At 34.0% G+C, this 60,733-nt stretch overlaps 1 protein-coding gene and 2 long non-coding RNA genes across 4 annotated transcripts; 1 reads left to right on the forward strand and 2 right to left on the reverse strand.

The window, feature by feature from the left end:
- Positions 1–17,023: 17,023 nt before the first annotated feature.
- Positions 17,024–21,256, forward strand: LOC105345088 (ribonuclease Oy-like). The gene is made up of 10 exons (XM_034469937.2): positions 17,024–17,086; positions 17,383–17,434; positions 18,850–18,931; positions 19,030–19,085; positions 19,689–19,758; positions 19,853–19,920; positions 20,045–20,158; positions 20,279–20,327; positions 20,424–20,495; positions 21,000–21,256. Exons 2-10 carry the CDS (start codon positions 17,397–17,399, stop codon positions 21,204–21,206), a joined length of 756 nt encoding a protein of 251 aa, XP_034325828.2. The 5' UTR covers positions 17,024–17,086; positions 17,383–17,396; the 3' UTR covers positions 21,207–21,256.
- An 18,855-nt stretch (positions 21,257–40,111) lies between these two features.
- On the reverse strand, positions 40,112–41,092 carry LOC105342174 (uncharacterized). Its single transcript, XR_002201131.3, has 3 exons — positions 41,041–41,092; positions 40,811–40,855; positions 40,112–40,493 (listed from the first exon to the last, which is right to left on the reverse strand). It is a non-coding gene; the product is annotated as an uncharacterized lncRNA (long non-coding RNA).
- A 225-nt stretch (positions 41,093–41,317) lies between these two features.
- On the reverse strand, positions 41,318–43,664 carry LOC136276624 (uncharacterized). Of its 2 annotated transcripts, none has more exons than XR_010715168.1 (4): positions 42,857–43,664; positions 42,440–42,507; positions 42,102–42,236; positions 41,318–41,895 (listed from the first exon to the last, which is right to left on the reverse strand). It is a non-coding gene; the product is annotated as an uncharacterized lncRNA (long non-coding RNA). The 2 variants fall into 2 exon arrangements; XR_010715167.1 differs by having other exon boundaries at positions 42,102–42,242.
- Between the last annotated feature and the right edge of the window lie 17,069 nt (positions 43,665–60,733).

The following is a 60,733-nucleotide window of genomic DNA, read 5'->3' on the forward strand; positions in this document are numbered from 1 at the left end:
TCCACACTTTTTTCTCTATGCGTATGAGGAATAATATGAATTTTGCTGAACAGCTTCAAAATGTCAAACTACAGATCAAGTTTACACTTTTGTAGCGTCTGGTTGACATATTTTTGAGAAAATTAATTTTTTATATTCCAATTTTTTAATGTTCGGGTTCGATTTCCTGCATAATAGTGCATTGTTTTCACAATTTCCACAAACCGGTAGGGGACGTGTATTGCTTATGCAATACTCTCAGAATGCTTGTTTAAAAGTAATGTTACACAAATATATATCTCACATTTTCAACTTTTATTTTCAACACCATTTCTTGATCAAATATCAATTAAGTTATTGTCTGTTTATTACCTGTGCGTTTAGCGTTCTGGTACCGATTGTTGAAGATTTGTCAGAATTTCATTTTGTTGCAGAACTATCCTATTGTTTGATAATTTATAACAGTATATATGGCAAAGAATTTTTAAATTAAAGTTAATGTTAGTAACAATATTCAAAACCAATTGTAGGTAAGTTGAAGGGATGGGCTCAGCTGAAGCTATCGCTCTTGCTTTTAAGCCCAGCCCTGTATTCCTTATTTACTATGAAACTCGTGGGCTTACTATAACGTAAACCAGAGACTTTATGCTCTGTATATAAGTACTTTTGTAATATATTAATATTATGTAAACCTATGTACCAACCATTAAACTTGTGCGGATTTTTTTTTCAATGCAGCAAAAATTATAACCAAAATGCGTTATATTATGTAGTTAATTTTACATGATGTAGAATTATTGATCAAATGTTCTATTTATATTTTATATGATGAAGTTCTGCTTTTAGCACTGTTTCTAATTAGACAATTATTTTTTCCGTATTTCCTGATCCCAATTGATTATCGATAGTCAATATTAAGTAATGCTCCAATATTACATACAATATATGATAAAGGAAATTCATTTTCATAAAACGTTTGAATGTTTTATTCTAGCAAACAAGGAAGATTTTTTTATCGAATATAAATGTGAACAAACTTTTTAAAGTGTACACTTAATCAGGAATGTTTTAGAAGTACTCTTATCATTTATCAGCGTAAGTATAAAAACGAAAATTTAAGGACTCTTTTTCAAGATAAATTTATGTAGTAAACAACTTTATTTTAAATAAATTGGATGGTTTGATTATCAAATATGTATACAGACCTTTATATGTTTTTGAAATTTTGAAAAAAAAATAAATATTGCATTAAAAGCTTTTCCTTATACTATATATTCAAAATATCTTACAAAACATTTCTTTCATTTTTTTCACTTTGTTTTTTTTAATAAAATGTCTGTCTAGTATTTCATTGTTCTGTTTAATAGTTACTACATGTACAAGTTTGTTATTTTTTTTGAATAGTTGTGTTAGATGTTTTTGATGCTTAGAAAAAATTCATTTTTATACTTGTTTATAAATTATGGCAGAAATGATACATTATTAGATATTGTCCAAAAAAAAATGCTCATAATGAAAAACACGTTTATTAAGGTCTTCCGTTTCCAACGGAAGACCTTATTGTTATTGCTTTGTTTCTTTTTCCCTTTTATTATTTTTTTTTCTAACGCTTTTTTATACAAGCGATTTCTTGAAAACGACTCGACCGATTTTCGTGAAAATTGCAGATCTTGTAGATATTGATAAAAACCTTATTAATATTTTTTTATTTTAATGACATCATTTCCGTTCGGAAGATATTGACGTTTTAGCGATTTTTAGAGGGTCGGTTTGTCCTGCTATCTCCTCCAAAACGAAAAAAGATATTGAATTTAAATTTTCAGGGATTGTAGCCGAAAGATTGTAGATGTGTTTAAAGGCATTTATGGTTGTCTGGCTTCAAAGGCGTCGAAGCTCGTCTGGACCCGAAAATCGACTTTGAAAAAAAGACGTGATTTTAAATGGTTTTCGTTCTTTATCTCCTTTCCTGAAAATATTTTAACATTACATATAGAACAAATAAAATTTATATTTACAAGAGCTTTCATATGATGCCAATAAAAAGGGGCTGGTCGCTCAAATTAGGGGCCAAAAGGGCTCTTAAGTCTTTCTTCCATAGCACTTTACTGAGAAATATTTTGTAATATGTTTAAGAAGCAAAAATGTTCATCTTTCACTTATAAAACTAAACAATAAAATTTTTTTATCATGCGTTACGTAATAAAGGGTTATAAGGGGCCAGAAGTCAAAAACTTCGATCAATCTTATCTCAAAAAGGACAAATATTTTGAAAAGCAATATAGAATAAAAGATGCTTAGAATGATGTTTTAAACAATATTCAATCTTAAAAGTTTTGTTATCTGGCCCCAATAAGGAGATAAGGGGTCGGCCCCTAAAACGTCCTATCCCAGATAGCTCAAAAACGGCAAAGAATTTCTGAACACTTGTTGAACAAAACATGTTTAATATCAAAAGATCTATCTTTTTATTTTTAGGGGCTATAAAGTCTCTGAAGTCTTTCTTACTAAAAAATATTTTGTTATATATTTAGAGAGCAATACTGTTCATCTCACATTTATTTAACAATAAATTATAATTATTTTATCATGTGTTCCGTAATTAGGGTTTTTTAAGGGGTTTTAAGGGGTCCAGAAGTCCAAAACTTTGATAAGATATCTCAAACAGAACAAATATTTTAAAAAGAATCATTTTGAAAATCAATATAAAAGAAAAATGCTGATAATGATGTTCCTAACAATATTCAACCATCAAAATTGTTTTTGTTGCCCCGATAAGGAGATAAAGGGTCAAATATCAAAGTCAATGTCATATACCCTTCAAAAAATCGCACGGAAGACCTCCTCGTTGCTCGCAACGAGATCGTGTCTAGTTATATTTTTATGATTCGTTCGTGAAATATCAGAACACGGATTTTGATGAACTCCCTAAAAGTACTCAAACTAGCAACCTTAACAAAGTTATAAAAATTTAAAGTACAATGTAACATCCGGCATCCCTAATAAAGTATTTAAAATCGGTCAATTTCCATTTTATTTAGTATATAACCGTATTATAGCTTTAATATTCCGCGGCCACTTTCGCTGTTCAATTTTTCATCAAAAAGAGTACCATCATAAATTGATTTTATTTTTAGATTGCCTCAAGATGATGAGATTTTCTTACCTACTAGCTGTATATGTTATCGCCATTTCAGGTGGGTTTCTTTAAAAACAATCTATTTTTTAAAAAAAAAGAAAGACTTTTTTAACAATATGAAAAAATCTTTTATCGAACAAAATTCTTGATCAGCGTTTACCACATACCTGTGTGCGTTGGAACAAGGGATGTGTGGGAAGCTCGGACCGAAACTTGTGACATTTATGAAACATGTCTTTGAGTGGTCTTAAATAGGATACATTCTATGGGCACTAGTTGACAATTCTGACTGGGTGAAAAAAAAGACGCTAAAATATCATTTTTGAAAATAACTTTAAAAATGTCAATTGCAATATGCTGTTTTTAAGAAATTTCTTTTACAAATGAGCAATACGCATGGAAAAACAATTACTCTAAGTTAAAAATGTTTTTAAACGAGGCAAGTTGAACCTCGATTCAAATCATCTTTACGCAAGTTCTATGGTCGATCGATGACCTTGTCTTCAAGTTCAATGTTTCATTAAGACACATGCTGACTGACGTTTTTCATACTCGTTAGACCATTATTTATACATCAGATTGACTACGGGTTCTTCCGTATTTCATGATCTTAACAATAAGCACAAGACCGGCAGGGAATTCTTACTCTTCCTAGCTATAGGCACCTGATCCCACCTCTATTGTAATGGAGGTCCTTGTTTGTTCAAGGTCTGTATTTTGACCGTCACAAACAAAGCAAATCATTAACTTTTCTTGTTTTCCCTATTACGACATTTCCACTGATTTTGACATTGACCACGACAGCTCAATTGTGTCAAGAAGCACACGGCGAGTGCGACGGGTGTCGTATAATTTAAGGTCCACCCCGTAAAATGGTCCGGGGTGGACCATCTATACAACTATATTTAAATAATAGACTCGAATTTTTGGTTTTTAATACCGATAAATCAGAAGAGTACTGTTTTTTGTTATATATATTTTTAACAAACATCATTGGTACTTGAAAATTACCATTTTTTTTTTCAATCAAGCTTCGCTAATTAATAAATAACGAAAATTCCTCTAAAAAGTCCGGATATCATCTGGGTTTTTCGGATTAAACAATCTTGCGCATGCGCATTACATTTACGCTAAATCACAAGACGATCGTATTTTATGGTTCCACAATATCACATTTGCATGGATAAACTCAGAATCGATGAAACAAGTGCGTGTAAACTTTCATTGGAATTTGCTATATATTCTGTTCATCAAAGAAAATACGGGGAATAACTCTAACACGGTGTATTTACTTTGAAAAATCCCCCCCCCCCCCCCAAAAAAAAAAAAATCGTTTCGGAGCTTCTGCAATTTTCTGCTACATTTCGGATATATGGGAGACATTTTCACTGTGGTGAATGCCTGTCTCGAGACAAAGTTAGATTATTCTAACTAAGCAAAGTGTAGTAAAATTAATAGCAATATTATAGGTTTAAAGCTTGGATATGTAAATGTCAACACTACGGTGTGTTAAAATATCTATTTTGTAAATGTCCGACATCATATGCAATGTAAACCCGTGCACGCACGGGTAAAAGTCTAGTTAATGTAATCATTTTGGGTCTGCCTTTGCTCTAAAAGGGCCCGGCCCGTATAAGAAAAGGTCCAACTAACATAAAAGGTCCGGAGTATATTTTTCATTTTTATATTTTTAATTTCGAGTATTTTGTAACAAAATTAGTGAGATTATTTTGTAAATCTTTTAAAGGAGTACGTACCCGATGTGAGTTAGTAAATATTCAACATAGAGAATAAATGAAAATACATATACATGTAGCTTGATGAACACAAATAAATCACAATTATAATTATTATTAAACTGGTTTTTCATTTAAACTTAAATTTTGCTGGTCGGTCTTATATTAACAGGAAAGAAACTGATTGGTGTCATTAATTAGACAATCATTTATGACTTGAACCAGGTGTTATATATACACACCACCCTGCAGGTATGAAGGGTTCACACCTTCAGGTGTTTGACTGTTTGAAGTTATAATGTATACAATGGACATTTGACACGCCCCCTTTTTGCACATCTTTCTAATATTATACACAGACTCTTAAAGCGTTACCCATTTTAAAATCAAATATTCTTTACAATTCAATTAGAACGATACCTGCAAGCGGTATATCATTGGGGGTTTTTTTTTGCACTAAGGCATAGGTGTGAGTTATGCTAATAATTATAAACTGTCAAGTTCTTCGATTCTTCATTTCTATAATTATATTTTTTGTGGGGGAGTATCCAAAGGAATTAATTTGTTTATTTAAACAATAAAATGCTTTCTTATGGGATTCATTCGGGATATGAAGGTAGCGACATTGCAGAAAAAATACATAACCCGCTGACGCGGGTTTTGTAATTTTTTCCTGCAATGATCGCTACCTTTATAACCCGCATGAATCATCAAAGAAACCATTTTATTGTTTATATTAACATCTCTCTTTTAACTAATTAATACATTGATTATGAATGATAAGTAAAAATCACTAAATTACTGTTAATGCACATAAGTACGTTAGCTAGAAGAAACAGCCAAATCGTCTCCTGTGAGACTTGAGTCTGACATCATCATGATTACTTCGTGCAGACCGTGATATTTTGTAGGTCGTTGAAAGTTTAGACCAATCGATAAACAGGGCGTGTCAATTTCAGACCTGTCAATATCTTCTCAGTTTCAGCCGCTGTAGATTTCGACCAATCGATAACCGGAGCGTGTATATTTCAGTCTGGCTGTTTCTATAGAGCTATGAATTAACTATAAGTATTCGTAAGAAATAGAGGGAATAATACTTGGTAGATGTAAATATAATAAATTCAAAACATGTAAGATTAGTAAAGACCCCCATTCCTTCGGCTGTATAATTATGCATTTTGCATCGAGCAAACAATTTGAGGAGATTTTTTTCTCAGAAAAAAATATCACAGGTGTTTGAGGGCAGACCCCCCACCCCCCTTTCGGTCTAGACCCCCGGGGTAGTTGACGCTTTTTTGATAGAAATTCTTTTAAGGTCATGTACACAACATGTTCTTTATGAAATATCTGAATATTAATTGAAAATAAACGATTTTTTAAAACAACCCCTACCTGCATATAAAAGATCCTCTTCTCAAATGCAAATGGGGTGTTTTATATTAATCGTTTACTTTTCGTGAATTTTTTAGATATTTAAAATGGGGCATATTATGTACATAACTTCTATCAAATAGTCAACAATTCCGAAGGTTTAGAGGAGGGGCTGGGTGTTGTCCTCATGCACCTGTGGAAAATATTTGTGTGAAAAAGACAAATGTTCACGCCCCGGTAAAAAAAAATTCTTCTAAATTCCTGCCTGCTACCCCCACATATAGCATTAATTATTTTTTTCACAAATATCGTTTAAACTTTACAACATGCATTTATTATTGCCATTAGATGAAATTAAATGGATACCGTCGGACAAATAGGAAAACTCTACCTTAATATTTTAAGATTATTTCAACGAAACGGACAATCGTTTGCACATTTGTCACATTTTTAAAAAGTCTTCGAATAAAAATCAATTTAAATATGTTTTACTACCTCTCTTACTTAACATTACACTAATTTTACTCATACATGTACATGTATTATGATCAGGTCTCACTCCTGTAATTGAAATATTTTACGAATATCATTTATATAAATATCATTATAGATAATGTGTAACTACTCTGAATACATTTTTAAAAATCAATTTTTTTAACGAGACGGGTCTTTTCTTGAGCCATAATATTAGGTCCTACCCCTTAATTGAAAGGTCATCTGGGTATTTCACAAGTTTTAAAATGAATATTAATTATCTGTATTCTGTATTTCAACGGTGCGGACCTTTCCTTGAACTGTAATATTGGGTCATTCCACCAATGATACCATTATCTTGGTATATGAAATTCGTCCTTTCTCCAACTTGGAAGTCAGAGAGAGAGAGAGAGAGAGAGAGAGAGAGAGAGAGAGAGAGAGAGAGAAGGGGGAGAGAGAGAGAATTATTTTAATCTATACATGTACCAATCTTAGATACTATCCCTCTTAATAAGGACGTCAATATTTTACTCCATGGAGATAGGCATTTTTCTTAAATTAACAAGGATATTATTTTTAGGCAGTTTACAACTTAAACGCTTTGTAACATAGCAATTTTACAAGGTTAGCTTTTTAAAAAGCAAAGAAAGTCAGCCAGCAGGATATGAACTTTAAGGTCAAAGTTAATACATATTAAACTATTACAATACAATATGTAGTATAGTCTACAGAAAAATCACAACATGCGGGTGATTATTAAGATATAGTCTGCACGGTTATTTTATGACTGTAGGCGAGAAGACAAGCGTGTAACGGTGTAGTTTTTTTTTTTTTTAAATCTACGGCAACTGTGTATGCTGTCTTATTTAATTGTAACTTTGCAAAGTATATCCTCTCCAATCTCGCTAAGAGTATGCGTGATATATACATGTATATGGGGACTGCGGACCTTGGTTGTAAACGATCTCCGTGGACAGAATTCCAATACAAAAATACCCAGTTTGACCTACAAACTGATCAGTTTCATAACTAGTTTAAATTTCTCAAGTACGGACTGTCTAATTCCTTCCCAGAATTCCAATTTACGCAAGCGCATTTGAAGTTTCATCCTAACTTAATTAGTCACAAATCATATAGTATTACCTTTCATCTATTTATTTTCTTCCCCAACGCAATTTTGATAATTTTTCATAAATATCCTTACAGAGAAATCTTAAATTTAAAATATCAAAAATTTGTATACTTCATCGATGGAAACGGATTTACGTATTAAGTATTTACTTGTTTCCAAATCCGTGCTTAATTACATACATGCATCATAATATACATGTAAAAATATTGTACGTTGTATTAAGGAAGAGGGAATATATTCGTCCTTGAGAATAATGAGGCTACCAAATACGGTCAGGAAAAAAAACATACTTTTTTTTCAATATTAACAATATTGTACATTTTGAGTAGAGAGAGAGATATTATTACAACATTATAACTTTTATTACTTTAATTTTCTAAACAATTTACCTTTAGTCAATTAAAACATGCTTTTTAATTATGGGTACATGTATCATCTAATTAATTTCTTTTGTATTTTCACACCCTTATATTTACCACAGTACGTATACACTTTATTGTCAACGTGTATCCTTTGTTACGGTAATCCACGTATGCGACCATTTATTATTTATCTTATAATTGATAAGTGATAAATTTAGCTAGAAACGTATAAATTATTAGTATATTATCATAAGTTTCTAATCTACTGAAAATTCAACAACGCACAAGCTAAAAAAAAAACAATATCAGTTGTGTAAAGCACTACAGCGGAGCGATTTTCTTTCTCAGTTCAGGGGCACAGGTGTGAATGCCTATAGGGCTTTTTTTTTTTACCTGCGTTTACCTGTTGTGAAAACCTCTGCTAATATTATACACTGGAAGAGATTTAAAAACAAAGGGACTAAATAATGCGTGAAGGTAGCAGCCACTATCAGTAGCCATTAAGCCCGTAGAAGTTAGCGGCCAATAAGGAAATTCATCAAAGTACTGCGAGTACTCGAACAGAAAATTATATTTTACTTAATTACTGGCATAGTTTAATTAATATCAAGAAAAGTTATGCTTGAATAATTTCTCTGCGCATTGACAACTTCGGCAGTAAAGCTCGCCTGGATACAATTATAAATGTGTTTGTATCTACTGAATTCAATTGAATATCGATATTTGTATCTACGTATGCTTAAAAATTCATCTCCGAGACTGTTTACTCCTCTCCGAAAATAACATGCGTCGAAATCACAATACTCGTATTATAACTAAAGTGGGACGATCAGACAATTTACATTGTGATTTTTTTCATTAAAAAACTAGCCTCAATCGCAAACCAAAACGAAAGATATTACACATGAATTACGGATTATTTTGTGTCAGTCATGTTTTGACGTGAACCTTCGAGAAAAATTACAAGAGACTATTTAGCTCATCCGAACTTTGTCATATTTTAGCATTTCACAATGATATAGGGGTGAAAGGCGGGTCATTATCTCTTTTATCTTTCAAGTGTGCATCAAACAAATAACAGTGTAATGTAGAGAGCATATAGGGCTATTATTTCCCGGTCTCAGATTTGGGCTGTAGGGGTACCACCAAGTGGCTTCCATGGGTTCTGGCTCATTTCTGGGGTTTATATATCACTTGCGATTGACCACAAGAACTTGGAATCACTAGGATTAGGTAGAAGACCTCAAGAGGTATTCATAATAAGCGTGAGAGGGCACCTATCACACCTACAAGGGCTCAGTTAGCTCACCCAATCTTTGTCATATTCTAGCATTTCAATGATAGAGAGGTGAAAAGTGGTCCATTATCTTCCTTATTTTTTAAGTGTACATCAAACGAATACCAGGGCAGTGTAGGGTGCATATGGGGCTACTATTTCCCGGTCTCAAATTTGGGCTGTAGGGGTACCACCAAGTGGCTCCCAGGGGTTCTGGCTCATTTGAGAGCTTCATATCTCAAGTGAGTTTGTTCACAAGAACTTAAAATCACTTGGATTAAGTAGAAGACCTCAAGAGATGTTCATAATAAGCCTTAAAGGGCACCTATGACCCCTACAAGGTTCCTGTTAGCTTACCTAAACTTTGTCACATTTCACATTGTGAAATGATAAAATACGACAAAGTTCGGGTGAGCTAAACCGACCCTTTTTATTGTCAATGTTTTATTCTTCGAAGGTTCACGTTAAAACATGGTTGAGACAAAATAATCTTTCACTTCATGATTTTCGCTGTTTTGGACTGCGACATATGATAATTTTTTTATGAGAATAAAACCACAATGCTGGGTGTTCTATTGTCTAATATTCGTAATAATACGATGTCTTTTTCATTTTCGATTGATGTTGTTTCCCGGGGAGTGAAAAGGCCCGAGGTTAAATTGTTAAACACGCACATGTTCAACTTCGGTGTAAACAAATTATCTTGCCACAATGGATTGTCTTGGGGTTTTTATTGTATTTGTATCGTTTTATGCTTTTTAATTTTTCATTTCTTTTATATCATAATATGTTTGCATATCACTTTATACGTTGCATATAGTTTTCTATTTGTATCAATAAGACTACACTTGGATAACATTATTTTCATAACTTATGACCCGTATAGACGTATTTCATTTCTATCCAACAAAGACGCATTTATAACTCTTATCCAGGCCAGCTTTACTGCTTCGGAAGTCGTCAATGCCCTTACAAATTATTAAGCATTAATCATTGTAATATTAATTGAAATATGTTGATAATTAAGTAAAATATAATTTTCTGTTCGAGTACTCTCAGTACTTTGATGAATTTCCTTATTATCTGCTAGCTTCTACGGGCTTAATGGCTGCTGTTTGTGGCTGCTAGCTTCAGCCTGGTGTGCAAATTATTGTCAAACTACTCCTGATTTTCTTTTTTTTAGAGTCTTAAACAATTGGTCAAAACCTAACTCGCTATCAATATTTATTATTCCACAAAGGAATTTATTTAGTAATACGGTCCTACATGTTCCATACGCAAATGGTTGATTGGATTATGTAAACAAAGGCATTTTTAAGATATATGTACATGAGAAAAAAAGAATAATTACTTTAAGACTTATACAAGTGACTCCGGGTAAGACCTTTTTTTATAGGGGAAAGCCGGACTTTAAATGTTAACATTAAAGATTCGGCCCGGACCATTTTACAGGGCCGACCTAAATTTATAACACACGTCACCATGGGAATGGTTACTTCTCGAAGGCACCTGATCCCACCTCTATCTTCTTAGAGGTCCGTGTTGCTCTGCTATGAATCTGTATTTAGCTTTTTAGATTTTTGAGATGGTTGACTGTTTGCTATTGTCATTTTCCATTACAGTTGTATTAAATTTCAGTCAAATATTTTATTATTATTTCAGGAGTTCATCCCAGCTTACATCCAAATTTCATAGCTAAACACGTCACATCCGTAAAAGATAGTGATTTTATCAAATATGATTTTCTTAAAAAACAATTGCCGTCTGCAACAAACTCGGGTAGAAAGCACACATATATCGTTGTCTTAAAGAAAAACGATATTGACGTCGGATCATTATATAAGGACTTAGACACCTTAGTATCAAGTAAGATTAAAAATAAGGCACAAGCTTGTCAAAAAAAGGGTAACAATATGCGAAAAGTTTGCCAACAACCTAGCTATTGGATTTGTTCTATCCAAATGAATGAGTTGAAAACAAAATCTTATTTAGCCGAGTTCGACGTTCAACACGGAAGATTTTGTAAATATTCAGACCAAGGCACGCTTGAGTTGGGAGCCAAAGAGTTGACATCAACGAATTTTGAAGTGGACCACCTCGAAAAGTCTTACATATGGAATAAGGGGAGAAATTGCTTGTAGAAAGTCAAAGTGGGGAAAAAGTACTAGACATTGTCTAAACGATAATAATCATCTTTTTGGAAGCGATATGTAATTGGATCAGATGGACAGTTGTATTAAATGAAATTCATCTATCATATTCAATTCTTTCCCATTAGATACTCCATTCTCGAACACGATATTTTTGTATCAAATTTCTTGTTATAAATTCAACACATTCCATTTCATTCAATGTTTCCAATGTATTCTGTGCAAATGGATTGACTTATCAACATATCGGTAACAAAGGACTGAAACTATTTTAAACTACATAAGTACATATAGTTTAAAGGGGCATGGTCACGATTTTGGTCAAATTCTATTTTTCTGTTTTTATTTTTTACAATGCTTTAAAAATGCATTTCTAATGATCAAATAAAATTTGAGTGTTGTTCGTAGAGTTACAAGCAAGATACAGAGCTCACAATTCTTTGTCATGTAAACAAGGCTCGTGCCCTGTTTTTGTTTACATAGGTTCAATTTACCAGTAAAAAATCTTTTTCCAGCTTATTTGACTATCTTTTTATCTATTTAAGGCAAAGATAAACAATTCCTAATGTCTAGAACATTAGTTTTAGGTCTAAACCTGAAGTTTTCACTTCAGCGTTCAAAATGTAAACAAACGCTTTGTTTACATAGCCAAGAATTTCAAGCTCTGTAACTTGTTTATAACCCAATAAATGACACTCAAGTTCCGGTTGCCTATTAAATATGCCTTCCTGAAGCATTGTAAATATTACAATCGAAAAATTAATGTTTGACCAAAATCGTGAACACGCCCCTTTAAGGCTAATCTTAAAGTTAATCAACTAAAATGAAGTTTGACTAAGAAGGAGACACCCTATTATCACCTGCATTTAGTTGATTCTTTAATAGTCAATAGAAACAATGTTGATAAGAAAAATACCGGTACAATGTTTTTGTATTACAATGAAATATTAAACAATGCATCTGCATTTTAAATTTTAAAGAATTATATATATTAGGATATATCTCAATATTTCTCAAATATACAGGTATCTAGTTTGTTGTAATATTATATTTTATTTTAAAATCCTGATCATCCGTTTGGTTTTACCATTTTCACAGTTGCTACACATTAGCAAATTAAAGAACATTATTTAGATGTAAAAAAAAAATGGCTGCAAAGATCGATCAATTAATCTTGGATTATCATTTATCTATTCTTTTCATTCATGTAATAACAGCTCCTCTTACACATGTCTGAGTTGCAAACTAAATCATGAAATGTCATTCTCGTAACTCCATTCAGGGAAATGTCTATTGAAGTGTAGAAATCGATTCCTACTTTATATATATATATATATAATTTTTTACCATGCAAGTTCGATCCACAATTTATTTATTCTGGACCAATGTTAAATCTCCTTAAATAAAGCAAAGTATTAAACAATTTCTTATGACAATAAATATACAAAAATAAACAGACTGTAATGTAATCCTTGATTCATGTGAAAAAAAGTTGACACACTACAGACGATTTAAAGCTTTGCCATGATATAATTAGCATAAAACATCCGTTTTTCATCTATAACTTTGGAAACGATTTTTATCGCAAATTGTATTGACTGGTTTGGTTTGAACGTATTTCATTGTACAAAATTACAACTGGGATAAGACACAAGTTCAAAATCTTATACCGCCCTCTCCCAATAGACTGGTAATCTATGTGTTAACATATATAGATGTCATATATTTTTAAATAATATGAACACTATAATAAACCAAAGATATGTCCTGATATTTGATCATAAACATACGCCATGATCAAATTAGCTCTGATCGTCGGAATTGTGTTGAGGTGTTTGAGAATTATAGAACACGTATGATAAAATCACATGCGTCTATAAAATCCTTCATAAATGCACATTCAACTAGTGAATAAATTAAGAAATGCGACAAAAATCGTCGTTTGACCCCCTTCAGCCGCTTCGGAAGCATACACCCGGTGTGCAACATATTATACATCGCATGTTGTTGTATACGTGGTGATTATAGTCTAACGCAGCCATGATGTTCTAGCTCTTTAAACAGGTGGAGTGTAAGCATATATTCTGGAAGAGAACATAAAAAATGTGCCCTCCAGATCATATTTTTAATAAAATGTAGACAATGGACATTTTTTTTTTAAACTTTCATACAATATGATATGTGTAAATTGAGAAGGATGAAAAAATTGCAAGAGAAAAGCTATCTGAAACTTAATTTATTGTGGATGTTGTTCAACAATCTTTCAATATCCAGAATCACTCTTCTCAGCGTCTCATGTACTGGAGTCCCGTTTACTTTGCAATCTTCTCTTCTGTCTCTCCTGTCCAAAGATCAGAGACTCAAACATCAACTTCTTAATTACTATAAGTCTACTACATGATGTAGCACACCTACCCATATCCCCTGTGTATAAGAAAGTTGGCCTTAATATAGTCTAACAGTTTCAAAGTGTCCAAATTATCTTCATTTTTGCAAGCAGTAATTCAGAAGTATGCATAAACCATGAATTCATTCAATGAATGAGCAGTCTTGTCGATGTACCAAAAGTGATTTACATAACTTTTAGTTCTCATTTGAAAATCTACACAACCTTTTTCTTGTCCAGGCTGGAAAAAAAATCAATAGAATACATGTAATTCATAGTAATATTTTTACCTAAATATTATAAATATTTCTATTCTATTTTATCAGCAATTGCATCTAACATACAAAATTAACTCACTTAAATCACTGTCTTGTCCTGATTTTTGCCGCGTGTCAGATGCCATGCCTGTGCTTTATTTCGGTACAATTCTCTTTTTCAACATCAACATATGTAAATATGATCAAATGAAGTGTTACACATGTACTAAGAATATCTTAGATAAATAATTTTTTGAATTTATAAAATATGGGATGGTTACTCCTCGTTTCAGCAATGGTGAGATCAACATCTGTTACAACCTCAGCAATGTGCAGGCCACAATTTATTTTTTGTAATTTCCTTAAAAACTCCTACCTCCTGTAGATTTGTACTCCTTTTTGGGAGTTGATTTTAAATGAACTCTCCTATGCAGTTACTGTGGCAAACCGGAACTGAAACAGTGTTTCGACCTCAGCACAAATCATTACCGCTGACAAGAATTAGATCTTGAAAATAATGGATAAATTTGGTGTAATGTATGCTGAACCATTGTTTTTCACGGAAACGTATTTATAAATACCTTGAAAATAGTCAGATTTAAAATAGTGCAAATAAGTTTGATATTTTTTGTAGTCGTATGTATTCCTACGCCAGAGTTCAATATAGTTTTGTTCAACCAGACGCTCGGCTGTCTAATTAAATCTCCGACTCACAGAGAGTCTCTCTTGATAGACGGAGATTAACGGAGACAGCCAAGCGTTTAGTTGAAGGAGACCAGAGTTCAGTAATGCTTGTATCCAGACATGTGTGCAATTTTTAGAAATATTTTGTTAACTGATACATAGATTTCTGGAATTAATTTTATCTTTAAATATTACACAACATGATTTATATGGGGTTATCTCGAAATTCTTGTCGGAAAAGTTCGAGAATTCAAATACAGATTAGAATCTACTTGTCATGCAAAATAACATATCGTTGGTTTTATAATTGATAAATATCGATAAAATGAACTCCCGTCAGTACTTCAATACTTTGATTTCTCTCTGGCGTTTATCAAGTGCTGTGAAAGGGAGAATCTGTTTGGCCTTGTTCTCCATGCATGTGTATGTGCAATATTGAGCACAGTGCCCTGTACTTTCCACACACACACACACACAGTGTATATATATTTGTTTTCCCTTGGACTGAAATGTCACATTTTCATTGCTTTAAACATAGCACGTGATTGCCTCAAATATCTCTATATTTGTTCTGTGAGAAATAATATTAGGCAATATGGCCGTCATTGGTCGACGCTTCGCTCACTATTTTATACATAAACTGCATGCCGTAAGTTCTTAAAGTATTTGGAGTAGTTGCCCTTTGAAATTCTTTAAAATTAGAGTAGTTGCCCTTAGAATATTGACGTCACATTGTTTTGTCTGGAGCAGAACAAAATGGCAGCGTCGAAATTTGCTCAAATCTCTGCAGAGGAAAGGGATAAAACATTTAAAATTGAATAGCAACAAAACATTGTAAGTAAACATGGGTGAAGCAAAGATTTTGAAAGAGTATTTGTAAGATGAGATTGAAAATTTTGAAGAGTTTGTGCGAGTTAAATTGTACGAGATGTAAGGCATCTTGTACATGGCTTTGCGTAGATCATCGCTATTTGTGAATAAATATGTCGCTTGAAAGTCCTCGAGAAAACAAAACACTTATTAGGTTAGTTACTGACTCACTTCGGAAATATATTGGGTTGATCAATCTCATAGAAGGCTCGGCTTCGCCTAGCCATCAATAAGATTGATCAACCCAATATATTTCCGTTGTGAGTCAGTAACTACCCTAATAAGTATATATATATATATATATATATATATATATATATATATATATATATATATATATATATATATATATATATATATATATATATATATATACATTAATATACATTACATTAATGTTTACATTGTTTAGAAAATTTCACATGCATGCGTAATTGCTACTTCATGTACCAAGAGGAATTACATCTTTGTTTCTAAACTCTTGCATTATATCTCTCTGCGCATGCTACTCTGACCCAACAACATCGATGGAGGAAACTCAAAGACTGCATTTTAAAGAACTTTGAGTGAGAAAATCTCAGTCTTGCTGAAGTTGATTCCAGAGTGGAATATTAATTGCTGATGTCTTTAGCATATAACCATTGGTTTAGTACACTTTCGGAGCACCAGTTTTCTGCATTTTAAGATGTTTGGTCGTCATGCATACAGAATAAAAATGAAATAAATACACATAAAAAATTTCTGAAACCATTTTAAAAACAATTTAATTTTTCTAGCAATTTTGATCTAAAGTTTCCGAGTAAAGTTTAACGTTGCATTTACAAAAGTTTTAATCTTTTTGATATTTTTCTGCAACAGATTTAGGAATAGGATTTTTCAAATGTGTTGTTAGACTTTATACATGTACATGTATTATTTAGGTTAGTTATATTGATGTACTTTGATACAAAAGTGTTGCAACGGTTGAAAAAGAATGTAATATATATAATTTGGCTAAAAAATATAAGATGTCAAAATATTCATAATGAGTGGTTCTTGAAGAAGAATGAAAAAATACTTCTTTGTGTTGTAAATTTACATGCGCACATGTGTTTTTTGTTTTGTTTCGGTATATTTTGTATATGTCACCAGTATTTCCTACATGTACTGTATTGTAGCTTTTTTCTAGTTTTGACAGGTTGCTGTTCGGTTTGGTCTAGGTATTAGATATTACGCTGCTGATAACCTTCAGAACATGTATAATCTTATCATTGTTTGACCAGATAGTGTCCAGGTAGGAAGGTCTCTGTATGTATGGCGAATCATTTCAGTCCTTTAAGGAACTTAAATTATCTCAATCAATCTATCAATAAGATGTATTCAATTGCCAAACTGTTTCGACGAAATATAATTTTAAAAACCTATACATTTGAAGTGTTCACACACTCCAACTCCTGTGTTCTCGGACGTTTACTGAGTAATTAATTGTTGTCTGTAAAATTGCGCTGTTAGTTACTTATAAGGTACAGAAAATATGTTGAGCAAAAAAGAGGATGATGAAAAAAATCACATTATGTTTATGTTTTTCAGGGTTACTTCAAACTATGTTAGCTCTGTTATTGATTGGACTGTGTGCCACAGTGTACGTACATTACATAGTAAATATTAACTTATATGTCCTCTGCATGTGAAACCGGAGAGCACTTCCATTATATGGATTTTATCGCATTATGTCGGTCATATTGTCCTAACTTCGTTTCCAGAGGGTTTTTTTGTTATCGTTTGCTAAAAAAAAATTGACACTTGTTATGTAACTTTATAACTGAAAACTAGAGATCAAGTTTGAATTTTATTCAAATTAATGAACAGATGACAAATAAATTATTTTCAAACGACTCGATTTTTAATTGCTAATCGGGTTAGTTATCCAACAAAAAAATATTAACCGGACTATTCTCAAGATCTATTAAGCAAATAAACCGACAAGTGTTTTAAAATATGAAGTGCCGGTTGGGGACATGCCTTGCTTGTGCAACACAATGTACTCGCAGAATAATTGCTTTGTTTAAAGTGTTTGTGGTATTGGGTTATAATTATAAATGTTATTTTCCTTATCATACACTCGTCCTCATGTGATGTCAGTTAGTCCCATTGACCTTCATAAAAGACAAATGCTGAAACTACGTAAAGAATTTCTCTTTAAACACAATTTCGCATTTTGTGATTCATAGATGAAGATTTAATTGAAATAGCAATGCTTTCTAGTTTTCACATTTAAAATAAGCACTTGACAATCAAGACTCCTGGGAAAAGTCCATTTATTAGAAAGGAAATAATTTCTTATCACTGTACGGAAGTGTACAGAGTAGATTGAAGTCATTGAGTACATTTATTCCGTATTTATATGTAAGGTTAATGATAAGGCCAACAATTGATGACTATCTAGAATTTGAATAAAAACATTGTTTCGAAAGTTAGATGTTTTATACGCAAAGTTTTTTTTTCAACAGCGTAACAACGTTCATTTGCTGACTTACAAACAAAAATATGTTTTGATTCATAATGTTACATATGCTTTGTTGATTCTAATTTTGCTAGAATTATAGTCTGGGATATGAAAATTTGAGACATACAATCCTTTACTTATTACTTAAAGTCGTATTTAAAAATTCTGATCCGATTTATTTAAAAAACGTAGATAGTGCATTTATTCACAAATTAAACAACAGTTTCCAAATTATACCTATATGAATTTAATTGCTCTTATAGTGTATTTAGATAAAGAAAGATGTTGAATCTTTTTTTAATATTGAGATTGGATAACATGTTTATTTGCGAACAGGTTTATTATCAATAGTTTTTTATTTTCGTTTTTTTATCTTGGGGGGGGGGGGGGGGGGGGTCGCGAAACAAATTTTATAATCAACATTAACGTATACGGGATAAGATTCTCTTTCTTTTCTTTCAATGAAATTGAGTCAAAGTTTCTAATCTACATATATATTGTTACGCTTTTTATACAGATTTTTTGTTTGAATTATTAAACTTCTGTTGCAGATCAGCCTATTCTGATGACTGGGACATTTTTACGTACACTCAAGAATGGCCTGTTGCCGTCTGCATAAAGGGTAAAGAGGAGGTAAAGCATTTAACCCAGGGATTTACAGACTCGAGAAATTATTTATTAAATAATGCAGCAGAATTTCGTTCATTTCTATACATTTTTCTGTTATATAGCACCACACTTGTACTATTCCACCTGGCGTGCAGGGATGGGGAATTCACGGCATGTGGTAAGCATGCTATTTTAATATTTACATTATATAATTTATATATTACTATCATTCATTATATTTTAAAATGGAGCGAATTCCCTCCAAAAGTTCACCTGTCCTTGTCTGATACTCAAAAGATAAAGCGCAGCTTGGGGAAATATGATAGCAATTTAAAACAGGAAACAGATGTTTTGGTCAATTTGTACATGTCTATATAACACTTAGATTTTGAGGATAACAAGCAAGAGAAAAATAATAGTATGGGAAATAAACATTGAATAAAATTGACAATTATTGAATAAAAACAAAATTGGTGTTTTATGAGTTTGCAAGTTTTTCCTGTTTTTAAAAAATACAGAAATTGATTTTTATTGATCAACTCTGACCAAGTACGTCATACTGATCATTTTCTCTGGGTTTTGTGTATACGTAGCTTAAACCCCGGCTATTCGTGGACATGACTGTGTCTGTCTCATTACATTGGAGTTCAGTTTATAATATTCTATTTCACCTATACACCTTACAAACACCTTCAGAAAAAAATTTTGAACTTGAAAGCATTTGGTATTTGCTAAAAAGGCAACTATTGCTGAGCCCTTCACCACAATTTGATATTTACAGGCCAACAAAGACAGGCACAGAAGGACCCACAAGTTGTGGAACACAGCCGTTCCACGCAGACGCTATCACGGTAAAATACAATCTAAACCAAAAAAAAACCTGACAGTTAAAATATATGAATATTGATGTATGTGTATAAGTCCACTCGGAATTCATCTTTTCAGCCTATTTTGCCGCATTTGAAGATTATGTGGCCAAATATGTACGCCGATACTTCCGTATATAGCTTTTGGTATGTTTTTAAGATACTGTGCCTTTAATCAAATAAACTAGTGCGACAACATTTAGTTTGTTGAGAGCTCGAAATTACTCGACATGAAGGATATGATGTCACTAGCATTGTAATATTTTTACAGGGAACACGAATGGAGTAAACATGGAACATGCGCCAGTTCCTTGAATGCCACCTCCACTGAGTACAGATACTTTTCTAAAGCTCTCGATCTCTACGCCCGTTTCAATGGACAGACGTGTGTATTTTAAGAGACGGGGTTTAATTTTTTAGCTTAACTTTTATATGTTTATTGCAATTATGTAATACAAGATGTCCGCACCAAACTATCGTCTAATTATTATATATTTCTCTGCAGAATTTTGGCCAACCAAGGAATTGTTCCAAGTCAGACCGCAACATATGATGTACGTTTACTTTTTTAAACAAGTGAGACTAAATTCAACAAACAATAAGAGAACATGATTTTTCGTTAGTACCATATCTTATTACTGTAATTGCAGATCAAGACTTCCGAGGCTGCGCTTAAAAAAGAGTTAGGAGTGAACGCTTTAATTCAGTGTACCTATGATCATGTGAGTATTAATAACTCGTAAAATACATATTATGATCAACACGATTTCGTCGTTAAACTGCTATACGTTATCAGAATTATGCGACTGGAACACAATCATGTAGAAAAAGGATACTAGTATATGACCGTGCAAATCTGGTGTTTTGTTTCAGTAGTTATACATGTACCCAAAGAGTCACAGTAATAGTAAAAAAAATAATTTTTGATACTTAAATATTTTTCTTAAAAACCCAACAATAATGTTCACAAGTAATAGTAACCTTAGTTACATAGTTACGTGAATTTACTGTGCATCATTGAATAAGATAGTAGAGCAATTGCAATTCATAACATAACATATTTTTGTGGTTCATTGTTTGGGATCGTTGTTTAAACGTCGACAAATTTTAATTTAAAATCAAAGCTGAAATGATAAGTTTTTATTATTTGTGTTATGATATATTCAATCTAGAAAAAAAGAATACTGTCTACAAGACAATTTTTTTCAATGTGCTATTTACTGTAGAACACAAGTCGACAGGTCATCTACGAGATCGAGATTTGCTTAAGTAAGAACTTCGAACCCGTAGACTGTTACCCTTATGAAGGAAATAGTTCTGGGAAGAGGAGCCACCACCACCATAAATACAGCAGCCACCCCCATAGTTCCTGTCCGGAGAGTTACGGCTTCTACTATCCACCCATCGCCGGGGTTTACAGCAATCATAATTAATACGCATTAAGAAAACTTTTTCTTTTATCAATAAAAAATAATGAAGGGTTTTTCATATTTGTGAAGGGGACGATAAATATGTGCAACTGCAGAAACAAAAAAAGTTGCGATACCACACCCCAAAAATCATCAACACTCATCTCAAACATGGAATGAGAGAAATATGAACAAAAATTTGAATAATATTCAATCACGATTAATTATATTAGACGTATTTACTTAGATTCAGAATAATGATAACATAAAATAACAGTTAACAGAAAAATATATATAACACTGTGTCGAATAATTATGTCAGTGCCAAGGTTGCATTTTTGCACCCGTCTAAGGTGCATATACCGGTATACAAAAAATTCAATTATGCCATATGATAGACCATTGTTTAAAGAGTATACAATCACCTTTATTATCATTGTATCTCACCTGTCGGGTGGGATATTTACCTTTCAAAACTTAATTCCTACAGAAAAAAGTTTTTCTTATCGGAAATCAATATTTCTATAGGTAAGTTCCTATCGGAATACAAGAACTTCTTATAGGTATTTCAATTCCGCTAGGATTTGATAAAGTCCGTACGGAGAAATCCTATAGGAAAACTACCTATCTTAATCTTTTTCGTACAGAAATAAGCTTTCTCCTATAGGAAATATAATTTCTATAGTATTTTTAGAAAATCCTTTTGAATTGTCAATATTTCCTGTAACAGAATCGTTTCTACTTTGGGAATTATAATTTTCTTTTAGGTGGAACTCTCACGTGTCAGGTAAAACACACTAAATACAGAAGTATGGCTATATTCTCTCTAGACAATAGTCTTCCATTTGGTGTATATATATATATATATATATATATATATATATATATATATATATATATATATATATATATATATATATATATATATCAATGTTTTTGTCTCTCAGTTAATTCGATACACAAGAGCATGTTCTTCCTATGATCAGTTTCTAAGGCGACACAAGCTACTGACAAACATGTTAATAATTAAGGACTATCAACAGTCTCGTTTAAAGTCATCTTTTTGTACGTTCTATGGTCGGTACAACGACCTTGTCAGCAAATACAATCTTCCACTGGGTCGCATGCTGACTGACGTTTTCTATACTAGTTGTTAGACCATAATTAATCGCCTAATTGTGTACGGATTTTTCCGGGTTTTTTTTTCGATTACGACAAAGAGCACAAGGCGGGTGTGACCGGTCAGCAGAGGATGCTTTCTCCTCCTAGGCACCTAATCCTACCTCTATCTTTTTAGAGGTCCGTGTTGCTCTGCTTTGAATTTGTATTTCGTTTTATGGATTTTTTAGATGGTTGACAGTTTGTTATTGTCATTTTCATCAAAGACTACTGGCCCGGAATCCCGTTTACATTGGTACTTCTTTTTTGCTCTTGTAGCAGCAAAAAATAACTACAATATTATAATAATAATAACTACAGTGTTACAAAAATGTTCCAAACTGCTGATAATAAACTTTAAGTTACATTAGAAATGTGGATAAGAAACAACATGATTGCATGTGCAAGGTGCATACGTGTGAGTAGTGCTTTCATCCATTAACACAATCGAAAAAGGATAACTTTCAATATGATAATACGAAGAGTATAGTCGGCGTGACCCATAAACAGTCATCTGAAATAAAAAAAGAAAGAAATACTCCAGCTCACATACTAGTATCTAAAACTTTCTACCTATTACTTGTCAATGTTACAAGTAATGAATGGCGAATTAAATACAAAACATTTATATTTCATATAGGGTTATACTAGTATCTCGATAAAAACCATTTCATCAAATCTTCAAAATTCCACGTCTATAATTTTGCCTATACAAGCACAAAAGAGCTAGAATTTACGGGAAAAGAACAGAACCGGAATATCCTGGTACATATAATATGCAAATCTCCACATTATGTCCTTATCCCTACAATGTTTTGAAAATTTTGTGCAGAAGTCTAAAAGAAGCTACGCTTACAAACTGTTCGTTAAGTACTTAGTCTACAATATTTTAATGAATGCCCAGAGCCAAAATTCCCGGTAAAAATAATAAAACGGGAATTCTTTGGTAATACGCACATCTATATATTGTGCCCGGTCATAATTGAGTAAAATCCTACAAAGCTTCCGGATTTTCTGTGAATCAGTTTAAAAGGAGTTGCGCTTTCAAAACAAAAAAAGCTTGGTGTAATCATATACAAAATATTTTGAAAATGTAGTAAAATAGATTATGTATGAAAAGATTTTGAATTTTTTTTACAATTATGTTTATGTAAAATATTGAGCCCCATTTTGTATTAAGAAGGTTTCATAGTCATATCACATAATATTATTGAACATTGCAGTTCTCGAGACGATCTGAAACATATAAACCTTCATCAAACCTTAAACTCCTTGTGGTACACATTAGTTCTTCAGGGGCTACAGTCAAAACAAAATATTTACATTCCAAATATTTTTTGCATGTAAAGTGTGTGAAAAGGTACTGCAGTTGTAAGACCGTAACACACAAGGTACTCAAAGGTTAAAATGACGAGTTTTTTTATGACGTTACAAACGTTGAACGCTGTAAAATGCAACGTCACAAGCGAGAATCAAACTTCACGCTTGCTGCTGTTACAATGGCTGTTATATATAAAACAGAAATTTTGACCTATAAACCACATTTGCAGACAAGACAAGAAGTTAAAAAAATGTAAATATAAGCACAAAATCATTATTTTTTGAAAGATATAGTCTCATAACTGCAGCGGTGTGTGCATACAAATTTTCATAACGCGCTAGCGCGCGTTCATTTGTATGCACACACCGCTGCAGTTATGAGACTATATCTTTCAAAAAATAATGATTCAATGCTTAATTTAAGATTAAACAACACGGGTCATGGTAAGGTAACTCTCAACGATCGATTGAGTAAATATTCCTCTGATAGATATGACGTCACAATAAGCTGCATGATGTCATATTTTAATCAGAAACATTTCAATTTTAACTTTATCTCTGGTTAAAATTATTAAAACTACAGGCCCTAAAATGTCACTAGAAACTCTTCTAACTGAATATATCTTCGATTTCTCTATAATATGTTTTACGGTGCTACCGTTCTGGCGAACGCAGCAAAAATTGCACATACCTTGCATCATTGTCAACTAATAGTTTTATTTAGGTATCAACAAACGTCAAAGAATTTTTTAGAGAGTATTGCTCTACAATAAGTATGCTAAGGTACTAATTTTAATGGTTATGATACATACAGCGCAACCACCTACCCAGAGAGAGAGAGAGAGAGAGAGAGAGAGGAGAAAGAGACCGGTTCCTGTTTGTAGGTGTGTAATTTCCCACTGTTAAATTTGATGGTCTGACTATATGCAATATCTACATAATTTTTTTACCTATTTATTTTTTTCATTTCGTTCCTTTTTATTTAGTTCAAAATGTCCTATTGTTTATTTCCTCCCTACTCATATACTTACCTGCCTACTTTACATGCATGCACAATTAGCTTAAAAATGGATCGATATGACAGTAAAGTATGGCTCTTGCTAGTATATATATATATATATATATATATATATATATATATATATATATATATATATATTATATATATATATATATATATATATATATATATATATATATATATATATATATATATATATAAAATCTCTATATTAAAAAAAGATTTAAAACAAATCACATGTCAATGAGGCAGGTATCGCAGTCTATACTGAAATAGCCAGTACACTCATTACAGATCTTTGTTTTCGTTTCTTGACTCAATACGAAGGTATGAAAGCATGTAACAAATCTTTTGAGTCTCGCCAAAGCATATGCGGTACTCAAAACGTGTCTTCAAACTTTAAGTCACCGTAAATTACGAGTTAAAAGTCGGCCATTTTTGGCATAGCACCACGGGTGAAAACATTAGAGAGCATTATGGGACGTAGACAAAAAATTTTGTTTGATGAACTGTAGGTTTAGCTCGTTCTTTTTCCCGCGCACACTATGACAGCAAAGTATGGCTCTTGCTAGTATATATACATAAAATCTCTATATTAAAAAAAATTAAAAACAAATCATATGTCAATGAGGCAGGTATCGCAGTCTATACTGAAATAGCCAGTACACTCATACAAGATGCTTGATCCACCTCTAAATTTATCGAATTTACAGGCATGTTTCATAGAAAAAATCAACGTTGGGAGACAAATCATCGGAATGCAGTGCAAACAATGCCGAAATTAGACTTATTTAATACAGATATCCAAGATTTCGATGGATATTACAGTTAGGATATAATCAGAATAGTACAGGCATGGATATTTAGTTTTATCAGCGAATGTTACAAGGTAAGCAGATAGACATTTATATGGCTTGACCGACCTTTCCTCTGTCAATGTGTACAAAAGGGCAATAGTGCTACTCTTCTCCTAATGTAGCCCGAACCTACCCCTGAAGATCACTATTTCGACAAATCGGAGGTTGCTTTTGCTTAAGTTACAGGTTTCGGGCAGATTGGTCTTTGAGAAGATTTTTAAAGATAGGAATATTATACTAACACTGTGCCGTCACTGCCGGATAATTATGCCAGTGCCAAGGTGGCATTTTTGCACCCGCTTAAGGATGACGTTTACTCAGAATGAAAAAAAAATCCACTGATGATATTGAAATACCATCTATTGTATATTATAGACCTTTGATTGTAGTGTTATTTTTCACTTTCAAAAAAGTAGGTCAATGACCTACTTTTTGAATTAATGGCCATTGAATATTTCTTGAAAAATCCCATAAAATTTTACAATAAGATTGAAATTTTCTTGATTGTAAATATATTATCTCAAAAATGTAATACAATTTATGAATGATAGTGGCACTTCATAGGTACAAAGCATGAAGATTTCAGTAACAATTTAAAGAAATATTCTAGTCCGAATTTCCTCTATCAGTTTTCAAATCCCTAACCATTTTTGATCTAATTTTACAAAAAATTCTATAAAATCAAGTATAATTTTTTTAATAGTGTCTTTACCTTCATTGATATGTTACACCGTAGCGCAGTGGGTTCACTACAAACCAGTACGTCATGAGTTCGATTACCGTTGAGAACAATAATTTTTTTTAACTTTCCAAAAATTTCTAAAACTTTTTTTTTAGACAAATCTTGTTGCAAAGTAATCGAAAAATGGAATTCAAAAGGTTTTGCAAATACTTACTCAGTCATTATATTTATTACAACTATCATTACATGTGTATAGTACAAGACAATAGAAAAATGTTTTCAAAAAAGTTTTTGAAGAAAAATTCACTTTTAAAGGAAACAGAAGGTGTACTATTGTTTATTTGTAAAAAATATTTTATTATAAAGTATTGACATGTAGACTGTGATTGTGATGTTTAATGTGATGATTGTGATAATTGAAAGTTGATCAATTAAAGATTAAAAAAAACCAAGATATCTGTGAGCCAATGCTCACTAGTGATACCACCGCTCTGATGTGAATATGCAAAATAAGCAAAGTCAACATTTAACAGAAAGCTGGCATCTGATTGGTACAGAAATATATCCCACAATATGGCATGCCTAAACAAATAGTGTGTCAAAATTTCAAGCATCTGCGATAAATAGCTGCTGAGAAATCTTTGACGAAATTTTTTTTGAAAATTTTGGCTAAAAATAAACAAAGTACTCATTAAACAGGAAGTTATCTGCGATAAATAGTTGCTGAGATAAATGTGACAGAAATTTTTCTTACGGACGGACAGACAGACAGACAGACAGACGGACGGACAGACAGACAGACAGACGGACAGACAGACACACAAGGGTAAAACAGTATACCCCCTCTCCTTCGGAGCGGGGATATAAAAAGTGGGTTCACTACAAACCAGTAGGTCATGAGTTCGATTCCCGTCGAGAACAATAAATTTTTTAACTTTCCAAAAATTTCTAAAACGTATTTTTTGGTTAAATACCGTGAAAGAAAATTCTAAACCGGTGAAAATATTTCAATTATAATATACTTTAATGCACATTAATATCGACACCTAACGGGGATGAGAGGGTTACTTTGAATTTCTCTCAGGTTGGGATACATAAATCCTATTAGCTTATATTTAGGAAATTTTCTTCAACTCAGAAATGAAAAGTCCCCAAGGTTTTTGGGCCTACGGACTTAGTAACGATAACCCTTACCCGAGGAACTTTCATACCAAATAAAATTTGAAATATTTTTTGTGTTTATTTGCAATGGTTTTCATTCAATTTTTTATGTCACATTTATTAAAATACATTTTCTTATAACATCAAGCAACTTTTTTAGATGATTTGTCAACAGAGTAAGAAAATATGAATAATTATGTTTTGGGGAAATACTAAAAAAATTGCAATAATAACATTTTTTAATGTTAAGAAGTGTTATATTTTTTTTACGTGTCCGAAGGAAATATCCATCATATGACAAACAAATTTCTCTCAATTTGTTAGTAGCTGTCTTTTTAAAAAATATTTTACAAAAACACGAAAAAACATTAAAGATTCTTTAAAAATACATATAGTATCCCTATTATCATTTTAATATTTGATAAGTATATGTTTTGTGGTCTTCTATTGAAAATTGGAATAAACTGTGGGTGTATAGAGCCACCTTAAATACAACTTTAATAACTTTTTTAAGCCATCATGATCATTTTCAATTGTTTGACGGTTCAAATTGTCCTCAAAGATATTGTACTCAAAAGGCATTGCCTAAAGCTTATGTCTACTGCATAAATGGATTTCCTCTCTCTTCTTAAAAGATCTCAAATAAAATACCTTGCCTGGTATTCCTTCATATGGCATAAAGTGTATAGTCAAAATAAAAACAACAATATTTAACCAATTGATAACAAGTTTATAGTTTAATAGATATATAAAATAAACAGATACCCTAATAATGACACACAGCCATGCATTCATACAGTATGTTAACCTAGTAACTTAGATGCGTTACATTACAAAAATCAATAAATATGAGCACCAAATTGAATACGTGATATCTTTTTTTCACTTTGATACAGCCGAGAATCAAATTTGTAACTAACAACTATTTACATAAATAGGCATGTTATTTATGATAGAAGATTTGTGCTTAAAAAAATAAACAGAGTAATAAAAAGGAAGAAAAAAAAAGGGGTTATACTAACACATGTATTTTGAAAAATTCTGATATCAATTTTCATTCTCGTACTTTACTGCAAAAAAGACATACATATATTCACATTGCAAAGACGTTGAAGAATGCCTTAATCTTGCTGGTACATTATAAGGGGAACAAAATGCAACCGCAGTATCTAACCTAAATGAAAAATATTGATTTACTAACTTTATGAAAATTTCTGATCCAAATGTTTACATTCACATGATATATTTCAAAAGAGAAAAGTTGTCTGTAATAGATTCTAAATATCAAATTCATAAGTACATATTTACACTTTGCACACCCAACTGCCCCATACTATGAAATTTATTCAACTTGATACTGCTAAGACACACAGAAAAAGAATTAATAAAATAATAGGTAAAATATACATAAAAATAAACTCTGCAATATAATGGAAACATAAACATGAATTCCGCAATACAATGGCAACTGAAATCTTTCAACTAATTACGACGTTGGTTTCTCCTTCCAGTAATGTTTAATGAGATTGTTTTCTGCAAACGCAGCATATGTCTCTCAATGGCATTGCCGATGTTTCTGTCCAACTGGGGCCCGGTATTTGGAGGACTTCTGTATTTTGGCAGTGTTGATGGTGCAAGGGGAAGCGGACAGTCATCTTTTTCCCTCATCATATTGGTTAGGTACATCTCCCACCACTGCCGTTCCTCTGTTTTAAATCGACCACTTTCTTCCCATCTTTGCAAGTCTTTCTACATTTCTTCCACACTAGAGCGGACTTTTTCTAAATTCGACTTGAGGGTGACAGGTGTTGAAAGATCTGGAACTAGACTGTCCAAGTCAACTTCCCTGTAATTTTCTCCAGTGAGTGGCCAGTCCTTGTATGAAAGGATCACTCTGCCGGACTTTTTTGTTAGTTTAAACACATGGGGATCTTTTATGCCGCGTAGACATTCCCCTATGGCATCCATTCCCCGAAAAAACCCCACAGACTCTCCAGATGTTCTGCATCCGGCTTTGGTGTGAAGCTTGCCCGAACTGCTCTAACTGAGGATGCGTCCACAAAGTTATTGTAACAGCTTTACTGGCCAAATTGTTTTTGGAGACAGGATTTTAAAATGGAATGTTACACTTAAAAAAGTATCATTTCTTAAGCATGATTTCGTTGTTAAACTAAGGATATATACCCTTATTTATACTACAAGTTGCTGTCCTTTAAAAAAGGACTACAATACGTGGACCATTTGCATGTGTTTCCAACGGAAACGTGAAAGCCTTAAGGTGTCATAACAGTATTTCAAAACATGGCTAAGCCAAAATAATTCCCGAATTTTCCTTTGAATTTGGGGCGTTTCCGCACGCAACAGGAGCTGAATTTTTTTATGAGATGAAAAACAATGTGTAAGAGGTCTAACTATCCCATTTTTGTAATAATGCGAGGTCATTTGAATTTTTGATGCGTGTTGTTTCTGGAGGGGGATGAAAATACCCGGGCTTGATTTTCAAGCACATGTGTAACTTCGAGGTAAACAAAGTCTCGCGCCTTGCTGGATGCACGTGTGTATTTTGCTAGAAAATTGTAAATGAATCGTTGTTTAAAAAGATGTCAAGAGGATTTTTTCCAGAAGTTCGTTTTGAATTTTTATTCTGTATGTAAAGTTGTGCAATATTGGTAAGAATATATAGTAAAATTTAATACTGTAGTGACACCTTAAATTTGTACGTTGTATAACGTAAACATGTATGTATATATTGCCCTGACTTTTTATCTCAGAATTTAAAGGATTCAAACTTCTAAAATAATTATGATCTATCTATGAATGAAGTTTGCATGTATAGTATCAGGCATTCGGTGAATTCTACCATTTGCGCACACATTACGATTCGCACTACTTTGTTAACTATGCAGTGACAGCTTTGTGTAAATTAAAAATTTCATATTTTGATGCATTTTTCTTGAGGTTTTAACTTTTATACAGTGACATAATTATTCAATCATACTTAAAGCTGCTTGGTCCGATTTTTTGGTTTTTACAGTATTGAATAGTTTTCCATACAAACCAATTATCTAAGAAAGTTATGGACTTTCTCCTATTTACACCAACAGAATTGGTCTCCTTTCAAAGTTAGAAATATTTAAAGTGAACAAAATAATTTCTTTTTGGGCAAACGAAAAAACAAACCAAAATGCATCACGGGAATATTTAGAAAAGGGAACCGTTTGGTTTCGTCCCCCGGATGATTGGATTTATTCAACCCGCATGTAATGCATCGATTGTAAACAAAGCAAACTTCAGAAATATTAGCGAACAAAATGTACACATTTTTTTTAATTTACCCGAATATTATGACCTTTATTTATAGCGATGTCGAAGTCGTAATACAACCATACCGGTCTCTACGTCAGGGGTGAATTTTAACATGAGGCGAAATAACGCGCTTCCCTTTTTTGTCGCTTGTTTTGATAACAAATTTTGTACATAGTTTTTTCATTGAAATTTGACGTTATTGACCAGGAAAATTACTTCAATGTCTATTATCATACACATACTTAGCATAACCATCGTCTAAAAGCGTACTCAAAATTTTATATAAATCGGACCAAGCAGCTTTAAATGCTTAAAAAAATTTAATCGGGAAGTTCTCTAGCCTCGCCTACTATAAAAGTAAAGTTAAAGTAGATCCAGTGTTCTGTGATGTCATACTTTTTTGTAAAACTGAATTCTCTAAAATTTGTGCAAGATAGTTTTATTTATTTTAAGTGAATATAATCATGTGGATGTAATTAGAATTATTGGTAGGTTCAAGATATTTTCGCAGCTTAATTTTATCCTAAATTTCCACTTTTTTATAGATCTTATCTATGCAAAGGAGAAATAACTCTTTTTCTGACTTTTCTCTCAGTTGTATGTCTACATGCTATAGTTTTTCTTATCCCAGCGATTAATTCAAAAATATTTTTATAGTTTTAGTTTTCTGATAAAGTTGACATTAAAATTAAACAAGAAAAACAAATTTCTGCCTACAAGATTTTACTTTTAACAAAAAAAAATACAGTTTTCTGAATCTTAAATTTGCTTTAGTTTATGTTTATCTGTCATCTTAAAAAGTGCGATGACATGTATATTTTTTCTAACAATTGATGACATTTAAGTCTATTAAATTGAAATCAGTTCGGTTTTTCAACTTTCCTCAGAAAATTTTACAAGTATGGAGTTACCTTAAGTTATACATGTGTATTCGGAAAACAACAAAACATTGCAAATTATGCTAGTTGATGCATGTTGTAGTTTCGGCTTAACATTAACTTATTTCATAATACTGATAGTTCATATCACATGCCAATCATTTCTTTAAACGTATACTTATTTTCTGTACTGTTTACCGACAACTTTACAATTACAGCGCCTTTGAACTTATGTGTGCATATGGCACGGAATCCCAATCCCGATTCAGATAAACGTGTGCTAGCCTGGTTCCCTGAGCTACCCATTACGCACAGGAACCAGGCTAGCTCATGCGCAGACTGAATTTTCCCCATAAAAAGTGCGATGACATGTATATTTTTTCTAACAATTGATGACATTTAAGTCTATTAAATTGAAATCAGTTCGGTTTTTCAACTTTCCTCAGAAAATTTTACAAGTATGGAGTTACCTTAAGTTATACATGTGTATTCGGAAAACAACAAAACATTGCAAATTATGCTAGTTGATGCATGTTGTAGTTTCGGCTTAACATTAACTTATTTCATAATACTGATAGTTCATATCACATGCCAATCATTTCTTTAAACGTATACTTATTTTCTGTACTGTTTACCGACAACTTTACAATTACAGCGCCTTTGAACTTATGTGTGCATATGGCACGGAATCCCAATCCCGATTCAGATAAACGTGTGCTAGCCTGGTTCCCTGAGCTACCCATTACGCACAGGAACCAGGCTAGCTCATGCGCAGACTGAATTTTCCCCATAGCATCCGGTTTAACCTCGCTTATATATTTTATGCGTGGACCTCAGGGTCCACGCAATAAGGGGAATACTTTTTACTCCTGTGTGTCTCTGTCAGTCTCTCTGTCTGTCCGTCACAAAAATTTCTCCCGCATTTTTCCGAGCAACTATAAATTGCAGATGCTTGAATTTGTTAAGGCATGTCATATCGTTGGATATATATTTTGTCTTGGTAAATAACGACTTTGTTTAATTTCTCAGCAACTATTTGACGTAGATGCTTGAAATTTAATCTCACTGTATGTTAAGGCATACCATACGTTGAGATCTATTTTTGTAAAAATCGGACCTCAACTTCCTGTTAAACGACGACTTTGTTTATTATTAGCCTTAATGTTAAAACAGACTTTTGTCATAGATTTCTCAGCAGCTGTATTTGTCGCAGATGCTTGAATTTTGACACACTTCTAGTATTTGTTTAGGCATGCCATATGATGGGATATATTTTTGTACCAATCAGACGTCAACTTTCTGCTAAATGGCGACTTTGTTTATTTTTAGCCTAAATTTTTAAACGAAACTACTTCACAACTATCTGTTGCAGAGGCTTGAAATTTTGACACACTTTTTCTGAAGGCATGTTATACGTTGAGATCCAATTTTAAATTAATCGGACTTCAACTTCCTGTTTATTTCGAAATGACAGAGCGGGGGTTTTACTAGTGAACATTGGCTCACAAATATCTTGTCTTTTTCTTTGTCATTGTTATCACATCTCCGCTAGCCAAGGGTTTTCGGTTCACTTTGCTCCCTATAAACCCTTGACGGATTTCATTACGAAAACTCGGTGATGTGGTGGCGCTATCTAGCGAGCAACTCGAGTTGCGCCCCTTGCATATTTACATTTTAATCGAATTAAACAACGGGTTATACACACTACGGCATTAATACAACTTGAAAACATATTGACAACTGAATATTGGAACATAATTAGCGTTGTTATTAAATACGAATTAAGTTATAACCCAGGGAAAGCACCGAATGTTTTATTCATAGTGTTTTGTAGGGAGTGAAAAAGGCGCCGATTTATCTGAAAGCTTTTATGTCATAAAACCAGGTATCGTTGTCGTGAATATTGCGGACCAAAGAGATTAAATAAAACACAGCTCACTGAACCCTTAAAAGCAATAACCATAAGCAGGAACGTATCTACTAACGAGATAGACAACTTCTACATTCGCCATGTTTACTTTCCATGCTATCACGCGAGCCTTGACAAGTCTGTAGAAGTATGTTCATTCCCAGTAAAACATACAGGCTTTTTAAAGCGATCTGGTTAAACCATCGTTGGGGAGGCACTGTATTCGAGAACTTGTGTCTCAACTTGTTAAAAACACCGAATGTTTGACCAAAGTGATCTTTTAAAGTTTATATTTACCAGCACTGCGATTGAATCAGCTACTCAAAACTGGAGCTTGTCACCAAGTTTTCGTAATGAAATCTGCCAAGGGTTTAAGGGGAGCAAAGTGGACCAAAAACCCTTGGCTAGCGAAGATGTGTTATCAAGACCTCTGCCTTAGTAAAAATCAACTGTTGACTCGTTTTTAACTGATGCATTGATGATCCATGTGTCCAGATTTCCAGCATAAAAACACTAAGGTTTTGGGAGGTTGGTAGCTTGACCATAGTAGTATAGACGGCATTTAAGACCAGCACATGTAACATTTTTCGGAAGAGATTTGTTGATCATTGGTGCTATGTATAGAAATACATTGCTGTTCAAAACACTGGTCATCTTATTATTAACAGTATTTCGTATTTTCTTATATTTTAGATTGCTTTTGATCGTAACTTTAAAACTGTTCAACATTTCGAGGATTGTACTGTTATCAACTGACACGGATAGACAGCTGGACCGGGTTGCTCAAAACATTGGTTATCTTTAACCACTGGTTAAATCCCTTATCCAGTGGTTAAATTTTGACCAGTGGTTAAACTACGTTGCTCAAAAGTTAACCACTGGCTAAATTGCTTATCCAGTGGTTAACTTTTGGCTAAAGATAACCATTCTACAAAGCTGGGTTAAGTCTTTTAACCAGTGGTTAAACATGGCTGCTAGGTTGTTGTTTGACCTAAACTTTGGCAGACGACACAAAAAACAGCGAGTTTACAGACATTTCAGTCATAATTTTGACGAGGCGGAATACAAAGAAAGGTATCGGTTTTCTATGGAATCGGTAAGATTTATAACAGATCTTATAGAACCAGAGTTATGCCGCCCCACCCTGAGGAGTCATTCCCTGTCCACTATAAACCAAGTAGAAATCGCTTTAAGGTACTTTGCCACAGGTGATAATATGAAAACTGTGTGTGATACCCTTGGTTTCACAAGTCAAGAAGTGTGCGCAATGTTTCGCAGGCCTTGACTGATGTTTCTCCCAAGTTCATCAAGTGGCCCTCTACCACCAGGGAAAATGATGGCCTTCAAGAAGGGGTTCTATGGTATTGCTGGATTTCCCGCTGTAATCGGCGCGGTTGGTGGCACTCATGGAGTGGATTAAATTCAGGGCCGCTATATGAAATCATTTCAATGAATCTCCTTACGCATATTTGAATATTATTATCACTGATTGAAGAATGAAAATCTACCATAAATTTCAAATTTTCTCGTTGAAAGGTATTGAAATGGGTAAATTTTAAAATCTATACTTGAAGTTGTGAATAGTTTTTACCTGTAATGATCAATCAACCAACCTCCACACCGCCGACAAGCCCGGTGAAGTTAGGGGAATCCTCGTGCAGGTCCAAAATCTTTTGTGACACCGCATCGTGGTCCACCGCCGGTCTTTTTTTGGTGTACCCTTTGGGACACACTCTCCCCCTTCGCCTTTGAACAGGCTTTACGATATATTTCCTTCACCTGTTCGATGGTCCGACATACACCTCCCCTGGCATTTACAGACTCGGTAATTTTTCTCCAACAGTCATATTTTTTTTCCGTTGATTACCTGATTTGTCTGTTTACTCTGGATGCTATCGATATGTTTCTCAACTTGTTCAATTATAAATAAAAATTCCATCGGGTGAAAAGTTTTCACTTCTTTTTTGGCAGCCATGTTTGACAGACGGACAAAGTAAGTGCATTGTGGGATACTAAGCACTGGTTAAACAACAGTAGCCAGTGGCTAAATTCGTTTTGAGCAACACAACTTTTACCACTGGTTAGTAAACCAATGGATACTAACTTTAACCACTGTTTATGTTAACCAGTGGTTAAAGTTCACCAGTGTTTTGAGCAACCCGGTCCTGGGTCCACCGTCATAAAACATTCTTAAGTCTGAGAATATTCTCAACTCCCCAATTCTCAGACTCAGCCGCCGCCATAAAAAAGTTGAGGAAAATAAAAATTCTCAAATTCTGTTTTATTCTCAAATATTTGAGTATACAAAAAAGTAGACTTAAGAATTTTCTCAAGCAAACAAAATGGCTGCCATTGTAAGACGTCGGCGTCGCAGAAGACAGAACGCGGTTCCAGTGAGGCGACCTCGTGTAATTCGAGACCTAAGTAATCCTCTGGAAAGTCTTGATGAGGAAGAAGTGTATCAAAGATACAGGTTTTCTACAGAAACCATTCTGTTTATCGTGGATGGAGTCAACAACATCCTAGAGACAGACACTGCCAGGAATCGGCCCATTCCCCCGCTGATCCAGGTGCTCCTTTTCCTACGATTCGTGGCCACCGGGGCACGACTTGTTGGGGACAGTTTGAATGTGTCAGAATCCTCTGCAGGAAGAGTGGTAAAATCTGTGGCAAGGGCAATTATTGAGGTGTTCACACACATGATTAAATTTCCGGTGGGTGACATGGCCAGTAAGGTCAGGGAAGGATTCCGCCGAATTGCAGGTACGCAGCACAGTTAAGGCTGTCAATAAACTCCGTTCAGACAAAAAGTACGGGAAATGTGCATTATGACATCACAGTATATTACAAACCTCGAAAGTACTTATTAATCTATTTATTAGTAAAATTAACTTATACTAATCTTTTAATTAAAAACAACAAATGCTATTACTTACAATTTTGATGTCCGTTATATCGTACACACTGAAAATAAGCGAGATGTCGTTCTCGCTGTACTACAAAATATGACGTCATATGCTTCAAAATGACGCATTAAGTTAAATCATTGAAGGCTATCGTGCAGTTTTATAGCGAAGAAAAATAAATGTCATACATTAACGGAAAAGTATAAATGAATATTTTGTTTAAAATTATTATTAGTAGAATGCTACCTATATAGTCTTATTTTCATTTTGTTAAAAGTATGCATCGTATAAAGAAGCCACCTCGGTTTTGTATAAAATATCGTATATCTAAAATCTGAGTACCTAAATAAATCACTTAATTGCAAGGGCAAACACTTACCTGATCCCGACAAACTTTTACATGTGAATTTGAAATATGCTATGTAACTTAAAAACTTCTACGATCTTTGTAAAATCTTACAAATTAATTATTTCTTAATGACCCTGTGACCTTCAAAATTATTCAACATATGCATTATAAATTACGGTTTCTACTAACAAATATTCTTATCTTAAAAAGTTCGCACCGTTTTTCAAAATCTTCGATATAACATCAAGTTATTTCATAATTCAGTTGTGAATTTTGACATGATTATGCCCTTGCAATATTGAATTTTTTAAATGACCTCAAAACCACAAATTCATCTGCTTGTACCATCCGACTGTCATATCACGTGACCACATTGAACATAAAATATTGTACTGTTATATATATATTTTAAAAATATATTGCATTTGAGTGACTGTTATTGATTTTAAAAAGGACATGCCAGTTTAACTAAAGTATACGTGTTTTCATCACAAAAATTTGCCCATATTTTTATTGACCGCCTTAACTGTACTGCGTAATCATCGTACACACTGTTTAGAGTTGTATGCGCCGTAAAATGAAAGTTGCCGATTCTGCTTTAAAAGCACAATAAACATTGTAAAAGTAAACAATTGTGAGAGTTCAACTTTTTAACATTCGGTAATAAAGGTGTTTTTAAAAGCTAAGACATAAATGTTTCTGATTAAAGCTTGTACAGACATCGAACATAATTCACAAATCTCCAAAGATGATTAACTTTTGGGGTTTTTTCACTCAAAAGAGTTTCGCAAAGGGCAGTTACCGAATAATGGATGGTGGATCCAAGAGAGGTGTATTACAATATAAAATACTAAAAGTCTGTTGCACTTGTCAGTTTGATTATCAAGGATGTTCATTGTCGATTGGTTTACAAATTATTACATGTATATCCAACACACTAAAATCAGAGTACCCATACCACTACCACCCTGTGATAAAATGACTGAACATCATAAAACAACCCACTCTCAAACACCCCCCCCCCCCCAACACCCTTTCGAAATATGTATGGACATGTGTAAGATTAAAGTACCCTTGTTCATCTTTCATAGCAATTATTCACTTCATTTTTAAATAAACAAGATTTTACACTTTAAAGTCAATTTGCGAAATAAATAAATAAATTCATTTGAGTCTTTATGTGGTGGAGGGGGGTGCTAGGTCAATGCAGATATTACAAATGGATGCCATAGTATTTAAATAAAATTTTGTACTTACATGTAGTATATAAGAGGGAATATCTTTTTCAAAGTTTATGGTTTTTTCTACATCTATCCCGCTGGGGTCTTAGTATTTTATTTTTTATTTGGGGGGGGGGGGGGGCATGTTGGTGGGTTAATGCTTGGGTTGGGTCAGCGTCTTTATAGATATACATCTGTAGCATTGAGAATCTTACAACATATTAAAATAAATCTTGCAATATATTTATGGACACAAATCTCGAATCTTAACCTGATTCACTACACGATGTGTACATGTATCATTGATAATACATGAACATACATTATAATATAAACATTTCTTTTTTCTTAGGATTTCCTAAAATTCGAGGTTGTGTTGATGGAACACAAATAAGAATTTCCACACCGACTGCAAATGAAGCTGACTTTGTAAACAGGAAAAGATTTCATTGTCTAAATGTTCAGGTACTTTTTTTTTTAAAATGTATGTTTAAACATGTTCCTGAGGACCTTGATTGATAAAAATCATAAACTTATATTGGTAAAATTTAATGCTTTATACTTTAATCTGTAGACATTTATTTATTAAGATGAATACAATTATAAATGTGTTCAAGATAATCTGATGAGCAAATAGGATGTTAAAAAATATGTATAAATATTGAATTAGATCAACACAATACAGAAAATCAGAATGTCAGAATTTGTTAAAGCTGCTTGGTCCGATTTTTCCGTAATTACAGTATCAAAATTTTGTTCATACAAATCATTTATCTTAGAAAATTATGGACTTTCTCCTATTTACACCAGCAGAATCAATCTCTTTTCAGAGTTAGAAATATTCTAAGTAAATAAAAATAATTTCTCTTTGGGCAAACGAAAAAACAAACCAAAATGCATCACGGGAATGTTTAGAAAAGGAAACCGCATGGTTTTGTCGCCCGAATGATTGGGGTTATTCAACCCGCATGCTATGTATTGTAAAGAAAACAGACTTTAGAAATATTGGCGAACAAAACGTACACATGTTTATTTGTAATTTGTCTGATCATTTGTCTGACCATTCGACCTTTATTTAAAGCGATGTCGAATTCGTAATACAACCATACCCGTCTCGTCGTCAGGGGTGAAATTTAACATGAGGCGAAATAACGCGGTACCTTTTAATGTCGTTTGATTTGTTAGCAAATTTTGTACGTATTTTTCATCATTGAAATATGGCATAATTGACGGGTAAAACTACTGCAATGTCTATTATTATACATACACTAAGCATAGCCATCGTTTAAAAGCGTGCATAAAATTTAATATAAAATCGGACCAAGCAGCTTTAAACATTATAGAACATACCGTACTCAAAAATGTTTGCATTGTAATCACATTTCTCTACATAAAACAATATTTTTGTACATGTAGATGGTGTAGATGGTGTGTGACCCTAACTTTAGAATAACCTCCCATTTGTGCCAGATGGCCAGGCTCCTGACATGACTCAAGAATTTGGAGAACATCATCTCTTTGTCAGCAGTTTGAAAATGGTAATTGCGAGGTGTTTTAATACTTCCCCTCAGCAATAATGCATTCAAATTCCTATATAATGAAATTTATGTATAACCATTCTATAAAAATCATGCAACTATAAATACCATATTTGATTTATATTGCGTTTCATCAAGTTTTTGCAAATTTAAAATACAAAATATTGTTAAAATCTAGGAATGCATGATGGTCTACCACTGGGTGACTCTGGCTACCCCCTAACCAGATATTTGATGACCCCCTATCTAGCACCACGGACCCCTGCTGAGGAAAGATTTAATGCCAGTTTGTGTCCCACACGGGTTCTGATTGAACAGACTTTTGGAATATTGAAGATAAAGTTCCAATCGCTTCATTTTGGACTGAGGACTAGCCCAGAACAAGCAGTAGAATACATAACTGCAACCTGTATCCTACATAACATCGCCATAGACAGACAGGACACTCAAGTCAGTTACAACATTTGCGACCTTAACATCAGGGACTACCAGCCTCAGCTCCTGCAGGACCCTGCAGCACCTGCCAGGAATGATGGAGTCTTGAAGAGAGCTGCCATCACCAATGGATTTTTTTGAGCCACTTTCAGGCTACGTACCATAATGCATAACTATAGACTTTTGAAGTTTGATTTTATGATAATTTATTTCTGCTAAGTAACATCATTTTGATCTCTCTCTCTCTCTCCTCTTGCTTTGTCTCTATTTCCTATTCTTTCTCCTCTTTCTTTGTCTCTCTTTCCTACTCTCTCTCTTTCTCTCTCTCTCAAATTATAAGGTGTAAATTGTCATTAACATTCAGGCAGTGATGACAACTGTTCCACTAGACATGGGAATGATGTCTGAATTTCAAAAACTAATTTTGCTTTTGTAGAGTAAGGACCTCCTTCTTCAAAACTAAAACTTCTCTCTCTACTCTTATTTTAGCAATCTCATCCTGCAGTCTTTGGTTATCGAGAGTTATGTTTTCTCTTTCCAGTTCTTCTAAACACCTTCTTTGGGATTCTTTCTTTATTAAATTATATTAACATATTAGTGTAATTGTAAAGCAGAGCAAAAATGATATTGATCCATGTAGAATGTATATAATATGTATTCAATTATCTCAGTGTCAATCAACTTTGTGCAAATTTATAAAGTAATTATTAAAAATTATTTAAGATAACTAATATGGTCTATGTATGATAAACACAGAATTTCTTTATTTGTTCATATATCATTAGTTGTGTTAAATGAATCGATCTACATGTATTTATTTTATAGGCACATAGCTGAATTAATGTATTTGTTGTTAATAAACTATATGTTTAAGTTTATAACATGTACCTTTTTTGTTGTGCTTCTTCTTTTTACATCCTGAATGTTCTGGCACTGGTAGAAAACAAAGTATAATAATTACTGATATAGTAAACTAAATATACTCATATATTATATATATTAAATCTATTATATATTACACTTTTGACAAAAATACCCACTACACTCATATCACTTAATGCTTTCTATTTCAAAATGTGTAGAATATTTCTTCCTATCAATAAAAATTACCACCATACCATGAATGCTGATTTCTTCCACTGCTTTTGCATTTTCTTTGTCCAAATTTTCTGCTACTGCATTAAAATATTTTAAAACTGCAAACTTAGGTGCAAAACATGGAATAAAATGATAGAATCATAATTATAGAAAATCAGTGTCATATGTACAGAATAATACATACCCTTTTCAATATCACAGCCAGTATCAGCCCGAGGGCCAAATGCTCGAGGGATGAGATTGGTCGAGGGCTGATACAGGCTGTGATATAGAAAAAGGGTATCTATTGTAATATTCATTACATTCTTAGTAATAAAACTTTTTAAAAAAGATCAACTTAAACAAATGATTTTAAATATCATTTGAAAGTAGTCTGTACATGTATTAAATAAAAATATGAGATCTTATTGTTTTACTAAACATGAATCTACAGAACCAGAATTTCCCCAGGTTTTCAAATTAACTGCTTCTAAACAGTTGCTAGCATTGTAGTTTTAAACTGCACTTTAAAATGTCAACTGTAGCAAATGTTTTATTTTTCGTTTGTAAACATGCACAAATACCGAAATGAAAGAAGGCAGAGGAGATCCGCAAGTGGTGTGATACCGATCCGTACCAGCCCTAGGGCTGCATGATAACCTGTTTTGTGATGTCATCTGTATCACATATGCAAAAAACCTGTATTTACTACTAAGTATGTAATAAAATGTTATTTTCTTATGGATGTATTATATATACGGTATATACCGGTGTATATTAAGGGGATACAACATTCTCAAAGACAAATACAAGTAACTATATTTTACCTTCTGATGTACTTTGTTCAGATAAGCAAGACATTTCAGCTGTCGATGAGGACTGACATTGAACTGGTGCTTAAAAGTAAAGAGTGTATATTCATTGTACTATTTTAATAGCAAATTTTATTTCGAAGCAGTAATCATATGAAGCCAGCTATTTCTCTCTCTCTCTCCTCTTTCTTTCTTAAGTTTCTTAAAAATTGATGAAGCTTTTGTAGTTGTCAAAAATATATTTAAATCAAAATGATGATGCATGAAACACTTAAATTAATTGTAAGTACCATCAGTGTCAACTCCACCTTCCAATCCATGGATATTTGGCTCCCCATCAGAGAGCCGAAGGAATGTCTCTTCACCAAGAGGTGGTAAGGGGGGACCACCTCCAGTTTTGGGTCTTTTAACTCCATCTAATTTTTCTTTACCTGCATGCAAGAAAACTTATTAATGCAACTTTGCTATTTTGTCCAATGACCATGAAAATTATGTTTATATATAATGAATAGTATCAAATATTTATATCGGTTATTATTACAGCTTTAATACTGTTTATAAACTATACATATATAAAACAATAAAATAAACTTTCAAAAGGATTGTAATGATGTTAATTATAACATACTTCTTGATTTGATGTTGTAATATTTCTATTTTATCTCCTCCAAACCCCTTCTCTTTGTGTCAAACATACTAAAACAGTAAATAAACCTCATCAATATAAAGACGATCACAAGGGATTTTCCGATTCTATTTTTAGCATCTCATAACCATTTTCAGTTAATGATAGCCAGTATTTAAGATTTAACAATTAAATGCAGATTAAAATGTTTAAAATATGTTATCCATCTTCTGTATATATACACATGTTTTGTTGCATGACACTTGCCACAACTGACTCTGTTTCCGATTCAAATTTATACAGCATCTGTGCACTTGAATCCATGAGTGTTGTAAAACGAAAGTACAAGTAGGTCAGGCCTATTGAAGAAAAATGTCACCCAGATCATTCTTTTTATTAAATTTCCTTTTAAAAACTTACGAATTTAGTCTGTCTGCAATACAACTCCATTCCTTCTCTCTAATATCCTTTATTTTCCCCTTCATCCCGCTTCCCTTTATTGGGCCAAACAATGTAAGGGACCTTTCCTTGACGTTTTCTATAAGCGCAATTTCTTCTTCTGTTGTCCAGTTTTGAGCTCTCATTCTCTGCTTTTTCTCTTCGGTTTCCATGATAATAATCAGGTAGCAGACAACAAAAGACAGAGGAAATTACGCATTTGTTTACAGTAGATACGGACATTTTCAACCTTTTTGACACAGAAGAGTTTAATGAGACCGCTTCAATCATTGAAAAATGTCTGCGTAAACCGTCTCGCGAGAACATAAATTTGAGAAAATTCTCAACTCAAGTCTTGAGAATTACTCAGCTAAGAATATTCTCAAGAAGCTTTATGGCGGTGGTTTTGAGAATATTCTTAGCTGAGTAATTCTCAAGACTTGAGTTGAGAATTTTTTTGAGAATTCTCAAAGTTTTATGGCGGCGGACCCCGATGGTTATCTTAAGAACTGGGTCTTTCTGGGTTTTTTGCACCTGTTTAATACATGTTTGAGTCATATACCTGAACGGAAATATTTCTCAGATCGAAACCCTCAACAAGTATAGTTTCGAACGGCTATCCCTGCACCTGAGGTACACTCGCCGTAAGTCTCTTTCGAACTGTATACAATACCGTAAGTCTCTTTTGAAATGTATACAATATATCTTTTCTCCTACTGTTTCTCGTATCGCCTCATGTATTTCACAATCTGTAATTCTTTTACACTATGGCATGTCAAACGTTGCAATATTCGATCTTTTCCATTTGTATTATATAAATATTCATTTGTATTCTATAATTTTCCATTTTATATTATATAATTATCATTTGTATTCTATAATTATCATTTGTATTCTATAATTTTCCAATTGTATTGTATAATTATCATTTGTATTCTATAATTTTCCATTTGTATTCTATAATTTTCCATTTGTATTCTATAATAATCGTTTGTATTCTATAATTTTCCATTTGTATTTGATAATTTTCCATTTGTATTATATAATTATCATTTGTATACTATAATTATCATTTGTATTGTACTTTCCATTTGTATTGTATAACTTTCCATTTATAATGTATAATTTTTCATTTGTATTGTATAATTTTCTATTTGTCTCTATAAATATACATCACAAATGAAAAAAGTCGATAGTTTTGATCGATTCACATTTATGATGTTATGTCATGATGTTATGAATAAGATAAACACATTGGTAAATGGAAACAAGAGGCCAATTGGCCTTAACGGTCACCTGAGTAGCATATAACCCATACACAAACTTGTCGCGGAGTCTCACATATGCATTTAATTAATTAGGTTTCATTCTGGAATAGAAAAATTATAAATTTGTAATGTCGACCACCTCCCTGCCTAAAATCTTTCAAAAAGAACTATGAAACCTATAATTTGGCGAAAAACTTAATTTGGTCTACAAACCATGAATTCAGTTTTCCTTTCAGGTGTGTGGGGGTAAAGAAGATAATTTTTTACCATTATATGCATTTACACCTATACATCCATTTTGGTCCTGCCCTAGAGTCAAAACCCATACTCCAGGGGACATGAAAATTTAAATTTTAGTAGAGGACTTCCTGGTAAACATAATTATAACTAAGTCAGTTTTTACAGATGTGTGAGAATAAAGAAGAAAAAAGTTTTTAAACATTATATGCATTAAAGGGGCATGGTCACGATTTTGGTCAAAAATTATTTTTCCGATTTTAATATTTACAATGCTTCAGAAAGGCATTTTTAATAGGCAACCGAAATTTGAGTGTAATTTGTTGAGTTATAAGCGAGTTACAGAGCTTGAAATTCTTTGCTATGTAAATAAAGCTTTTGTTTACATTTTGAACGTTAAAGTAAAAATTTCAGTTTTAAACTTAAAACGAATGTGTTAAACGTTTGGAACTGTTTATCCATGCCTAAATTAAATAAAAAGATAGACAAATAAGCTGGAAAAAGATTTTTTACTGGTATATTGACTATGTAAACAAAATCAGGGCACGAGCCTTGTTTACATGTCAAAGAATTGTGAGCCCTTTATCTTGCTTATAACTCTTCGAATCACTGTAAAATTTTATTTGATTATTAGAAATGCCTTACTAAAGCATTGTAAACAATAGAAATCGAAAAATAAAACTTGACCAAAATCGTGACCATGCCCCTTTAACACTATATTGCCATATTGCCCCCCCCCCCCCCCCCCGGCCCCTTAATGTCCTGAACCCCTGATCCAGTGGCCATGAATTTCACAACTTAGGTAGAGGAGTCAGTGAACATCATCACCATGTATTTAGTTTTTTGCCCACATGTGTGGGAGTAGAGAAGATTTTTTAAGGTTTAAAATATTTTTACTATATGTCCATATTGGCCCCACCCTAGAGCCTGAACCCCTGATAAAGGAGTCATGAATTTTATAATTTTGGTAGAGGGCTTCATGAACATTATAACCAGTCATTTAGTTTTTAACAAATATATATGGGAGTAGAGAAGAAGATTTTTTAAGATTTAATACATTTTAACTATATCGCCATATTGGTCCCACCCTAGAGCCTGAACCCCTGACCCAGGGGTCATGAATATCACAATCTTGGTAGAAGGCCTCATGGACATCATATTCATATATCCAGTTTTTAACAAATATATATGGGAGTAGAGAAGAAGATTTAATACATTTTACCTATGTGGCCATATTGGCCCCACCCTAGAGCCTGAACCCTTGACCAAGTGGTCCTGAATTTCACAATTAGGTAGAGGGCTTCATGGAAATCATAATCATGCATTAAGTTTTTAACAAATATATTGGAGTTGAGAAGGAGATTTTATTTAAATTTAATACATTTTACTATATGGCCATATTGGCCCAACCCTTGAGCCAGAAGCCATGAATTTCACAATTTTGGCAGAGGGCTTCACGGACATCATAACTATGCAACAAGTTTTTTCCTCATATGTGTGGGAGTAGAGAAGAAGATTTTTGAAAATTTGGCTTTTTTTCATATTTGGCCCCACATGTAGCGCCATGGGGGTGGTAGAGCCATGAATTTCACAATTGAGATTCCTCTTACCTTAGAGATGCCTCACACCAAAAATGGTAACAATCAGCCTTGTAGTTTTTGAGAAGAAGTTAAAAATGGTGATTTATTTTCAAGAATAATAAAAGTGATATTTTCCGTATCTGTGAATGAAAAGGTTTCCGTTTTGTTTAGTGGAACCTCCCCCCCCCCCACCCCAAAAAAAACGATTCTTCAGGGTGAGTTTCGGTTTTGCCTCTCTCTGTCAAAAACACAAAAGATATGTCTTATAAGTATAATAAAAATTATAACCATTTAAAAATAATGAATACATGTCGCATACAGGAAACTTCAATTAAATTGGTATTAAATTAACCTTCTGTTGGGATTCGGATGTCTCCGTATGTTAAGCTTATATTGAGCTCTTCTTCCTCCATACTCTTAACTCTGGCTGCAACATTGGGCTGATTGGAAAAAAAATTAGAATTAAGCTAATTCAGCCTAACTGTGGACAAAAAAATGTCGTTTTCATTTAAAATACTAAGTAGGTATATTCTGACTTTTACCTTTGGAACAGACTTAAACGTTTCAACTTCGTTCAGAAACACCTTCCTAGGAACAAAGTGATCCTCAGTATCCTCAATATCTCTCTCCAAGGGACAACTCTGAAAAACAAAATTAATGCCCTTCTCTTACCCCTGAAATGCAAAACTTCTTTTTGAAAAAAAAATGGCAATCTTAAGTTCTTTTATGATGAACTTATGTCACTTATTACCATTTTTTCCATCTTCAGCCTGTTTCGTCTTTCTTTCACTTCTTCTTTCCGTTTTATTTCCATCTTTAAAAAAGTAGATAAAGTGACATTTATTTATTTACTTAGAAAGGTAATTTACCAAAAAATAGTTATTTCCATTTCGGTGAAGTGTTAATTATTCATTCTCACCATCAAGTCTTTTTTAACTGTTTCTTTTTTTCTGGCGCACATTTTCTCTTTCTTTTACCCTTTTCTAACAAAAGCAATAGGATTTTTTAAGATAAAAGAGAGAAAACAATGAATATAGACAAAGACAAGTTACCATCATCTCTTCCTGAAGCTTTTGAAGAACCAGATACCGATCTTGAAGTTTTTTCTAAGTAAATGATGAATGAACTAAAATATAAAAATTATATCTTTGGAATATATATTTTGACATACACTACCCTGTAATTTTGAATAAAATTATCACCATCATTTTTCTTGCCATTTGTGGACATCTCCTAGTTCTTATTTTCCTCTAAAAAAAAGTAATATATCAGAATATCAATACAAGTAAGGAAATCTTAACAAGATATATGTCAGTTACGAGTTAAGATATTGTCTTTAATTGGATGATTCTGTTCCTTTTGTATTTCTTACCACTTGGTCAACAAGTATGGAGAACAAAATCCGATTTCTTTTTTCTTGGCTCTGAAAATGATGACCGACGGACGTCATTTCTTTATTTCCTAGAATGAAAATATACATTTTATCATATATACATGTATTACTTCATGTAAGTAAGATTCTTACCCAGGCATCTAATGTGATCTTCAATTTGTTTTAACTAATTATGAGATTAGGCCAGACGAAGAAAAATTCACTTTCGTGTGTGCATACTTTGAACTAAATCAAATATTGATAAATTTATCAGTAACTCTGCTTCAATCTTTGCAATGATGATGGTCCGTCGGCTTTCGTTGATCACCGGCTCCTGTAATAAGCTACGTTTAATGAGAGATCCCGTGTCTAAGCTTTATTACAGGACGGGGCAGTTGATTTGCATGTCAATAAAATTTAATCCAACAAAAAAACATTCATTTTCTTTTAATGTAACCTTCAAAATCAACATCTCAATAAATAATAATAAAATAAATACCTCTTGTTGCCTATCCATCTTTTGCTCTGTTCTGTATATGTTGTCGACAAGAACTTCATTGCGAAGGTTCTCCTTAAAATTAAAAAAATATTAACCAATTTTTAAAATATAAGCAAAGGTCACAAGGTTCACAAAGTTACATTAGTGCGGATGCTCAGAATAACAGTAGTAGTTTGTCCCAACCTGTTATGGAAAACACTACTCAACCGTCAATAGGCTATCATGTTGACAAAGCTACAAAGCAGAAAATAGTTAATGGGTAATATGTCAATCTAGTGTCCCTGTTAGTGTATGACCCTACGAAAACACAGTCATCCACCTTATCAGTAGATTCACAAGGCCAGCTTGTAGTGCATCCCAAGCAAACCAACAAAATTTCCTCTGTAGACAATTGGACTGATGCCTTTCTAATTTTTGCAAGCATTTACTTACAAGCACATCCAAATAAAACACAGCAATGCTTAAATACATGCATGACATTCGCTTAGGTGAGGAGAAAGCAATTGGGTGGGTTACCTATGACGAACAGTATCGTTTGAGAATTCAAACAATTGGGGAACTATCGATAGTGAGCTTTGGCTTGTTAACATGAACCCAAACTCAGTAGCCACACAGCAAAGTAAACAATGTCCATATTTGCACCGTTGCTAAAATGCAACAACTGGTACCCTGTCATACATTGTAGTGGTACTCAGCCCTCAGCAAATTAATACGTAGCCATTACGCAGCGGCCATTTCGGACAAATATGCCAGCCCCAAAACGTCAACCAAAACTCTTTTCAGTCCTTTGCCGCGAGACAACCCAGACCTCAAAACAGGTCTGTGGGATTTGGGCGCTTCCCCAATAAGGGTCAATTCCATCAGTAATAATTTAAGTAGGTATCCTGATATGTTGGCTGCTCTAGCACTCAGTGAGGGTTTAACTAAGCTATTCAGGGCCAAGGCTTCCAGTTTACACAAAATATTTGACATCTGCACACGAAAACCCTAAAGTTTTGCAGGAAAAAATTGATAAAGAAGTTATTGAAGGGCGCATGGCAGGTCTATTTCATACCCCTCCCATGCATAATTTGCACATTTTGCCCGTAGGCGTCGTTTCGAAAGCTGATGGTGGTTGGCGCATGATAATGCATCTTTCTTACCCACCATCCATCAGTATAAACCACAACATAGATCCCATTCATACAACAGTTATATACACCTCTTATGATAGGGTTATTGAAACAATTAACATAGTAGGTAAAGAGGCAATGATTTCAAAGAGTGACATAAAGAGTGCATTCCGCCTGATCAGGGTTTACCCAGGTGATTTTGAATTGCTGGGAATTTATTTCAATGGAAATTACTATTTTGACAAATGTTTGCCATTTGGTTGTGCAATTTCCTGCAGGATATTTGAGATGTTTGCTACTTTTTTAGAATGGCTTGTTAGGGACCAAACAAATTTGCAAACTGTGAATCATTATTTGGATGACTTCATTTTTATAGGCAAGCCTAACACAAAATTTTCTTATGAGCACATTTTAGGAAATATGCAACGATGTGGGGGTCCCTCTGAATGAGGATAAAACAGTACAACCAACAAACTGTTTGATCTTTCTTGGCCTTGAAATCAATACAGTTAACATGCAGATTAGAATTCTTCAGAATAAGGTTAGGGAACTTGCAAATTTGTTGTTGTATTGGGTGTCAAAAGAAAAAGTACTACCGTAAATCTGGAAATTTTTACGTCGACTTATTTTTGCGAATTCGAGTCATAAAGCCATAGATTAAATTTTACGTTTTAAATTTTTGCGAATTGTCATCGGCGCTAAAAATAAAAAGCACTCAAATATTAAATGTCAACATACTGACATGCACAATGTTAGCTAACCTTCGGACATCGTATATTACCGCCGCCTCTAATTTTCTCACGAATCGTATATGTTTACCAACTTCATATAGTATCATGTGAGATTTGATGTCTGCAATTTATATCTTGTTCAAATTACCGATATATACAATAACAGCAGCAAATGCAACAAAACTACCTAAAGGGTATCTTGATACGGATTTATAGCGAGATAATTATCCCAATTAGCAGTTCACACCTTCACATGCGACGGTTTGTGTACACCACACAAGTATCGGAGGGTCACGTGTCAAACACGTGTGATGTTTTCCTGTGTCAAGCGAGCGAGAATGAGAAGAAAATGGCGGCATTCAGCGAGAAATTTAAAATACTGTACGAATTTTCGTATTCCGTGAATGTTGGTGTCCCGCCGGTACACTGTGAATGGGGTAAAAAAAATAACGCTACATTCTGCGTAACGCCGGTACATATCATATCTATGAATAAATTACGCATGCATGCAGTGTCATCAGTATACATGTACACTAAGATAGACATGAGGCTACCAGTCAACCGAAGATACCGATTTTGAGTGAAGTCCTTCTCCACACGCTGGTTATAGCTTGGGGTAATTACCTGGTTATATAAACAGGTTTTTCAAATGACCACTACTTACGGACACCTGTTCATATAGTTAGGAGAAGAGACGAGCCTTCGGCAAAATTTTTATTACTTTTTTTTGTTGTTGATTAATTTTAGGAAAAAAAAATTTGCGAATGCAGAGCACGCGCAAATTAGCTAAAAATTTATCTACGGTAAAAATTTCCAGATTTACGGTATTGTCAGATCTTCAGGCAATTGTAGGGAAACTAAATTTTTCTAGCAAAGTCATACCAGGGAGTAGGGCATTTAATAGGCGTTTTTACAATGCCATGATAAACTTGTACAAACCCTACCACCATATCAGAATAAATTGTTCCATGAGGGAAGACATGGTTACCTTGCTACGTTTTTTAGAAGATTTCAATGGGGTGGTTTACTTCACAGAGAGGCAGTGGACTACCACTGACACTCTTCAATTGTTTACTGGTAGTGCAGGATCAGCTGGTCTAGGTTGTGGATGTTATTTTCAGGGTCAGTAGGTTTTCTTACAATGGCCAGACTCCTGGGCTAATACTCAGATTTTAAGGGATATCACTTTCCTAGAACTACTAGTACCAATTGTTCTGACTTGACAGATATGGGGTGAGGCATTGCAGAAGAAAAAAATCATACTTTTTGTAGATAACATGCCATTGGTTAACATATTGAATAAGCAATCATCAAGGTCTGATAGGGTCATGTCATTTCTTAGGCCATTAATAATTGTTACACTACAACACAATATACAGTTTAAAGCACAACATATCCTAGGGATTGATAATAAAATTGCTGATGCAATATCCCGCAAACAGTGGGAATTTTTCAGGAGGATAGCACCCAACGCGGACAAGGACCCTCAACCTATTCCGAGACCATTCCAGATTAATAGAATCATTCATTATTACGAGTGTGGGATAGTGAAATTCCACCGAGGGGACAAGATTCACAGTCTAGGACGAGGCTTTGCCGAGTCCTAGACCGTGAATCTTGGCCCCGATGTGGATATTCACTATCCCACACGAGTATATAATGAATGATTATTTTTCTCGCATTATATTACCTTAAAAATGATGTTTGACAACTTTTTGTTATGACGTTCAAAAGATTACTTTCAGTTTATCCCTCCGCGTGTTTCAAATAGTGCAAGTCAAAATGAGAGCATACGACAGTTTTTTAAATTAAAAATAGATAAATTGTAATTAATTAATCAACACAATTACTTAATGGATAATCTCAATGCACCATTTTGCATTTCCCTACAGCAGACAACGTTTGTTTACGTTTTAAAACGGCGTAGTAATACACAGTGTAAGACAGAAAAATCTCACACTGTTGTCTCACACTGGACAAACCGATCTCACACCGGTGATAATGCGAGAAATTATTATCGCAGACGAAGTAGAGCGTCTTCTTACAGCATCTATGTCTGTCAACACACATAATACATATAGAACAGGTATGCAAGCATTTGAACAGTTTCGTAAATCACAAAGCTTACCCTCATCATGGCCACCTTTAGACGTACACTTAAACATGTTTATTGCTCAGCTTTTATTGCAGGGTTTTAAACATGCCACAGCTAAATCGTATAATTCTGCAATTAGTTATTATTGTAAAATTTATTACAAAGCAGACCCTACAAAATCATTTCTTGTTCAAAAATTGTTGCAAGGGATGAAGAGATCAAATCCACGGACCGACTCTAGACTTCCAATTTATACATTTGATATTTTAAGTATCATTGTACCAAAGCTACAGATTGTATACAGTAGTATATACGAAGCCGTTCTCTTTAAGGCGGCGTTTACCCTTGCATTTCATGCACTGTTAAGAGTTGGGGAATATGCTCTTTCTAAGGGTAATACACCAGATAGGATTCTACATATCGGGGACGTCTCGTCGAGTAATGATCAAATTGTATTAAGCATCAGACATTCTAAAACTGATTAATTGGGGTTTGGGACTTTTGTGGTTGTTAAGGCATCATCAGGACCAACATGTCATGTTGCTGCTTTGAAAAACTTTCTACAAGTACGTCCAAATTTTGCTGGGCCATTATTTTGTCATTTTTTGGGCACTACAATTACTCGGTACCAATTAAGCGCAATTCTTAAGAGATCTCTTAATATTTGCAACATAGACGACACAAATTTTAAATCTCACTCGTTTCGCATAGGCGCTGCAACCTCTTTAGCAAGGCAAGGGACAGAAAAACACATAATTCAAATGGCAGGTCGTTGGAAGTCAAATGCTGTCAATTCTTACATTCGTTAAGACTAATTGTTAAGTTCTGCTTGTATTTGCATGCGCTAACACATGCCAAGTTTTTCTGGGTCCGCGCAAAATTTGGATCGTTGGATCATCTATTGTTAAAAGGGCAGGTTAAGCAGCCGGGGATCGAATTGGGGGGGGGGGGTGCAACCTCAACTTGCCCAATACAAATATTTGGTGGCAAGGATACGGAGGAATGACCCCAACATCATCATATCATCATAGTTCATTGTGGAGCAAATAGCTTGGGTCTGTTATAATTGGAATCTCTCTTGGAACAACTACAGGTGACCTTAGCTAAGATTGGGAAACTTTTTTTATATACCAAAATTGTGTTGTCATGCCTCTTGCCAAGATTTCCATTGCGCTATAGTCAAAATGTCAAAGCAATGAATGAGGCAAGGGCACGGGTTAATAGGGAAGCAGTTAGGTGCATTTAAGACAGGGGTGGGGCACTCATTAAACACACACAATTTCAAGCAAAGCCATTTCAGTTATTCCATGCAGATAGGGTGCATTTGTCAGAATTAGGCAATGATCTGTTCTTAAGCAATTTGCAGAGCGCAATTGAACGTTTAATTTAACAGTAGAGTCCTAATTTACGGGTAACAGGCAGGTCTTAAGCTTTTGGACTGCGGTGAACATTTGCGTTGGGGTTCTGCCGCCGTCACCATGGTTATCTGCTCCCAATTGGTGGCGGTTGCAGGGCCATAACACCGTTGGCTGGGCTCAGACATCCCTCGGTCGTTTTGTTGTCCTTGCAAGTGGCGTATATCGTCGCACCTCAACGCTAATGGAGGAGTGCCCTTAATTATTTGTTTGCACAACATTCAACATGGACATATTTACTTTATATTGACTTTATTATCTTTTATTATTTCATAATTTTTGCATTGTTTGCATAATTATCTTAATTGCTATCTATGACGCTCACGCATTTGCGTTTACCCAGTGCGTGATTTGCCATATTTGGGCCGTCATGTATCTGCTATTTGTTATTTCATATCTGCGGGCCGCCAGTCGGTAACCCCAGCAATTATCACCGCGGCCAAAAGCGCCACAAATGAAAAATATGGTCAGTACTCCAGAGTTTCTGTTTTTTGTGACAATCTGAGATAAATAGAAATATATAGATAAATCCAAGAAAAACCTCAGTATATAAGCGTATATTTATACATAAATTACCATTATCACCAATTAAAAAATTCAAAACAATTCTGGAGATCACAAATCATCTCGGAAAATATGCATGATTAAGTATGCACAAAGGCCAGTACATGTACATCAAAGCAACAAAACCATTAAATTTACCTGTTGACTCAAATCGTCATCTCCAGTATACATCTCCATTTTAATAATCTAAAATAAATTAGCAAGTTAGTAAGCTGCTATGAATAGAATTATCTATTTAACCCTTGTTTTCAACAAACATCGATAACATGCCTTTTCCCTCTGCCTAGATTTCTCCGTTTGTAACAAGGATTGTTACGTCATAGGTTTTGTTGCGTCAAATACATCACGACGTCGATTCAATATTTATTGTAGCATTTAGGAAAAAACCAACGGTCGGTCATTCCGAATAATTTTTAGAAAAACATGTATATAGGTTTCAAGTCATTATAGTTAAACTAAATGGTATTTCCTCGAATCTATTTTTGAATATTAAGTAGGTGTTAGGCAAGGATAAAAACCTTTCCCCTTTTTAACCGGGTTTTCCAACGGAAAAATCCGGTTATTAAAATGGTGAAAATGGCGGGCGGGCGGGCGGCTGCCAAAAGGGTACCCTCATTGTACATATAACTCCTCCTACAGTTCTCAAGATAGAAAGTAAAATGTTATGCTCCTTTTATCAATTATAACTTTTATGTAAATACATGTATTATACTCGTGTATTTTAATGCCTTAAATTTTAAGAATAACTTACTTTTCTTCAAACTTTATCATTTCCTTGTTTTTTATGATGTAGGTCAGCTCCTTCTTAACCATGTTGCTCGGTTCCTTGATGGGAAAAGGCAGATCAGATGGTTGATGACTGCATGGGAGGCCATTAGTCAGTCTTTTGTATGTAGGGAACTGTCCTTTACCTCCAGCAGATAGCTTCGTGCAAGTTGCAAATAGGTATTTTTAGAAAATGAAGTCTCACACCTCTGAAATATATCTTCATAGGAAAATAATTGCTTGTACACATACCGTTGCAGTTATATAAGATTATATGAATAATGATTTAATGCTTATAGTTTAATTTTTTAAAAACGCCTTAATTCAGTCCGAAAATGATATTTGTATACCTTAAAATAATGTATGTGTGGCAATTAAGTTATTTATGCAAAAATGTTATATAAATGATGTTCCAATTATCTTATGATTGGATTCAATTATTCTCTTAGGAATTACTATTTTACAATTAATAGGATGAAACGGGACCATTCGAGAAGAACATATTAAGGGAAGGAAAGTGAGGTCAGACACACTGAAGGCCAACAGTTTAGTGGGTATAACACCTGGCTAATTTAAGGTTTATGAAGCCCGAGTCCATCATTTTTATCCATCCTGAAATTAAAACCTAACTGGTTTAGTCTGCATTAATAATTATAATGAAACTGTTTAAATTTTTGTGGACTAGTGAAATTGTAGTCTTTATATTTTTTTTTTTTACAGAATTCAAGTGTTTCCCTTGAAGTGTATCCATTAACTTAAAGATCAAAAGATGTTTTGAAAGTAAAATTTTACATATTACCTGGTTTGGTGCACATTGCCTGTAGGAATCTTTCTTGCTGTTCAAAATTATAGAAGAATTCGGCAGCTTTTGGAGACCCAAAACTAGCATTTTCCCGTTATTGGTTCCAAGGCCTCCAATTTCAACCCCTAATGAGTCGAGAACTTAACACTGAATTAGGAAAGGTAAACAAATAAGTACATTATATATGGAATGATTTATTGATACCTATAGCTATAGGTTAAGAAATAATGGTTTTGTAAAATTTATTAAAGTTGATTTATAATGTGACGGTCAGACCGGTTCAAATACCGGCCTGAGATATTGGTAGCGCATATAATTCAGGGATCTCATGTTCGAATCCTGGTCTGGCAGTTATATCTGTAGTAATTGTAGTTTCTCCCATCCTGTTTTAGTGATGTGCTAACACCTAGACCTGACAGCTGTAGGTGAACTTTAAACTTATTCTTTAAATAATAGTACTTTTTGGATGAAGTCGGGGCAATTATACCTATGATGTAGGTCAGCTCCTCCTTAATCATGTTACTCGGTTCCTTGATTGGAAAAGGCAGACCAGATGGTTGATGACTGCATGGGAGACCATTAGTCAGTCTTTTGTGTTGCGGGAACTGTCCTTTACCTCCAGCAGAAACTGAAAATAAATAGCTTCGTGCAAGTTGGTAATAGGTATTCTTAGAAAATGAAGTCTCATACCTGCAACAAATGTGTGCGTACAAATTGAGTATCGAGCTTTGAAATATATCTTCATAGGAAAATAATCGCTTGTACACATACCGTTGCAGTTATATAAGATTATATCTTTGGAAAAATAATGATTTAATGCTTATAGTTTAATTTTTTAAAACGCCTTAATTCAGTCCGAAAATGATATTTGTATACCTTAAAATAATGTATGTGTGGCAATTAAGCTATTTATGCAAAAATGTTATATAAATGATGTTCCAATTATCTTATGATTGGATTCAATTATTCTCTTAGGAATTACTATTTTACAATTAATAGGATGAAACGGGACCATGCGAGAAGAACATATTAAGGGAAGGAAAGTGAGGTCAGACACACTGAAGGCCAACAGTTTAGTGGGTATAACACCTGGCTAATTTAAGGTTCATGAAGCCCGAGTCCATCATTTTTATCCATCCTGAAATTAAAACCTAACTGGTTTAGTCTGCATTAATAATTATAATGAAACTGTTTAAATTTTTGTGGACTAGTGAAATTGTAGTCTTTATATTTTTTTTTACAGAATTCAAGTGTTTCCCTTGAAGTGTATCCATTAACTTAAAGATCAAAAGATGTTTTGAAAGTAAAATTTTACATATTACCTGGTTTGGTGCACATTGCCTGTAGGAATCTTTCTTGCTGTTCAAAATTATAGAAGAATTCGGCAGCTTTTGGAGACCCCAAAACTAGCTTTTTCCCGTTATTGGTTCCAAGGCCTCCAATTTCAACCCCTAATGAGTCGAGAACTTAACACTGAATTAGGAAAGGTAAACAAATAAGTACATTATATATGGAATGATTTATTGATACCTATAGCTATAGGTTAAGAAATAATGGTTTTGTAAAATTTATTAAAGTTGATTTATAATGTGACGGTCAGACCGGTTCAAATACCGGCCTGAGATATTGGTAGAGCATTTAATTCAGGGAGCTCATGTTCGAATCCTGGTCTGGCAGTTATATCTGTAGTAATTGTAGTTTCTCCCATCCTGTTTTTTTAGTGCTGTGCTAACCCCTAGACCTGACACCTGTAGGTGAAGTTCAAACTTATTCTTTAAATAATAGTACTTTTTGGATGAAGTCGGTGTAGGGTACTCCATTTCACTGGATACGGGTTGACATGGATAATGGATACAGTTCACATAAAAAAAAACCGGTTTGCTGTCACATTGACAGCTTTTCATTTGTTATTTTTTTTTTGTACATCGACGATCTAGAAAACGTTCTATTAGAAAATAATATTGTTGGTTTGCAAAGCATAAGTCATTAAGCGAATACGAGTAATCACTACATTTTAAACTCTTTTTATTTTACGCCGACGATACCGTCAAAGTGGGCGGAATTGGAGAAGGCCCACAAAATGCCCTCAACGAATTTTATACATATTGTACTCGGTGGAAACTTAATGTTAATGTCAATAAACCAAAAATAATGGATTTTCTCCAAAGGTGCAACATCGAAAAAGATTTTTTTATTATAAAGGAGAAGTTAGTGAAAATGTTAAAGAATTCAAATACCTGGGTATCATACTGTCAAGAACTGGTTCATTTACCAAAGCAAATAAGCATTTGTGTGAACAGGCTAAAAAAACTACTTATGGCGTTAAAAGATAAATATATTTTTAAAAATAATTTACCAGTAAATTTTCCATTTGATTTGTTGATAAGGTTTGTAACGTGCCCGAGGTATATCGGGTAACACAGTCTTGGACTGTATTTAGTTTTTAATAAAGACCGGTATTTCAACACCGCCGTCAATTCATATTTCCATATATAATAATGTGTGACAATCCGAGAGAGAGAGAAACATAAGACTTGGTAACATTTCAAATAGATTTTAATCAATAACAATACTATAATCTAAGACAACATAAACAGGGGAGATATACTGCCTCGTAAACAGTAACACAAAATATCCACCCTAAATGTATAAAATCCAATGGGGAAAAGGGGGGGGGGGTGATAAATATATATAGCAGACTGGCACCCAAATATTATCTTAAAATCCTAGTAATGAAATAATTCCTGAACAGAGTATATGGTAGGTCCCTGTACGTGCTATAATTTGCTAATCGTACTATGAATCTCACCGTTTATGAAGGTGGTCTGATTAGTGCGAGCGATGCTGATGCTCTGGTACCCCAGTCCCCCCCAAAAAAGGGTGCATATATAAAGGTTTTCTACCGGAAATACCAAGTTACCAATGTATACTGATGACGTTGTATATTACTGACGTCACGATTGGTAACATTCACAAACCGGAAATGCTGCAGCCCCAACATGATTATATAGGGAAGTAAAGAAATACGTTTAAAAGGAAATATATCAGGTGCCAGTGCTAGAAAAATAGGTAAGATGTTATTAAAGAACGCCAATAATATACGTAGATAGGTGATGTCTATAAATAATACGTATTGGTGCTATAATCGATCAACCGATGCAGTCACATGTGCATTCTAAATATAAACCAACATGGCGGAATACGCATGGAATACGATCCCGATCGCATGTAATGACAATGCCATGTGCTCATATTTATATATGGGCTTTATAACGGATATTATGCGTTGTATCACCGACAGTCATCGTAATATGTAAACAAAGATTCATAATCCAGATTCTATTTAAATCAATACGGTAAATAGATATTTTAATCAGGTCAATGTACTGATCTAACTCGCAGCAGAGCTGTCACATCACCCCCGACGTTGAAAAAGCGTTCGTCCTCGAACGGTAAGTAACTATTAAACATACAGTGAACAATAAATAGCAAACAAACTTACCACACGTTTTCAAGGAAATATCATGAACAAATATTGTAACAACAACAATGAGAAATGATAATTAATACATGAGATATCATTATACATGCATGTACAGGTATAAGTACTCACATCTGAAACATGGCAATGTACTTTATGTACATACACCATGGATAATAATAGATATCTTATGGCATACATAAACAATAAACATAAAATAATTGTAATAATATAATAAAACAAATTCGATACTATATGACAGTACTATATATGAGTACTATACATGTATATAGCATCTCAGAGATTAAATGTTCTCACTTATAAATACTAGAGTTCCAATCAGATACAGGGATGGGACAAAGGAGGAACACACACAAAGATGGATCAGCTAATCTCCCAGGGTGAAGGTCTGGACAGTGGAAACTTGTGTGAAAGCGTCACATCTGGAAACAGGGGTAGGGACGACACAGGCGGGGACATTGTCTGTTTGAGTACATTTCGAATCCATGATGGAATATTCAGTGTCTCTAACCAGCGTTGATTTCATTTTGTAGACACGACCATCTGGAAACGACAGTTCTTCCACACGAGTGACACTGCTGAATCCTCGAGGGATGAAAGATACCTTACGGTGAGAATTACCTAAACTCTTTGCCTCACAATTGGCTTTCTGCATTATTCGGGCCACGAAATCATCTTCCTGGGCACTGGGAGCTCCAGCAAAGAAAAGCCTGGGGTCATTGGCCAGATGAGACGATGCCAGGGCTGGATCTGACCTCTCACATCGATGAAGAACATAACTAGGGGTGTTGATTGGTTGACAACTAGCTGTTGTTAGGTCGACGGTACTGACAGTATTGACATCAAGGGAGCTCTTCTCAGGAGATGAGGAAGAGGGATACAAATCAGGAAACAGTTCCTGGAGCAACGATTCCGTTGATGCCGAAAAAGGAGTTCCGGACGTCGTCTCATTGGCCAAAGAAACAAATGGAGGTGCAAATGGAGGCAAAGTGGGTTCCAACGAAGATTCAGCAGAAGAAAAAGCTGGTACAGTGGAAGAAGATGGTAGCTCAGGTGCTGACATGGGAATGGATGACGTGGACAACAGGGACTCAGGGCATGCAGACCAAACTGGCTCTGAAAAGGCGGGTTCAGGATCTGGTGCAGTGGAAGCCAAAGCCGGAACGGGCCTGGTCAGCAATGAAACGGCTCTTGAAGGTTGGAGGGGTGATGGAGCTCTAGCTGGTCTGGATGCTACCGAGGGCCTTTTGTTCAGCAAAACCTTTCGAGGTGGAGTCTCCGCTGGCCCATCCAGTCCATAGAGATCCACCTCCATGGGGCATCCCAAGGAAATGGAGATCGAGGGAGACCTCAGTGGTGTGATAGGTGGAGGGACGGTTGAGGTGGCTGGAGAATCCTCTGGATACTTTCGTCGAGGATGAGACGAAGTGGCTGATGCAGTTCTAGATGGGGATCTCTTGGAGGACGATCTCCGAGGGGACTGGCGTCGTGGAGACCTGTGGAATGGCCTCGGCACATAACCAGAGGATGCTGAAGCGTCATTGTGGAAAGCCTCTCTCCGCTTCACAGAATACAATACAGGTTTATCCGGGTGCTTGTTGTTGAGATGGCGGACCATTAGATATTTCCTGGTACCTGGTAATGTGAATCTGCAGAAGTTACATTTTAGGTAATCGCCATGCACTTCTGCGAAATGCCTGTAGAGTTGCCTCCTTGTTTGGAAAGACCGAGTGCAGGCTCTGCAGTCCAGTATCATCTGAGTAATTAAAATAAATACAGGTAAGGACAAGGATTTCAAATACACTTTTTTTTTTGTCAGACAAATACTATATACTTTATGTAGAAGTATACTGAATCATTCTGTTTTTACTCATATTATAGCTTAATGAGTGCCAGTCTTTCCAAAGTAAGGCCTTA

This window comes from Magallana gigas, chromosome 6 (assembly GCF_963853765.1).
Source record: "Magallana gigas chromosome 6, xbMagGiga1.1, whole genome shotgun sequence".
NCBI lineage: Eukaryota > Metazoa > Mollusca > Bivalvia > Ostreida > Ostreidae > Magallana > Magallana gigas.

Bases quoted from the DNA above. Each gene is read 5' to 3' on its own strand.
- LOC105345088 (XM_034469937.2), top strand. From the start codon at position 17,397: ATGTTAGCTCTGTTATTGATTGGACTGTGTGCCACAGT. The intron at 17,435-18,849 runs GTACGTACATTA...CTTCTGTTGCAG, and splicing joins ATTGGACTGTGTGCCACAGT to ATCAGCCTATTCTGATGACT. The intron at 20,328-20,423 runs GTACGTTTACTT...CTGTAATTGCAG, and splicing joins GTCAGACCGCAACATATGAT to ATCAAGACTTCCGAGGCTGC.